Source organism: Molothrus aeneus, unplaced genomic scaffold, assembly GCF_037042795.1.
Source record: "Molothrus aeneus isolate 106 unplaced genomic scaffold, BPBGC_Maene_1.0 scaffold_30, whole genome shotgun sequence".
In the NCBI taxonomy this organism is placed as follows: domain Eukaryota; kingdom Metazoa; phylum Chordata; class Aves; order Passeriformes; family Icteridae; genus Molothrus; species Molothrus aeneus.
This window is the reverse complement of record NW_027098964.1, coordinates 625,536-686,483: the sequence shown is the minus strand read 5'-3', so window position 1 is coordinate 686,483 and position 60,948 is coordinate 625,536. Positions and strand designations below refer to the sequence as shown.

General features: G+C 54.9%; 3 protein-coding genes across 3 annotated transcripts; 2 read left to right on the top strand and 1 right to left on the bottom strand.

Annotated features, from left to right (window-relative positions):
- Window positions 1-8,549: 8,549 nt before the first annotated feature.
- COX6B1 (cytochrome c oxidase subunit 6B1) lies at window positions 8,550-15,482 on the bottom strand. The gene is made up of 4 exons (XM_066570768.1): window positions 15,410-15,482; window positions 13,215-13,322; window positions 10,644-10,744; window positions 8,550-8,668 (listed from the first exon to the last, which is right to left on the bottom strand). The coding sequence occupies exons 1-4, from the start codon at window positions 15,477-15,479 to the stop codon at window positions 8,615-8,617; spliced, it is 333 nt and encodes a 110-aa protein (XP_066426865.1). The 5' UTR covers window positions 15,480-15,482; the 3' UTR covers window positions 8,550-8,614.
- A 48-nt stretch (window positions 15,483-15,530) lies between these two features.
- On the top strand, window positions 15,531-27,747 carry FBL (fibrillarin). Its single transcript, XM_066570725.1, has 9 exons — window positions 15,531-15,576; window positions 16,289-16,330; window positions 16,903-17,085; window positions 18,454-18,548; window positions 20,652-20,822; window positions 22,973-23,105; window positions 24,952-25,064; window positions 26,276-26,421; window positions 27,463-27,747. Exons 1-9 carry the CDS (start codon window positions 15,567-15,569, stop codon window positions 27,482-27,484), a joined length of 915 nt encoding a protein of 304 aa, XP_066426822.1. The 5' UTR covers window positions 15,531-15,566; the 3' UTR covers window positions 27,485-27,747.
- Window positions 27,748-39,434: 11,687 nt separating this feature from the next.
- On the top strand, window positions 39,435-57,059 carry LOC136570317 (kallikrein-14-like). Its single transcript, XM_066570820.1, has 8 exons — window positions 39,435-39,450; window positions 43,472-43,576; window positions 50,564-50,620; window positions 50,925-50,957; window positions 51,106-51,268; window positions 53,271-53,518; window positions 55,308-55,444; window positions 56,904-57,059. Exons 1-8 carry the CDS (start codon window positions 39,435-39,437, stop codon window positions 57,057-57,059), a joined length of 915 nt encoding a protein of 304 aa, XP_066426917.1.
- The last annotated feature ends 3,889 nt before the right edge of the window (window positions 57,060-60,948 follow it).

Genomic DNA, 60,948 nt, shown 5'->3' with positions numbered 1-60,948 from the left:
GGGACACCTGGGAGGGCAACTGTGCCACAGGTAAGGGCACCTGGGGGACACCTGCAGGACAGGTGAGGGGCTGGGGGGGGACGTGGGGGGGCTCAGGTGTGCCCCAGGTGTGGGTGGAATGTCCCAGGTGTGCCCAGGTGTGTCCCCAGATGTCCCCAGGTGTATCCCAGGTGTATCCCAGGTGTATCCCAGGTGTGTCCCAGGTGTGTCCCCCTCACCTGTCGGGGGAGGGGCCCGGACATGGATGGGGGGGAGGGGAATGTCCGGGCCCCTCCCCCAACCCCTCCCCCTCTCTTTTTCTTTCTCTCTCTCCCCTCCCCCACCCCCCAGCCCCTCCCCCACCCCCCAGCCCCTCCCCCCCCAGCCCCTCCCCCCACACCTGCCAGGTGAACTCGAGGCTCTTCCGGAAGGGGCGTGGCCGCCGCCCCTCCCCCCTCCCGCAGGTGCTGCTGCGCACCTGCGCCCCTCCCCCACCCCGGGGGGGCCCCTTCGCCCCTCCCCCCTTTGCCCCTCCCCCCGCGCTGGAGGTGGCGCTGGAGGGGGGGGGAGGGGCGGGGCCGGTGACGGTGACGGTGACGGAGACGGAGCGGAGGTGGCACCTGAGGGGGGGCGGGGCTAAGGTGAGAGACACCTGGGGGGGAGGGGCAAAGGGGGAGGGGCAAAGGGGGGAGGGGCAATGGGGGAGGGGCGGGGCCAGTGAAGGAGCAGAGGTGGCTCCTGAGGGGGGGCGGGGCTAAGGTGAGAGACACCTGGGGGGGAGGGGCAAAGGGGGGAGGGGCAAAGGGGGGAGGGGCAAAGGGAGGGGAGGGGGAGGAAGGTGATGGTGATGATGGATGGATGGAGAAGGATGAAGGATGATGACGATGACGATGGTGACAATGATGACGATGACGGTGACGATGATGATGGAGTGGATGATGATGATGATGGTGATGAAGATTGGATGAAGGATGATGGAGTTGATGATGATGGAGTTGATGATGACGATGATGATGATGAAGATGATGATGATGGAGTTGATGATGATGATGGTGATGATGACAATGACAATGATGACGATGATGACGATGGCGATGATGTTGGAATTGATGATGATGATGACGATGATGATGATGGTGAAGGTTGAATGGAGAAGGTTGAATGAAGGATGACGATGATGATGGAGTTGATGAACGATGGATGACCACGATGATGACGACGATGATGGATGAAGGTTGAATGGAGGTTGAATGAAGGATGATGACGATGACGATGGAGTAGATAAACGATGGATGACCATGACGATGACGATGACGATGACCATGACGATGATGATGACCATGATGATGATGACGATGATGATGATGTCGATGATGGATGAAGGTTGAATGGAGAAGGTTGAATGAAGGATGACGATGATGATGATGGAGTTGATGAACCATGGATGACCACGATGATGATAACAATGACCATGATGATGACAATGACCATGACCATGACAATGATGACCATGATGACCATGACGATGATGACCATGATGACGATGGCCATGACAATGATGATGATGACCATGACGATGACGACGGTGACCATGACGATGATGATGATGATGATGGACTTGATGAACCATGGATGACCATGATGATGACAACAATGACCATGATGAGGATGATGACAATGACGATGACCATGACAATGATGACCATGATGACCATGACGATGATGATGACCATGATGATGATGGCCATGACGATGATGACGATGACCATGATGATGGCCATGACAATGGTGACCATGACGATGATGATGACAATGACCATGACCATGATGATGATGACCATGACCATGACCATGACCATGACAATGATGACCATGACGATGATGATGATGATGACCATGATGATGATGATGATGACAATGACCATGACGATGACCATGACAATGATGACCATGACGATGATGACCATGACAATGGTGACCATGACGATGATGATGATGACAATGACCATGACCATGATGATGATGACCATGACCATGACGATGACCATGACGATGATGACCATGACGATGACGATGATGATGATGACCATGATGATGATGATGCCGATGATGACGATGACCATGATGATGACAATGATGATGATGATGACGAAGCTGCCGCCCCTCCCCCAGCTGGACGGGTCCCCTCTCCCGCTGCCCTTCTGCCTCCCGGACGGCTCCGCCTGCGTGGGCCCCGCCCCCGGCCACGCCCCCGGCCACGCCCTGCTGCTGGTGACCCCTGACCTGCGCGTGACCGCCGGCCCCGGGGACGCGGTGGGGGTCACCGTGTCCCCCCGGCTGCGCAACGCCACCTGCGGCCCCTGCGGCCACAACGGCGACCCCGGCGCTGACCGCTGGAGTGACCACCGGAGTGACCACAGGAGTGACCACAGTGACCCCCGCAAGGACCTCGGCACTGACCGCTGGAGTGACCACAGGAGTGACCACAGGAGTGACCACAGTGACCGCAGTGACCCCGGCACTGACCGCTGGAGTGACCACGGGAGTGACCGCAGTGACCGCAGTGACCACGAGAGTGACCACAGTGACCGCAGTGACCCCCGCAAGGACCTTGGCGCTGACCGCAAGAGTGACCACAGGAGTGACCATGGGAGTGACCACAGTGACCGCAGGGACACCGGGAGTGACCAGGGGGACAATGGGGGTGACCGCGGGAGTGACCACAGGGACACCAGCAATGACCTCGGCACTGACCACAAGAGTGATCACAGGAGTGACCGCAGGGACAGCAGGGACACCGGGAGTGACCGCAGGGACAGTGGGAGTGACCACAGTGACCCCAGCAATGACCTCAGCGCTGACCACTCAGACACTGGGAGTGACCACAGGGACAGTAGGGACACCAGGAGTGACCACGGGGAGACCAGGAATGACCAGGGGGACAATGGGAGTGACCACGGGAGTGACCACGGGGACATTGGGAGTGACCACAGGAGTGACCACAGGGACAGCAGGAGTGACCGCAGGGACACCAGGAGTGACCACAGGGAGACCAGGAGTGACCACAGGGACATTGGGAGTGACCACAGGAGTGACCACAGGGACAGCAGGGACACCAGGAGTGACCGCAGGGACACCAGGAGTGACCATGGGGAGACCAGGAATGACCACACGGACAGCAGGAATGACCAGGGGGACAATGGGAGTGACCGTGGGAGTGACCACAGGGACATTGGGAGTGACCGCGGGGACACTGGGAGTGACCATGGGAGTGACCGCGGGGACACTGGGAGTGACCACGAGGACACTGGGAGTGACCATGGGGACACCAGGAGTGACCACAGTGACCACAGGGACAGCAGGGACACCAGGAGTGACCACAGGGACACCAGGAGTGACCATGGGGAGACCAGGAATGACCGCAGGGACACCAGGAGTGACCATGGGAGTGACCGTGGGGACACTGGGAGTGACCACGAGGACACCAGGAGTGACCAAGGGGACACCGGGAGTGACCGCAGTGACCACAGGGACACCAGGAGTGACCACAGGGACACCGGGAGTGACCACAGTGACCACAGGGACACCAGGAGTGACCACGAGGACACCAGGAGGGACCAAGGGGACACCGGGAGTGACCGCAGTGACCTCGAGGACACGAAGAGTGACCACAGGGACACCAGGAGTGACCGCAGTGACCACGGGGACACCAGGAGTGACCGCGAGCCCCCCGGGCCGTGTCCCCAGGGCCGCTGCCGTGAGTGGACACGGGGCAGGGACAGGGACAGGGAGTGGGGGCGGCGGGGCCTTCACGGGCCTGGCAGGGCCTCGATGTGACCTTTGACCCCTGTGACCTTCTCGTGTCCACCCATGACCTCTGTATCCATCCCTGTGTCCATCCTTGACCTCTGTGTCCATGACCTCTGTGTCCATTTGTGACCTTCTCGTGTCCACCCATGACCTTTGTGACCTTCTCGTGTCCATCCTTGACCTCTGTGTCCATCTTTGACCTTTGTGTCCATCCCTGTGTCCATCCTTGACCTTTGTGACCTTCTCGTGTCCACCCATGACCACTGTGCCCACTTGTGACCTTCTCATGTCCATGACCTTTGTGTCCACCCCAGTGTCCATCCATGACCTCTGTGTCCATCCTTGACCTTTGTGTCCACCCGTGTCCATCCATGACCTCTGTGTCCATCCTTGACCTTCTCATGTCCACCCCAGTGTCCATCCATGACCTTTGTGTCCATCCCAGTGTCCACCCATGACCTATGTGTCCATCCTTGACCTTCTCATGTCCATCCCAGTGTCCACCCATGACCTCTGTGTCCACTTGTGACCTTCTCATGTCCACCCCAGTGTCCATCCATGACCTTTGTGTCCATCCCACTGTCCACCCATGACCTCTGTGTCCATCCTTGACCTTCTCATGTCCATCCCAGTGTCCACCCATGACCTCTGTGTCCATCCATGACCTTTGTGTCCATCCCAGTGTCCATCCATGACCTCTGTGTCCATCCATGACCTTTGTGTCCATCCCACTGTCCACCCATGACCTCTGTGTCCACTCGTGACCTTCTCATGTCCACCCATGACCTTTGTGTCCATTTGTGACCTTCCCGTGTCCATGACCTTTGTGTCCATCCCAGTGTCCATCCATGACCTGTGTCCATCCATGACCTTTGTGTCCATCCCACTGTCCACCCATGACCTCTGTGTCCATCCCAGTGTCCATCCATGACCTCTGTGTCCATCCATGACCTTTGTGTCCACCCCAGTGTCCACCCATGACCTTTGTGTCCATTTGTGACCTTCCCGTGTCCATGACCTTTGTGTCCATCCCAGTGTCCACCCATGACCTCTGTGACCCCGCGGTGACCCCGCGGTGACCCCGCGCTGTCCCCTCCCCCACAGCCCCCCGGCGTCCCCCGGCCCCCGGCGCCGCCCCCCCCCGGCCCCCCCGGGACCTGCACACAGGTGAGGAGGAGGAGGAGGAGGGGCAGGGGGGAGGAAGGGCGGGAGGAGGAGGATGGTGGGACAATGATGATGATGATGGTGATGATGGTGATGATGGGATGATGATGATGATGATGGTGGTGGGGTGATGGTGGTGGGATGATGATGATGATGATGATGATGGTGGTGGGATGATGATGATGATGGTGGTGGGATGATGATGATGATGATGATGGTGGGATGATGATGATGGTGATGATGGGATGATGATGGTGGGATGATGATGATGATGATGAGGGGATGATGATGATGATGATGATGATGGTGGTGGGATGATGATGATGATGGTGGTGGGATGATGATGATGGTGGTGGGATGATGATGATGATGGTGGGATGATGGCGGTGGGATGATGATGATGGGATGATGATGATGATGATGATGATGGGATGATGATGATGATGGTGGTGGGGTGATGATGATGATGGTGGTGGGATGATGATGATGGTGGTGGAATGATGATGATGATGATGATGGGATGATGATGATGATGATGATGACGATGATGATGATGGGATGATGATGATGGTGGTGGGGCGATGATGATGATGGTGGTGGGATGATGATGATGATGGTGGTGGAATGATGATGATGATGATGATGATGATGATGATGGGATGATGATGATGATGGTGGAATGATGATGATGGTGGTGGGATAATGGTGGTGGTGGGATGATGATGATGATGATGATGATGATGATGATGATGGTGGGATGATGATGATGATGGTGGTGGGATGATGATGATAATGATGGTGGGATGAAGATGGTGGTGGTGGGATAATGGTGGTGGTGGGATGATGATGATGATGATGATGATGATGATGATGATGATGGTGATGGTGGTGGGATGGTGATTGTGGGATGAAGATGATGATGACGGGGTGGTGGAACAAAGATTACAGTGATGACGATGATGGGGTGGTGGGATGAAGATGATGATGATGGGATGATGAAGATGATGATGATGGGATGATGAAGATGATGATGATGATGGGGCGGTGGGATGAAGATGATGATGGTGATGGGATGATGATGGTGATGGGATGATGATGATGATGGGATGATGAAGATGATGATGATGGGGTGGTGGGATGAAGATGATGATGGCGATGGGATGATGATGATGATGGGATGATGAAGATGATGATGATGGGGTGGTGGGATGAAAATGATGATGGTGGTGGGATGATGATGATGATGGGATGATGAAGATGATGATGGTGATGGGATGATGATGATGATGGGATGATGAAGATGATGATGATGGGGTGGTGGGATGAAGATGATGATGGCGATGGGATGATGATGATGATGGGATGATGAAGATGATGATGATGGGGCGGTGGGATGAAGATGATGATGGCGATGGGATGATGATGATGATGGGATGATGAAGATGATGATGATGGGGTGGTGGGATGAAGATGATGATGGCGATGGGATGATGATGATGATGATGATGATGATGATGGGATGATGATGATGGTGATTATGGGGTGGTGGGATGAAGATGAAGATGATGGTGCTGGGGTGATGAAAATGATGATGGGATGATGAAGATGATGATGATGATGGGGCGGTGGGATGAAGACGACGATGGTGGCGGGATGATGATGACAATGACGAAGATGATGATGGGATGACGATGACGATGACGTGACGAAGGCCACCACGATGACCATAACCAGTGACCCCCACCCCATATTGTCCCCCCCCTCCCCCCAGGTCGCCTGCTGGAACCACTGGGAGCACTGGGAGCTCCACTGGGAGCACTGGGAGCTCCACTGGGAGCACTGGGAGCTCCACTGGGAGCACTGGGAGGACTGGGAGGAGCTGCAGGAGCTCCACTGGGAGCACTGGGAGGACTGGGAGGACTGGGAGGACTGGGAGGGGCACTGGGAGCTCCACTGGGAGCACTGGGAGGAGTCGCGGGGGGGCCACTGGGAGCACTGGGAGCTCCACTGGGGGCACTGGGAGGACTGGGAGGGGCACTGGGAGCACTGGGGCCGCTCCCGGGGGTCCCCCTCGGGCCCTAAACTGGGGGAACTGGGGACAATAAAGGCACTGGTGTCACCTGGGGGTCACTGGTGTCAACTGGGAGGGACTGGGAGGGACTGGGAGGGCACTGGGATGGACTGGGAGGGCACTGGGAGGGACTGGGAGGGACTGGGAGGAGACTGGGATCAAACTGGGAGGGACTGGGAGGGACTGGGAGGGCACTGGGAGGGAACTGGGAGGGACTGGGAGGGACTGGGAGGAGACTGGGAGGAGACTGGGAGGAGACTGGGATCAAACTGGGAGGGACTGGGAGGGACTGGGAGGGGACTGGGAGGGGACTGGGATGAACTGGGAGGGCACTGGGAGGGACTGGCATGGACTGGGATGAACTGGGATCAAACTGGGAGGGACTGGGATGGACTGGGAGGGAACTGGGATCAAACTGGGAGTGACTGGGAGGGAACTGGGATGGACTGGGAGGGACTGGGATGGACTGGGAGGGAACTGGGATCAAACTGGGAGGGAACTGGGAGGGTCCCAGGTGACACTGGGAGGGTCCTGAATAACCCCAGAGGGTCCCGAAAGTGCTGAATTCCGCTGGCCCCAAATGTCCCCAGATGTCCCCAAACCGCCCCAAATGTCCTCAAAACCCCCAACCATCCCCAAACGCCCCCAAATTGTCCCTAAATGCCCCCAAATTGTCCCTAAATGTCCCCAAATTGTCCCTAAACACCCCAACCGTCCCCAGATTGTCCCCAGATTGTTCCCAAACTGTCCCCAAACACTCCCAAATTGTCCCCCAAAAGTCCCCAAATTGTCCCCAAACACTCTCAAAATGTCCCCAAATTGTCCTTAAATGTCCCCAAATTGTCCCTAAACACCGCCAAATGTCCCCAAATTGTCCCCAAATTGTCCCCAAGCGCCCCCAAATTGTCCCCAAATTGCCCCTTAACACCCCCCCGATGTCCCCAAATTGTCCCTAAACACCCCCAAATGTCCCCAGGTTGTCCCCAAACACTCCCAAATTGTCCCGAAATTGTCCCTAAACACCCCCAAATGTCCCCAAACTGTCCCCAAACACCCCCAAATTTTCCCAAACTGTCCCCAAACGCCCCCAAGTTGTCCCCAAATGCCCCCAAGTTGTCCCCAAACTGTCCCCAAACGCCCCCAAGTTGTCCCCAAATGCCCCCAAGTTGTCCCCAAATTGTCCCCAAACGCCCCCAAGTTGTCCCCAAACTGTCCCCAAACGCCCCCAAGTTGTCCCCAAATGCCCCCAAGTTGTCCCCAAATTGTCCCCAAACGCCCCCAAGTTGTCCCCAGAGGTCCCCAAACTGTCCCCAGACGCCCCCAAGTTGTCCCCAAACACTCCCAAATTGTCCCGAAATTGTCCCTAAACACCCCCAAATGTCCCCAAACACCCCCAAATTTTCCCAAACTGTCCCCAGACGCCCCCAAGTTGTCCCCAAGTTGTCCCCAAGTTGTCCCCAGAGCCGAGGCCGGGCCCAGTTTTTAACCCTTTATTGGCGGCGCCACCGCGCGTCCCCTCCCCCCCCCCCGCGGTGTCACCTCCCCCGCCCCCCGGGCGCGTCCCCGGTGTCACCGGGGCCTGGGGACAGCTCAGATCTTGCCGGGGAAGGTGCCCTCCTCACGGGCCTCGTCCCACGCCGTCACCTGGGGACAACGACGGGGACATTGGGGGACGTTTGGGGACACTGGGGGATTTGGGGACACTGGGGACATTGGGGGGGTTGGGGGCATTGGGGGACATTGGGGACATTGAGGACATTGGGGACATTTGGGGACATTGGGGGGATTGGAGACATTGGGGACATTTGGGGACATTGGGGACATTTGGGGGTTTGGGGACATTGGGGACATTGGGGACATTGAGGGGTTGGGGACGTTTGGGGACACTGGGGGATTTGGGGACATTGGGGACGTTTGGGGACATTGGGGAGGTTTGGGGGCGTTGGGGACTTTGACGGGATTGGAGACATTTGGGGACACTGGGGACATTAATGGGGACATGGGGGCATTGGGGACATTTGGGGACAGCGAGGGGTTTGGGATATTGGGGACGTTGGGGACATTGGGGACATTGGGGAGGGTTGGGGACATTTGGTGGCTTTGGGACATTGGGGGACATTGGGGAGGGTTGGGGACATTGTGGGGGTTGGGGGCATTGGGGGAGATTGGGGACATTGAGGGGTTGGGGACATTTGGGGACATTGGGGGGATTGGAGACATTGGGGACATTTGGGGACATTGGGGACATTGGGGGGATTGGAGACATTGGGGACATTTGGGGACATTGGGGACACTGGGGAGGGTTGGGGACATTGAGGGGTTGGGGACATTTGGGGACACTGGGGGGTTTGGGGACATAGGGGACACTGGGGACATTGGGGAGGTTTGGGGGCGTTGGGGACTTTGAGGGGATTGGAGACATTTGGGGACACTGGGGACATTAATGGGGACATTGGGGCATTGGGGACATTTGGGGACAGTGAGGGGTTTGGGATATTGGGGACATTGGGGATATTGGGGAGGGTTGGGGACATTTGGTGGCTTTGGGACATTGGGGGACATTGGGGGGGTTGGGGGCATTGGGGACATTTGGGGGGGTTTGGGACACTGGGGGAGATTGGGGACATTGAGGGGTTGGGGACATTTGGTGGCTTTGGGACATTGGGGGGTTGGGGGCATTGGGGGACATGGGGGACATTGGGGGACATTGGGGGACATGGGGACATTGGGGGGGACTGGGGACATTTGGGGAATTGGGGGGGGTTGGGGACATTGGGGACATTGGGGGGGTTGGGGGCATTGGGGACATTTGGGGACAGTGAGGGGTTTGGGATATTGGGGGGTTGGAGACATTTGGGGAATTAGGGGGGGTTGGGGACATTGGGGAGGGTTGGGGACATTTGGTGGCTTTGGGACATTGGGGGACATTGGGGGGGTTGGGGACATTGTGGGGACTGGGGACATTGGGGACATTTGGGGAATTGGGGGGGGTTGGGGACATTGTGGGGACATTGAGGGGTTGGGGACATTTTGGGGACATTTGGTGGCTTTGGGACATTGGGGGACATTGGGGGGTTGGGGACATTTGGGGACATTGGGGACATTAATGGGGACATTGGGGGCATTGGGGGATTGGGGACATTTGAGGACATGGGGGACATTGGGGACATTTTTGGGGGGTTTGGGACATTGGGGACCTTGGGGACATTTGTGGGTTTGGGACACTTGGAGGGCTTGGGGACACTTGGAGACATCAGAGGCATTGGGGACATTGGAGGGACTGGGGACATTTGGGGACATTTGGGGACTTTTTTGGGGACATTGGGGACATTTGGGGACGTTTTTTTGGGGACATTTGGGGCCAGCACTCCCCCGGTAGCTGAGACACCTTGGGGACACTTTGGGGACATTTGGGGACTATTGGGGCCCCCTTGGGGACCCTTTGGTGACACTTGGTGACACTGGGGGGACATTGGGACCCTTGGGGACATTGGTGGGATCGGGGACTATGGGGGCCCCTTGGGGCCATTTGGGGACACTGGGGGTTGGGGACGTGGGGGACATTGGAGGGGTTGGTGACGTTCGGGGACGTTTGGGGACGTTTGGGGACATCACTCACCCACGAGGTGGGGCACAGGGACTTGTAGACACGGAAGTACCACTGGCACGGGGTGGCATCGGCGCCGCGGGCGTCCATGGCGCGCTGGCACCGCTGGAAATCTGGGGACACCGATGGGGACATCAGTGGGGACATTGGGGACATTGGGGACACTGAGGTGACAATGGTGGCATTGACACTGTGGGTGTCCATGGCGCGCTGGCACCGCTGGAAATCTGGGGACACCAATGGGGACATCAGTGGGGACATTGGGGACATTGGGGACATTGGGGACATCGGGGACATCGGGGACACTGAGGGGACAATGGTGGCATTGACACTGTGGGTTTCCATGGCGCGCTGGCACCGCTGGAAATCTGGGGACACCGATGGGGACATCAGGGACATTGGGGACATCGGGGACATTGGGGGGATTGGGGACATTGGGGACACTGAGGTGACAATGGTGGCATCGGCGCTGCAGGCGTCCATGGCGCGCTGGCACCGCTGGAAATCTGGGGACACCAATGGGGACATCAGTGGGGACATTGGGGACATCGGGGACACTGAGGTGACAATGGTGGCATTGACACTGTGGGTTTCCATGGCGCGCTGGCACCGCTGGAAATCTGGGGACACCGATGGGGACATTGGGGACATTGGGGACATCGGGGACATCGGGGACACTGAGGACACTGAGGGGACAATGGGGACATTTGGGACAGCAGGGGATTGGGGACATTGGGGACATTGGGAGTTGGGGACATTGGGGACACTGAGGGGACAATGGGGACATTGGGGACATTGAGAGAACAATGGGGACATTGGGGACACTGAGGGGACATTTGGGACATTGGAGACATTGGGGACACTGAGGGATCAGGGACATTGGGGACACTGAGGGGACACTGGGGACATTGAGAGAACAATGGGGACATTGGGGACACTGAGGGATCAGGGACATTGGGGACAATGAGGACATTGGGGGATAGGGGACATTGGGGACATTTTGGGGACATTGGGGGGACATTGGAGACATCATTGGGGATACTGAGGGGACATTGGGGACATTGAGGACATTTGGGGACATTTTAGGGACATCAGAGACATTGAGGGGACATTGGGGACATTGAGGGGACATGGGGGACAGTGAGCGGCCGGAGCGGGGAGTAAAAACCCCAAATTTGGGCATTTTTGGGGCATTTTGGGGCCATTTTTGGGACATTTTGGGGCCATTTTGGGGCCATTTTTGGGGCCATTTTTGGGGGTTTTGGGGGCCATTTTTGGGGTATTTTTGGGGCCATTTTGGGGGGGTTTTGGGGCCATTTTGGGGCCATTTTTGGGGGTTTTTGGGGCATTTTTGGGGCCATTTTGGGGGGTTTTGGGGGCCATTTTTGGGGGCATTTTTGGGGCCATTTTTGGGGGTTTTGGGGCCATTTTTGGGGGCATTTTTGGGGCCATTTTTGGGGCCATTTTGGGGGGGTTTTGGAGCCATTTTCCGGCCATTTTTGGGGCCATTTTTGGGGTTTTGGAGCATTTTGTGGGCATTTTTGGGGCCATTTTGGGGCCATTTTGTGGGCATTTTTGGGACTTTTTTTTGGCCATTTTGGGGCCATTTTTGGGGGTTTTGGGGGCCATTTTGGGGCCATTTTGGGGACATTTTGTGGGCATTTTTGGGACTTTTTTTTGGCCATTTTGGGGCCATTTTTGGGGTTTTGAGGCATTTTGTGGGCATTTTTGGGGCCATTTTTGAGGCATTTTGGGGGCATTTTTGGGGCTATTTTTGTTGGTTTTGGGGCCATTTTGGGGGCTTTTTTGGGCCATTTTGGGGTGGTTTTTAGGGCATTTTGGGGCCATTTTTGGGGGCATTTTTGGGGCCATTTTTGGGGGTTTTGGGGCATTTTTGGGGCCATTTTTGGGGGCAGTTTGGGGCATTTTTGAGGCCATTTTGGGGGGTTTTGAGGCATTTTTGGGGCCATTTTGGGGGGTTTTTGGGGCCATTTTGGGGCCATTTTTGGGGGTTTTGGGGGCCATTTTTGGGGCATTTTGTGGGCATTTTGTGGGCATTTTTGGGACTTTTTTTTGGCCATTTTGGGGCCATTTTTGGGGTTTTGAGGCATTTTGTGGGCATTTTTGGGGCCATTTTTGGGGCATTTGGGGGGCATTTTTGGGGCCATTTTTGTTGGTTTTGGGGCCATTTTGGGAGCTTTTTTGGGCCATTTTGGGGTTTTTTTTAGGGGTTTTGGGGCCATTTTGGGGGGTTTTGGGGGCCATTTTTGGGGCATTTTTGGGGACATTTTTGGGGGTTTTGGGGATTTTTGGGGCCATTTTGGGTGGTTTTTGGGGCCATTTTTGGGGGTTTTGGGGGCCATTTTTGCGGGTTTTGGGGGCCATTTTTGGGGCCATTTTGGGGCCTTTTTGGGGCCATTTTGGGAGCCATTTTGGGGCCATTTTTGGGCCATTTTTATGGCATTTTTTGGGGGATTTTCACGGGGATTTTTGGTTTTTTTTGTTATTTCGGGGTTCCCCGGTTGATTTTCGGGGTTCCCCGGGTGATTTTTGGGGTGAATCTGGGGGGTTTTGGGGCCGTACCCAGGTAGTTCTGCCAGCAGTTGCGGGTCTGGTTCTGGTTGGGGAAGCGGCTGTCGAACGGAGCCGTTTTGTAGCGGCACAGCTTGACCTTGATGTCCTCTGCCATGGCTAATTAGCATAATTAAGAGAGCTTAATTAACACCTGCGCTCGTTAATCGCCTTCCAGGGGCCCTTCATTAGCGGCCTGAGGGGGTTAATTGGGGGCAAGGAGCATTAATTGCTGAAAAAAAAGGGAAAAAAATGGAAATTTTCAACCTTTGCATCAGAGTTTAGAAGGGGGAAATGCTGTTAATTAAGGTAATTAGCAGCTAATTAATTAGCTAAATAAATAATTGGAACCTACTTAGCTAATGGTCAAACTAGCTGTTAATTAGCTCATTAATTATTAATCAATTCCAACCCAGCAGGAGAAATGTGGGAAGTGGAATCAGGAAGAAAAGAGATTTAAAAACATCCCAATTATGCTAATTAGCAACTAATTAATTAATTAATTACTGCCCCTTTAGTATCGAATTAATTTTCAGTCCTCATTAACTAACAGTACTTATTAGCTAATTATTATCAGCAGTTGTTAGTTAGTTAACTCAGTCTAACCTGTTAATTAGCTCATTAATTAATAATTAATACCACCTAATAATAAAACATTAATTAAGTAGAAATAGAAGCACATTAAGAAGCCATTAATGATTATAACTAACAGCTAATTAATTAGCTAAACAACTGGTCAGAACCTAATTAATTAATGATCAACCTAGTCTGTTAATTGGCTTATTAATTACTAATTAATGTCAGCTAATAATGAAAAATAAAGAAATTAAGTAGAAACAGGAACAGATTGGGAAATGATTAATGATTAATGATTGTAATTAACAGCTGGTTAATTAATCAAGTAACTGGTTTGAACCTAGTTAATTAATGATTAACACAGCCTGCTAATTAGCACATTAAGTATTAATTAATCACAGCCTGCAATGCTAAATAATGGAATAAAACAGAAGCGAAGGCAGCAGATTAAAAACTCATTAATTATGCTAATTAACAGCTGACTACTAGTCAATAAGCTGACTAGGACCTAGTTAATTAACTGCCAATCTAGCTTGCTAATTAGCTCATTAATTATTAATTATTAATTAATCCCGCCCCACAATGCCAAATAAGGGAATTAAAGAGAAATGAAATCATTCGAGAGACTGGAAGCTCATTAAGGATGCTAATTAGCAGTAATTAATTAGTTAGCATATCGATTAACACCCAGTTAATTAACTACAAGTCCAGCTAATTAATTAGCTCGTTAGTTATTAATTAATATTAATTAACCCCACCCAGCAATGCCAAATAAGGGAACGAACTGCGAGCGGAACTAACGAAGCTCATTCATTATGCAAATGAGCAGCTCCTTAATTCCTGCCCTCCCAGTGCTCCCAGTACAAACCAGTTCAAACCAGTTCCTTCCCAGTAACCCCCAGACCCCTCCTAGTCCATCCCAGTTCCCTCCCAGTTCAAACCAGTAACCCCCAAACCTCTCCCAGTTCATCCCAGTCCCTCCCAGTAACCCCCCCCAGACTCCTCCCAGTGCTCCCAGTTCATCCCAGTCCCTCCCAGTTCAAACCAGTAACCCCTCAGACCCCTCCCAGTTCATCCCAGTGCTCCCAGTTCCCCCCAGTCCCTCCCAGTTCGGCCCTCACCGCCCTCAGCGATCCCCTCACGACCCTCCCAGCCCCCCCAGTCTCTCCCAGTCTCTCCCAGTCCATCCCAGTCGCTCCCAGTCCATCCCAGTCGCTCCCAGTAGCCTCCCCAGCGCTCCCAGTCGCTCCCAGTCGCTCCCAGTCCATCCCAGTTCTCCCAGTACGTCCCAGCTCTCAAAGTCACTTTCACCCTCGCTCGCCACCGGCCGGAACCAACGAGTCACTCCGGAAGCGACGGAGAGTCGCCGGAAATGACGTCACGAAAGACCACCGAGAGCCGGTTTCGGGCCGGAGCGTCTCCTCCCGGAGGAAAAATGGCGGCGAGCCCCACCCGCGAGTCCTCCGGAACTGCCCCGAAACGGCGCCAAAACGCCGCGATTGGCCGAAAAAAAACCCGTTAGAGCCCTAAAATCCCCATTTTTCATCCCAAAATCACCGGTTTAGACCCCAAACCCCCATTTTTGTCCCAAAATCCCCATTTTTTACCTCAAAAATCCCCTCACGACCCACCTTGAGGAGCTCTGAGGGAACTTCCGCCCGGAAGTGGGCGGGATTTGAGCGTCGGGAGCGGAGTGCGCATGCCCGGACCTGGGAGGTCGCTGTGCTTGTGGCGTCATTTCCGGTTCCGGCGGAGGCGCGCGGGCCACGCGTGGAGAAAAGCGGCGCGATGAGGCCGGGTGGGAACTGGGGGAGACTGGGATAAACTGGGACAAACTGGGAGGGACTGGGAGAGACTCGGGGAGGTTGGGGGGACTGGGATTGACTGGGAAGGGATTTGGAGGGAGCTGGGATAAACTGGGAGAGTCTGGGAGAGGATTTGGAGGGGACTGGGATATACTGGGGGGAGACTGGGATATACTGGGAGGGGACTGGGATGGACTGGGGGGAACTGGGAGGGACTGGGGGGGACTGGGGGAGGTTGGGGGGGACTGGGAGGGACTGGGAAGGGATTTGGAGGGAGCTGGGATATACTGGGAGGAGACTGGGATATACTGGGAAGGGACTGGGATGGACTGGGGCGAACTGGGATGGACTGGGGCGAACTGGGATGGGAACTGGGACAAACTGGGAAGGACTGGGATGAATTGGGATGGACTGTGAGGGGATTGGGGGGAACTGGGATGTACTGGGATGAACTGGGAGGGAATTGGGATGAACTGGGAGGCAACTGCGAGCGTTTTGGCGGTAACTGGGATATACTGGGTTATACTGGTCTATACTGGGAGGGACTGGGGGAGGTGTTGCAGCCACATTGGGAGCACTGGGAGCCTGCAGGGCCTCTCCCAGTCCCTCCCAGTATAACCCAGTATAACCCAGTACATCCCAGTTCTCCTCCCGGTACATCCCAGTACATCCCAGTATATCCCAGTCTGACCAGTTTCCCCACAGGTTTCAGCCCCCGGGGTGGACGCGGCGGCTTCCGAGGCAGAGGTGAGTCCCAGTATAAACCAGTATAAACCAGTATGGACCAGTATAAGCCAGTAATCCCAGCGTCCCTCCCAGTATATCCCAGTATCCCCAGTTCCCTTCCCAGTATATCCCAGTATAAACCAGTATAACCAAGTTCCCTCCCAGTGCCTTCCAGTTTCTCCACTTCCTCTCCCAGTACATCCCAGTATAACCCAGTTCCCCTTCCAATCTCTCCCAGTATCCCCAGTTCCCCTCCCAGTCCCTCCCAGTACATCCCAGTATAACCCAGTTCCCCTCCCAGTATATCCCAGTATCCCTAGTGTCCCTCCCAGTCTATCCCAGTATAACCCAGTTCCCCTCCCAGTACATCCCAGTCTCTCCCAGTCCCCTCCCAGTCCCCTCCCAGTACAAACCAGTATCCCCAGTTCCCCTCCCAGTATATCCCAGTATAACCCAGTCCCTCCCAGTCTATCCCAGTATAACCCAGTTCCCCTCCCAGTTCATCCCAGTCTCTCCCAGTCCCTCCCAGTACAAACCAGTATCCCCAGTTCCCCTCCCAGTATATCCCAGTATAACCCAGTTTCCCCCCACAGGTTCCGGTTTCACGCCCCGCGGAGGGGGCGTGGCCCGCGGAGGGGGCGGAGCCAGAGGAGGAGGCGGAGCCAGAGGAGGCCCCCGGGGGCGTGGCCGAGGCCGAGGGGGCGGAGCCAGGGGCGGGGCCCGCGGGGGCTTCAAAGGCGGGAAAAAAGTGACGGTGGAGCCGCACCGACATGAGGGTAACTGGGATAAACTGGTTTATACTGGGAGGGACTGGGAGAGACTGGGAGGGGAGCTGGGGATACTGAGATGGACTGGGGGGGACTGGGGATACTGGGAGAGACTGGGATGGACTGGGATGGGAACCGGGAGGGACTGGGATAAACTGGGAGGGACTGGGAGGGACTGGTTTATACTGGGAGGGGACTGGGAGGGGCTGGGAGGGGAGCTGGGGATACTGGGAGGAACTGGGATGCACTGGGATGTACTGGGAAGGTAACTGGGATGGACTGGGAGGGTAACTGGGGATACTGGTCTATACTGGGAGGGACTGGGGATACTGGTTTATACTGGGAGGGAGCTGGGATATGTTGGTTCATACTGGGAGGGACACTGGGGATGCTGGGTTATACTGGGTTATACTGGGTTATACTGGGTTATACTGGGAGGGACTGGGGATGGGACTGGAGCAGCTGAGGGTCCCAGGTGTATCCCAGGTGTATCCCAGGTGTATCCCAGGTGTAACTCAGGTGTATCCCAGGTGTATCCCCGGTGTAACTCAGGTGTATCCCAGGTGTATCCCAGGTGTAACCTGGGTGTATCCCAGGTGTATCCCAGGTGTATCTCACGTGTAACCCAGGTGTAACCCAGGTGTATCCCAGGTGTAACTCAAGTGTAACCCAGGTGTATCTCAGGTGTATCCCAGGTGTAACTCAAGTGTAACCCAGGTGTGTCTCAGGTGTATCCCAGGTGTATCTCAGGTGTATCCCAGGTGTAACCCGGGTGTATCCCAGGTGTATCCCAGGTGTAACTCAGGTGTATCTCACGTGTAATTCAGGTGTATCCCAGGTGTATCTCAGGTGTATCCCAGGTGTAACTCAGGTGTATCTCACGTGTAATTCAGGTGTATCTCAGGCGTATCCCAGGTGTATCTCAGGCATATCCCAGGTGTATCGCAGGTGTAACTCAGGTGTAACCCAGGTGTAACTCAGTTGTAATTCAGGTGTATCTCAGGTGTAACTCAGGTGTAACCCGGGTGTATCTCACGTGTAATTCAGGTGTATCCCAGGTGTAACCCGGGTGTAATTCAGGTGTATCTCAGGCGTAACCCAGGTGTATCCCAGGTGTAATTCAGGTGTATCTCAGGTGTATCCCAGGTGTAACTCAGGTGTAACTCAGGTGTATCTCAGGTGTATCCCAGGTGTATCCCAGGCGTATCCCAGGTGTAACCCCCGAGTATCCCCTGAGTAACCCCCGAGTATCCCCTGAGTAACCCCCGAGTATCCCCTGAGTATCCCCTGAGTAACCCCCGAGTATCCCCTGAGTAACCCCCGAGTATCCCCTGAGTAACCCCCGAGTATCCCAGGTGTAACCCCCGAGTATCCCAGGTGTGTTCATTTGCCGGGGCCGTGAGGACGCGTTGGTGACGCGGAACCTGGTGCCGGGAGAGTCGGTGTACGGAGAGAAACGGATCAGCGTGGAGGTACGGACGGACTGGGGCATACTGGGATAAACTGGGATAAACTGGGACTGAGATAAACCCAACTGGGACAAACTGGGAGGGACTGGGACTGAGATAAACCCAACTGGGACAGACTGGGAGGGACTGGGAGGGACTGGGAGGGACTGGGACTGAGATAAACCCAACTGGGACAAACTGGGATATACTGGGATATACTGGGAGGGACTGGGACTGAGATAAACCCAACTGGGACAAACTGGGAGGGACTGGGACTGAGATAAACCCAACTGGGACAAACTGGGAGGGACTGGGAGGGACTGGGAGAGACTGGGAGGGACTGGGATAAACTGGAATGGACTGGGATAAACTGGGACAAACTGGGAGGGACTGGGATATACGGGGAGGGACTGGGAGGGACTGGGATGGACTGGGACAAACTGGGAGGGACTGGGATGGACTGGGATGGAACTGGGATATACTGGGAGGGACTGGGAGAGACTGGGAGGGACTGGGACTGAGATAAACCCAACTGGGACAAACTGGGAGGGACTGGGAGAGACTGGGATAAATGGGACGGACTGGGATAAATGGGACGGATTGGGATAAACTGGGATGGACTGGGACAAACTGGGTTATACTGGGAGTACTGGGAGTGGGATTGGGGGTACTGGGAATGGGACTGGGATCAAACTGGGATGGACTGGGAGGGACTGGGACAGACTGGGATAAACTGGGACAAACTGGGAGGGACTGGGACAAACTGGGAGGGACTGGGATGGAACTGGAATAGACTGGGACAGACTGGGATAGACTGGGTTATACTGGGAGCACTGAGAGTGGGACTGGGATGTACTGGGATGTACTGGTCCATACTGGTCTATAGTGCTTCATACTGGTCCATACTGCTCCATACTGGTTGTACTGGTCCATACTGGTTGTACTGGTCCGTACTGGTTCATACCAGTCCACACTGGTTTATACTGGTCCATACTGGTTTATACCAGTTCATACTGGTTTATAGTGGCTTGTAGGCATATCTAGGGATTTGTACTGGTTCTAACTGGTTTATACTGGTTTATACTGGTTCAGGATGGTGACGGCTCCATCGAGTACCGTGCCTGGAACCCGTTCCGCTCCAAACTGGGTTTTACTGGTTACACCAGTCCATACTGGTTTATACTGGTTTATAGGGATATATAGGGATATATACTGGTTTATATGGATCTGTACTGGTTCTAACTGGTTTGTACTGGTTTTTACTGGTTCAGGATGGCGATGTCTCAGTCGAGTACCGTGCCTGGAACCCGTTCCGCTCCAAGCTGGGTTATACTGGTTACACCAGTCTATACTGGTTTATAGGGATATATAGGGATATACACTGGTTTATATGGATCTATACTGGTTCTAACTGGTTTGTACTGGTTTTTACTGGTTCAGGATGGTGACGGCTCCATCGAGTACCGTGCCTGGAACCCGTTCCGCTCCAAGCTGGGTTATACTGGTTACACCAGTCTATACTGGTTTATAGGGATATATAGGGATATATACTGGTTTATATGGATCTGTACTGGTTCTAACTGGTTTGTACTGGTCTATACTGGTTCAGGATGGCGACGTCTCAGTCGAGTACCGTGCCTGGAACCCGTTCCGCTCCAAGCTGGGTTATACTGGTTATACCAGTCTATACTGGTTTATACTGGTTTATAGGGATATATAGGGATATATACTGGTTTATATGGATCTGTACTGGTTCTAACTGGTTTGTACTGGTTTTTACTGGTTCAGGATGGCGATGTCTCAGTCGAGTACCGTGCCTGGAACCCGTTCCGCTCCAAGCTGGGTTATACTGGTCCATAGTGGTTTATAGGGATATATAGGGATATACACTGGTTTATATGGATCTGTACTGGTTCTAACTGGTCTGTACTGGTTTATACTGGTTCAGGATGGTGACAGCTCCATCGAGTACCGTGCCTGGAACCCGTTCCACTCCAAACTGGGTTATACTGGTTACACCAGTCCATAGCGGTTTATACTGGTTTATAGGGATATATAGGGATATGTATGGATCTATACTGGTCTGTACTGGTTCTAACTGGTTTGTACTGGTTTTTACTGGTTCAGGATGGCGACGTCTCAGTCGAGTACCGTGCCTGGAACCCGTTCCGCTCCAAGCTGGCCGCCGCCATCCTGGGGGGCATCGACCGCATCCACATCCGGCCGGGGGCGCGGGTTCTGTACCTGGGGGCGGCCTCGGGCACCACCGTGAGCCACGTGTCCGACATCGTGGGGCAGGTACGGCTACTACGGGGATACTACGGGGTTACTATGGGGGTACTACGGGGGTACACACCTGGGATACAATGGGGTTACAATGGGGTTACAGTGGGGATAGACACCGGGGATACAAGGGGGTTACACAGGGGGTACAACGGGGATACAACGGGGATATAAAGGGGTTACACACGTGGGATACAATGGGGTTACAACAGGGTTACAATGGGGATACACTGGGGTTACAACAGAGTTACACACCTGGGATACACTGGGGTTACAATGGGGTTACACAGGGGTTACAATGGGGTTTTAATGGGGTTACACCGGGGTTACACCAGGGTTAGAACAGGGTTACACACCTGGGATACACCGGGGATACAGCGGGGTTACAATGGGGTTACACCAGGGTTACACCGGGGATACACCAGGGTTACAATGGGGTTACACCTGGGTTACAATGGGGTTACACCAGGGATACACCAGGGATACACCGGGGTTACAATGGGGTTACACCAGGGATACACCGGGGATACACCGGGGTTACAATGGGGTTGCACCAGGGTTACAATGGGGTTACACCAGGGATACACCTGGGTTACAATGGGGTTACAATGGGGTTACACCAGGGATACACCTGGGTTACAATGGGGTTACACCAGGGATACACCGGGGTTACAATGGGGTTACAATGGGGTTACAATGGGGTTACACCTGGGTTACTCCTGGGGTGCCCCAAGGCCTCACCTGGCCCAGGTGGCCCCAGTTTGGTGTCCCCAAGCTCCCGGGAGCTCCTGGTGCTGGCACCTGCAGGTGACCTCGGTGACCCCGGGGGACCTTTGGTGACCTCAGTGACCTTTGGGTGACCTTTGGTGACCTCGGTGACCTTTGGGTGGCCATTGATGACCTTAGGTGGACGTTGGTGACCTGTGGTGGCCATTGATGACCTTGGGTGGCCATTGCTGACCTTTGGTGGCCATTGATGACCTTGGGTGACCTCGGTGACCTTTGGGTGGCCATTGTTGACCTTGGGTGGCTACTGATGACCTTTGGTGGCCATTGATGACCTTGGGTGGCCACTGATGACCATTGGTGGCCATTGATGACCTTCGGTGGCCACTGATGACCTTTGGTGGCCATTGATGACCTTGGGTGGCCACTGATGACCTTGGGTGGCCATTGAGGACCTTTGGTGGCCATTGATGACCTTTGGTGGACATTGATGACCTTGGGTGGACATTGGTGACCTTTGGTGGCCATTGCTGACCTTGGGTGGCCATTGATGACCTTTGGTGGACACTGATGACCTTTGGTGGCCATTGATGACCTTGGGTGGCCATTGCTGACCTTGGGTGACCTCGGTGACCTTTGGGTGGCCATTGCTGACCTTGGGTGGCCATTGAGGACCTTGGGTGGCCACTGATGAGCTTTGGTGACCCCTGGGGACCTTTGGTGGACATTGATGACCTTTGGTGGCCATTGCTGACCTTGGGTGGCCATTGATGACCTTGGGTGGACATTGCTGTCCTTGGGTGGCCATTGATGACCTTTGGTGGCCATTGATGACCTTTGGTGGCCATTGATGACCTTGGGTGGCCATTGCTGTCCTTGGGTGGCCATTGCTGTCCTTTGGTGGCCATTGATGACCTTGGGTGGCCATTGATGACCTTTGGTGGACATTGATGACCTTTGGTGGCCATTGATGACCTTGGGTGGCCATTGATGACCTTTGGTGGACATTGCTGTCCTTTGGTGGCCATTGATGACCTTGGGTGGCCATTGATGACCTTTGGTGGACACTGATGACCTTTGGTGGCACCTGGGGACCTTTGGTGGACATTGATGACCTTTGGTGGTCATTGCTGACCTTGGGTGGCCATTGCTGACCTTGGGTGGCCATTGATGACCTTTGGTGGACATTGATGACCTTTGGTGGCCATTGATGACCTTGGGTGGCCATTGATGACCTTTGGTGGACACTGATGACCTTTGGTGGCCCCTGGGGACCTTTGGTGACCCTTGGTCACCATTGATGACCTTTGGTGACACTTGGTCGCCATTGATGACCTTTGGTGACTTTTGATGCCACCTGGCAACCTTTGACGGGCCATCGATGACCTTTGGTGACCCCGGGTGACCCTTGGTGACCCCGCGGTTGTCCCCGCCCCCAGGAGGGCGTGGTCTACGCCGTGGAGTTCTCGCACCGCTCGGGCCGGGACCTGCTCAACGTGGCCAAGAAGCGAACGAACGTGGTGCCCGTCATCGAGGACGCGCGGCACCCCCACAAATACCGCATGCTGATTGGTCAGTGGGCCGCGGGGGGGCGGGGCTTAGTCCTGGGGGGCGGGGTCAGTCAGGGAAAGGGGGCGGGGCTTATGCCTGGGACACACCTGGGTCTCACCTGTGGGGATGAAGGTGGTGCCGGGGATTGAGGATGTGCTTGGTCAGTCAGGCAAAGGGGGCGGGGCTTCCTCCTGGGGGCGGGGCTTCCTCCTGGGGGCGGGGCTTCCTCCTGGGGGCGGGGCTTCCTCCTGGGGGCGGGGCTTACACGTGCATCTCACCTGTGGGAATGAAGGTGGTGCTGGTGATTGAGGATGCGCTTGGTCAGTGAGGCAAAGGGGGCGGGGTCAGTGAGCCAGAGGGGCGGGGCTTTGTCCTAGGGGCGGGGCTTCATCCTGAGGGGCGGGGCTTACACCTGGGTCTCACCTGTGGGAATGAAGGTGGTGCCGGGCGTGGAGGACGCGCGGCACCCACGGAAATGCCGCGTGCTGATTGGTCAGTGGGGCACGGGGGGCGGGGCCAGTGCCAGAGGGGGCGGGGCCACACCTGGGCACAGCTGGGAGGGAGGGGAGGAGCTTCTGGAGAAGGTTCTGGAGATCTTGGGGTGTCCTGGGTGGGGCTTGAGGTGGTTTTGGGGTCCTGGCCGGAATTTTGGGGGAACTTCATGGAAATTTTGGGATTTTTCCCGGAATTTCTGGATTTTGTTCAGAATTTCGGGATAATTTTGGGATATTTTGGGGTTTTTTTGCCCCCGTCCCAGCCATGGTGGACGTGATCTTGGTGGGCACCAAATTTTGGGATTTTTTTGGGTTCCTGGCCGGAATTTCGTGGGAATTTTGGGATTTTTTGGGAATTTCTGAATTTCTGGAATTCCGGGATCATTTTGGGGTAAATTTGGGATATTTTGGGATATTTTGGGGTTTTTTGCCCCGTCCCAGCCATGGTGGACGTGATCTTGGTGGGCACCAAATTTTGGGGTTTTTTGGGTTCCTGGCCGGAATTTCATGGAAATTTTGGGGTTTTCCCCCGGAATTTCTGATTTTCTGGAATTCCGGGTATTTTGGGGTAATTTTGGGGTAATTTTTTGCTATTTTGGGATAATTTTGGGGTTTTTTGCCCCGTCCCAACCATGGTGGACGTGATCTTGGTGGGCACCAAATTTTGGGATTTTTTTGGGTTCCTGGCCGGAATTTCGTGGGAATTTTGGGATTTTTTGGGAATTTCTGAATTTCTGGAATTCCGGGATCATTTTGGGGTAAATTTGGGATATTTTGGGATATTTTGGGGTTTTTTGCCCCGTCCCAGCCATGGTGGACGTGATCTTGGTGGGCACCAAATTTTGGGGTTTTTTGGGTTCCTGGCCGGAATTTCAGGGAAATTTTGAGGAATTTCATGGAAATTTTGGGGTTTTCCCCCGGAATTTCTGATTTTCTGGAATTCCGGGTATTTTGGGGTAATTTTGGGGTAATTTTGGGCTATTTTGGGATAATTTTGGGGTTTTTTGCCCCCGTCCCAACCATGGTGGACGTGATCGTGGTGGGCACCAAATTTTGGGAGTTTTTGGGTTCCTGGCCGGAATTTCGTGGGAATTTTGGGATTTTTTTTGGAATTTCTGAATTTCTGGAATTCCAGGATAATTTTGGGATTATTTTGGGATAATTTTGGGGTTTTTTTGCCCCCGTCCCAGCCATGGTGGATGTGATCGTGGTGGGCACCAAATTTTGGGATTTTTTTGGGTTCCTGGCCGGAATTTCGTGGGAATTTTGGGATTCTTTGGGAATTTCTGATTTTCTGGAATTCTGGGATAATTTTGGGGTAAATTTGGGATATTTTGGGATAATTTTGGGGGGGGTTTTTGCCCCCGTCCCAGGCATGGTGGACGTGATCTTCGCGGACGTGGCGCAGCCGGACCAGACGCGCATCGTGGCCCTGAACGCGCATCACTTCCTGCGGGCGGGGGGGCACTTCCTCATCTCCATCAAGGTACGGACCAGTATAGACCAGTATGGACCAGTATGGACCAGTTAGAGACCAGTTAGAGACCAGTATGGACCAGTACAGACCAGTACAGACCAGTACAAACCATCACTTCCTGCGGGCGGGGGGGCACTTCCTCATCTCCATCAAGGTACCGACCAGTACGGACCAGTACGGACCAGTATGGACCAGTATAGACCAGTATGGACCAGTATAAACCAGTATAGACCCATACAAACCAGTATCGACTAGTACGGACCAGTATGGACCAGTTAGGGACCAGTATGGACCAGTATGGACCAGTATGGACCAGTATAAACCAATATGGACTAGTACGGACCAGTATGGACCAGTTAGGGACCAGTATGGACCGGTACAAACCAGTATGGACCAGTACGGACCAGTATAGACCAGTATGGACCGGTATAAACCAGTATAGGCCAGTACAAACCAGTACAAACCAGTTCTGACTGGATCTAACTGGGATCTAACCAGACCAAACCAGTCCAAACCGGTTCTAACTGTTCTCAAACCAGTCCAAACCAGTCCAAACCAGTCCAAACCAGTACAAACCAGTCCAAACCAGTTCTGACTGGATCTAACTGGGATCTAACCAGTCCAAACCCGTCCAACCCATTCCAAACCAGTTCTAACTGTTCTCAAACCAGTCCCACCCAGTCCCAACCAGTCCAACCCACTCAATCCCAGTCCAACCCAGTCCAAACCAGTCCAAACCAGTTCTAACTGGATCTAACCGGTCTCAAACCAGCCCAAACCAGTTGTAACCGGTTCTAACCGGGGCCTAACCAGTTCTAATCAGCTCAAACCGGTTCTAACCGGTCTCTAACTGGTTCCAACCGGTCTCAAACCAGTCCAAACCGGTTCTAACCGGTCTCAAACCAGTCCAAACCGGTTCTAACCGGTCTCTAACTGCTTCTAACCGGTCTCAAACCAGTCCAAACCGGTCTCAAACCAGTCTAAACCGGTTCTAACCGGTCTCAAACCAGTCCAAACCGGTCCTAACTGGTCTCAAACCAGTCCGAACCGGTTCTAACCGGTCTCTAACTGGTTCCAACCGGTCTCAAACGAGTCCAAACCGGTCCTAACCGGTCTCAAGCCAGTCCGAACCGGTTCTAGCTGGTCTCTAACTGGTTCCAACCGGTCTCAAGCCAGTCCAAACCGGTCCTAACCGGTCCCACACCCCCCGTCCCGCGCAGGCCAACTGCATCGACTCCACGGCGCCGGCCGAGGCCGTGTTCGCGGGCGAGGTGAGGAAGATGACGGCCGAGAGGATGAAGCCGCAGGAGCAGCTGACCCTGGAGCCCTACGAGAGGGACCACGCCGTGGTGGTCGGCGTCTACCGGTGACTGGGATATACTGGTTTATACTGGGAGGGACTGGGAGGGGAAAATTCGGGAGTTTTAGGTGCAAAAATGGGGATTTTGGGGTGAAAAATGGGGATTTTGGGGTGAAAAATGGGGATTTTGGAGGTGGAAAGGGGACTGGTTTATACTGGGAGGGAAATGGTTTATACTGGTTTATACTGGGAGGGACTGGGTTATACTGGGAGGGGAAAAATTCGGGAGTTTTAGGTGCAAAAATGGGGATTTTAGGGTGAAACATGAGGATTTTGGGGGGAAAAATGGGGAATTTGGGGGTGGAAAGGGAACTGGGTTATACTGGTTTATACTGGGAGGGACTGGGTTAGACTGGGTTATACTGGGAGGGACTGGGTTATACTGGGAGGGACTGGGGGGAAAAAAACGGGGGATTTAGGCTCAAAAATGGAGATTTTGGGTTGAAAATGGGGATTTTCAGGGTAGAAAGGGGACTGGGAGGGAACTGGTTTATACTGGGAGGAACTGGGTTATACTGGGAGGGACTGGGACAGACTGGGAGGGACTGGTTTATACTGGGTGGGACTGGGAGGGAGTGGGAGGAAAAAATCCGGGGGATTTAGGCACAAAAATGGAGATTTTGGGGGGAAAAATGGGGATTTTATGGGTGAAAAAAGGGACTGGGTTATACTGGTCCATACTGGTCCGTACTGGTCCATACCGGTCCATACTGGTCCATACTGGTCCGTACTGGTCCATACTGGTCCATACCGGTCCGTACTGGTCCATACTGGTCCGTACTGGTCCATACCGGTCCATACTGGTCCATACTGGTCCGTACTGGTCCATACTGGTCCATACCGGTCCGTACTGGTCCATACTGGTCCGTACTGGTCCATACCGGTCCATACTGGTCCATACCGGTCCGTACTGGTCCATACTGGTCCGTACTGGTCCATACTGGTCCATACTGGTCCATACCGGTCCATACTGGTCCATACTGGTCCGTACCGGTCCATACTGGTCCGTACTGGATCTCACTGGTTCTCCCCTCTCTCCCCTCCCAGGCCCCCTCCCAAGGAGAAATGACGTCATTGCTCCGCCACCGGAGGCGTGGCCTAACCCGGAAGTGGGTGTGGCCGAATCCGGAAGGGCTCGGCGCTATTGAGTGGGTGTGGCCAAATCCGGAAGTACTCGGCGCTATTGAGTGGGCGTGGCCTAGCCCGGAAGTGCTCGGCGCTCTTGAGGAGTGGGTGTGGCCTAACCCGGAAGTGGCTCCGGGATTTGGGGTGTGGGAGGGGCCTGGGGGGGTTTTGTTAAATAAAGGAAAATTGATTAATTCGCGTCGTTAATTGATTAATTAGGGCGTAATTAATGCCTTGGGGGGGTGGTTAATGGGGTAATGAACGGGGCTCGGGGTGATTAATGGAGTTGTTAATTAATTATTAATTAAGTAAAGATTATTAAGGCCTAGCAAGTAATTAGATTTAATTAATTAATTACTGCAAGAGGCTAATGAATTCCTGGCCAGAATGGATAATTAGCAGGGGTTATTAAGCAATTAATTGGGTTTGTGCAATTAGTGGAGGTGGCTAATTAAGGGTGTTAATTGGAGCTAATTGATTTAATTAATTAACTGGGGTATAATTAATTATGGACGTGATTGGGTGTTTAATTACTGGGGTTTGGGCATTGAGTGGGAGCTGTTAATTGGGGTAATTAATTAATGGACGTGGATTAATTGTCACTTCAATTAATGGGGTTTATTAATGATGGGGTAATTAATGACGGAGTTAATGCTGAGGTTAATTACTGAAGATTAATTACTGCATTAATGGGGTTAATTAATAGAAGTTCATTAATGGGTTTAATGAGGTCAAACAAAGGGGGTTAATGTCGTTAATGGGCACTAATTAATGAGGGTTAATTAATCGGGGTTAATTAATGTCATGGTTAATTAATGGGATTAATTAATGAGGTTCATTAATGGGGTTAATAATAGGGCTAATTAATGGGGTTAATTGGTTAATTACTGGGGTAATTAATGGGGGTTATTAATGCTGGGGTCAATTAATGGAGTTCATTAATGTGGGTTAATTAATGGAGGGCAATTAATGAGACTTAAATAATGGGGTTAATTAATGGGGCTTAATGGAGTTAATTAGCAAGGGGTAATTAATGGAGGGTAATTAATGAGGTTTAATGAATGAGGTTTAATTAACTGGGGTTAATTAATGAGGTTTAACTAATGGGGTTAATCAATGGGTTAATTAATGGGTTAATTAATGGGGGTTAATTAATGATGAGGTTAATTAATGAGTTAATGATGGTGATGTTAATGAATGGGGTTAATGAATGCTGGGCCTCATTAGCAGCCGTTAATTAGGGCTGGGTTAACGAATGAACTCTCATTAATTAACGGCAGCTTCATTAATGGGAGCTGCAATTAATGATGGGGGAGGGGAGGGACTGGGATGGACTGGGAGCACTGGGAGGGGTTACTGGGATGGACTGGGAGGGACTGGGAGGGGTTACTGGGATGGACTGGTTTGAACTGGGAGGGAACTGGGATGGACTGGGAGGGGTCTGGGGAGACACTGGGATGAACTGGGATGAACTGGGAGGGAACTGGGATGAACTGGGAAGGAACTGGGATGAACTGGGAGCACTGGGAGGGACTGGGAGGGGTTACTGGGATAAACTGGTTTGAACTGGGAGGGAACTGGGATGGACTGGGAGAGAACTGGGAGGAACTGGGAAGGAACTGGGATGAACTGGGAGGGAACTGGAGTGAACTGGGAGCACTGGGAAGGGGTGGGGAGTTACTGGTTTGAACTGGGAGGGCACTGGGAGGGACTGGGATGAACTGGGAGGGGTCTGGGGGTTACTGGTTTGAACTGGGATGAACTGGGGGTTAGTGGTTTGAACTGGGATGAACTGGGATGAACTGGGAGCACTGGGAAGGGACTGGCGGGGGTTACTGGTTTGAACTGGTTTGAACTGGGAGAGAACTGGGAGATACTGGGAGGGCCCTGAGAGGGAACTGGGAGGAACTGGGATGAATTGGGAGGGCACTGGGGAGTTACTGGTTTGAACTGGTTTGAACTGGGAGGGGTCTGGGGGTTGACTGAGATGAACTGGGAGGAGTTGCTCGTCTGAACTGGTCTGAACTGGTCTGAACTGGTCTGAACTGGTTTGAACTGGTTTGAACTGGGAGGTTCCCAGCCCCGGCCCTGGAGCTGCTGACTCAGCACCGCCCCTCCCAGTAACTCCCAGTAACTCCCAGTTTGGGACCGGGGCCAAACTGGGACTGGGAGTAACTGGGAGGGACTGGGAGGGACTGGGATTGAACTGGTTTGAACTGGGAATGGACTGGGAATGGACTGGGATTGAACTGGGAGGGACTGGGCCTTACTGGGATGGACTGGGATGGACTGGGAATGGACTGGGATGAACTGGGATGGACTGGGATGAACTGGGAATGGACTGGGCCTTACTGGGATGAACTGGGATGAACTGGGAGGGACTGGGATTGAACTGGGAGGGACTGGGAATGGACTGGAACTTACTGGGATGAACTGGGATGAACTGGGATGGACTGGGATGGACTGGGCCTTACTGGTCCATACTGGTTTATACTGGTCCGTACTGGTCCATACTGGTCCTTACTGGTCCATACTGGTCCATACTGGTCCATACTGGTTTATACTGGTCCATACTGGTCCTTACTGGTCCATACTGGTTTATACTGGTCCGTACTGGTCCTTACTGGTCCATACTGGTTTATACTGGTCCTTACTGGTCCGTACTGGTTTATACTGGTCCATACTGCTCCATACTGGTTTATACTGGTCCTTACTGGTCCATACTGGTCCATACTGGGCCTTACTGGTCCATACTGGGCCTTACTGGTCCATACTGGTTTATACTGGTCCGTACTGGTCCTTACTGGTCCATACTGGTTTATACTGGTCCTTACTGGTCCGTACTGGTTTATACTGGTCCATACTGCTCCATACTGGTTTATACTGGTCCTTACTGGTCCATACTGGTCCATACTGGGCCTTACTGGTCCATACTGGGCCTTACTGGTCCGTACTGGTTTATACTGGTCCATACTGGTCCTTACTGGTCTATACTGGTTTATACTGGTCCATACTGGTCCTTACTGGTCTATACTGGTTTATACTGGTCCATACTGGTCCATACTGCCCCATATGGGTCCATTCTGGCCCCGCCCACTCCCCCATCAGCCAATCAGAGGCCGAGCCCTGGCCCCGCCCCCAGGGCCCAATTTCCGCCATTTTGGGCCAATTCCAGCCCAAATTTTGGGGAATTTCCCCCAAATTTTTTCGGATTTTTCCCAAATTTCTGGAATTTCTGACAAATTCGAGGAACTGATCCCCATTTTGGGGTGATTTATTCCAAATTTTGGGGAATTTATCCCAAATTTTAGGGAATTTGCCCCAAATTTTTGGGAATTTCTCCCAAATTTGAAGGAAATTCGTCCAAATTTTGAGGAAATTGTCCCAAATTTTGGGGATTTCTCCCAATGTTTTAGGAATTTCTCCCAATTTTGGGGGATTTTCCCCAATTTTTCAGGATTTTTCCCAATTCTTGGGGTTTTTTCCCAATTTTTTAGGATTTTTCCCATTTTTGGAGGATTTTCCCCCCATTTTGGGGATTTTTCTGGGGATTTTTTGGGGGATTTTTAACCCAAATTTTTGGATTTTTCTCCCCATTTTTTGGGATTTCCTCCCCCAATTTTGGGGATTTTTTGGGGGGATTTCTCCCCAATTTTTTGGGATTTTTATCCCCCAATTTTGGGATTTTTCTGGGGATTTTTTGGGGGGATTTCTCCTCAATTTTTGGGATTTTTCTCCCCAATTTTTTGGCATTTTCCCCCCAATTTTGGGGATTTTTTGGGGATTTTTTTGGGATTTTTTGGGGATTTTTCTCCCAATTTTTTGGGATTTTTCTCCTCAATTTTTGGGATTTTCCCCCACAATTTTGGGATTTTTCTGAGGATTTTTTGGGGGATTTTTCTCCCCCATTTTGGGGATTTTTCGGGGTTATTTTTTAAGGATTTTCCCCCCAATTTTTGGATTTTTTCTCCCCATTTTTTGGGGATTTTTCTGGGATTTTTTGGGATTTTTCTGGGGATTTTTTGGGGGATTTTCCCCCCAATTTTTGGGATTTTTTACCCCAATTTTGGGGATTTTTCTGGGGATTTTTTGGGGCATTTATCCCAAATTTTTGGCATTTTTCTCCCCATTTTTCGGGATTTTTCCCCCCAATTTTGTGGATTTTTCTGGGATTTTTTGGGGGGCTTTCTCCCCAATTTTTGGGATTTTTTCCCCCCATTTTGGGGATTTTTACCCCAATTTTTGGGATTTTTCTCCCCATTTTTTGGGGATTTTTTCCCCCAATTTTGGGATTTTTTTTTGGATTTTCTGGGATTTTTTGGGGGATTTCTCCCCAATTTTTGGGGATTTTCCCCCCCAATTTTGGGGTTTTTTGGGGGGATTTTTCGGGGATTTTTGGGGGATTTTTCTGGGGATTTTTTTGGGGTTTTCCCCCCAAATTTTCGGGGATTTTTCTGGGTTTTTTTGGGATTTTTCTGGGAATTTTTGGGGGCATTTCCCCCATTTTGGGGGGATTTTTTTGGGGGATTTCTCCCCCATTTTGGGGATTTTTCGGGGTTATTTTTTTAGGATTTTCCCCCCAATTTTTGGGATTTTTCTCCCCAATTTTGGGTTTTTTGGGGGGATTTTTGGGGGATTTTTGGGGGATTTTCCCCCCAATTTTTGGGATTTTTTTACCCCAATTTTGGGGATTTTTCTGGGGATTTTTTGGGGTATTTCTCCCCAATTTTTGGCATTTTTCTCCCCATTTTTTTGGGATTTTCCCCCCCAATTTTTGGGATTTTTCTCCCCATTTTTTGGAATTTTTCTCCCCAGTTTTGGGGATTTTTCGGGGATTTTTCGGGGATTTTTCTGGGGATTTTTTGGGGTTTTTCCCCCAAATTTTCGGGGATTTTTTTGGATTTTTCGGGGATTTTTCTGGGATTTTTCTGGGATTTTTCTGGGAATTTTTGGGGGCATTTCCCCCATATTGGGGGGATTTTTTTGGGGGCTTTCTCCCCAATTTTTGGGGATTTTCCCCCCCAATTTCGGGGATTTTTCTGGGGATTTTTTTGGGGGTTTTCCCCCCAAATTTTCGGGGATTTTTCGGGAATTTTTTGGGATTTTTCGGGGATTTTTCGGGGATTTTTTGGGGGATTTTTTTGGGGTTTTCCCCCCAAATTTTCGGGGATTTTTTGGGGATTTTTTTGGGGTTTTCCCCCCAAATTTTCGGGGATTTTTCGGGGATTTTTTGGGGATTTTTCGGGGATTTTTCGGGGATTTTTCGGGGATTTTTCGGGGATTTTTCTGGGATTTTTCTGGGGATTTTTTTTTCCACCCCAAAAACCCCAAATTCCACCCCAAAATTCTGAAAAATTCCACCCCAAAATTCCACCGCAAAAACCCCAAATTCCACCCCAAAATTCCCAAAAATTCCACCCCAAAAACCCCAAAAAATCCACCCCAAAAATCCCAAAAATTCCACCCCAAAAACCCCAAATTCCACCCCAAAAATCCCAAAAATTCCACTCCAAAAACCCCAAATTCCACCCCAAAATTCCCAAAAAATCCAACCCAAAAATCCACCCCAAAAACCCCAAATTCCAACCCAAAATTCCCAAAAAATCCACCCCAAAAACCCCAAATTCCACCCCAAAAACCCCAAATTCCACCCCAAAAATCCACCCCAAAAACCCCAAATTCCACCCCAAAACCCCCAAAAAATCCACACCCAAAAACCCCAAATTCCACCCCAAAATTCCCAAAAAATCCACCCCAAAAATCCACCCCAAAAACCCCAAATTCCACCCCAAAACCCCCAAAAAATCCACACCCAAAAAACCCAAATTCCACCCCAAAAATCCCAAAAATTCCACCCCAAAATTCCCAAATTCCACCCCTAAAATTCCCAAAAATTCCACCCCAAAAATCCACCCCAAAACCCCCAAATTCCACCCCAAAAATTCCCAAAAAATCCACCCCAAAAACTCCAAATTCCACCCCAAAAATCCCAAAAATTCCACACCCAAAAACCCCAAATTCCACCCCAAAATTCCCAAAAATTCCACCCCAAAAATTCCCAAAAATTCCACCCCAAAAACCCCAAATTCCACCCCAAAAATTCCCAAAAATTCCACCCCAAAAACCCCAAATTCCACCCCAAAATTCCCAAAAATTCCACACCCAAAAACCCCAAATTCCACCCCAAAAATCCCAAAAATTCCACACCCAAAAACCCCAAATTCCACCCCAAAATTCCCAAAAATTCCACCCCAAAAACCCCAAATTCCACCCCAAAAATTCCCAAAAATTCCACCCCAAAAATTCCCAAAAATTCCACCCCAAAAACCCCAAATTCCACCCCAAAAACCCCAAATTCCACCCCAAAAATTCCCAAAAATTCCACCCCAAAAATTCCCAAAAATTCCACCCCAAAAACCCCAAATTCCACCCCAAAATTCCCAAAAATTCCACCCCAAAAACCCCAAATTCCACCCCAAAATTCCCAAAAATCCACACCCAAAAACCCCAAATTCCACCCCAAAATTCCCAAAAATTCCACCCCAAAAACCCCAAATTCCACCCCAAAATTCCCAAAAATCCACACCCAAAAACCCCAAATTCCACCCCAAAATTCCCAAAAATTCCACCCCAAAAACCCCAAATTCCACCCCAAAATTCCCAAAAATTCCACCCCAAAAACCCCAAATTCCACCCCAAAACCCCCAAAAAATCCACACCCAAAAACCCCAAATTCCACCCCAAAAATCCCAAAAATTCCACACCCAAAAACCCCAAATTCCACCCCAAAATTCCCAAAAATTCCACCCCAAAAATCCACCCCAAAAAACCCCAAATTCCACCCCCAAAATTCCCAAAAAATCCACACCCAAAAACCCCAAATTCCACCCAAAAATTCCCAAATTCCACCCCAAAAATCCCAAAAAATCCTCACCCAAAAACCCCAAATTCCACCCCAAAATTCCACCCCCAAAACCCCAAATTCCACCCCAAAAATCCCAAAAATTCCACCCCAAAACTCCCAAATTCCACCCCAAAAATCCCAAAAATTCCACCCCAAAAATCCCAAAAATTCCACCCCAAAACTCCCAAATTCCACCCCAAAAATCCCAAAAATTCCACCCCAAAAATCCCAAAAATTCCACCCCAAAAACCCCAAATTCCACCCCAAAAACCCCAAATTCCACCCCAAAAATTCCCAAAAATTCCACCCCAAAAATTCCCAAAAATTCCACCCCAAAAACCCCAAATTCCACCCCAAAAATCCCAAAAATTCCACCCCAAAAACCCCAAAATCCACCCCAAAATTCCCAAAAATCCACACCCAAAAACCCCAAATTCCACCCCAAAATTCCCAAAAATCCACACCCAAAAACCCCAAATTCCACCCCAAAATTCCCAAAAATTCCACCCCAAAATTCCCAAATTCCACCCCAAAATTCCCAGATTCCACCCCAAAACTCCCAAATTCCACCCCAAAAATCCCAAAAATTCCACCCCAAAAACCCCAAATTCCACCCCAAAATTCCCAAAATCCCCCCCCCCAAAATTCCACCCCAAATCTCAAAATTCTGCCCCAAAAATTCCGCCCCAAAATCCCGAAATGTCCCCCGGTGTCACCTGTGCCACCCCCAGTGTCACCTGTGCCACCCCCAATGTCACCCCCAGTGTCACCTGTGTCACCCCCGGTGTCACCTGTGCCACCTCTGCCCCCCCAGCGCCACCTGTGCCACCCCCAATGTCACCTGTGTCACCCCCGGTGTCACCTGTGCCACCTCTGCCCCCCCAGCGCCACCTGTGCCACCCTCAATGTCACCCCCGGTGTCACCTGTGCCACCCCCAATGTCACCTGTGCCACCCTCAATGTCACCTGTGCCACCCCCAGGGCCACCAGCGCCACCTGGGCCACCCCAATGTCACCCCCGGTGTCACCTGTGCCACCCCAGGGCCATCCCCAGTGTCACCTGTGCCACCCTCGGTGTCACCCCCAGTGTCCCCAGTGCCACCGCCCCCCCCCAATGTCACCCGTGTCCCCGGTGTCCCTGGGGCCACCCTCGGTGTCCCCCCCCAGGGCCACCCCCAATGTCCCCAATGCCACCCCAGGGTCCCCAATGCCACCCCAGGGTCCCCAGTGTCCCCAATGTCCCCAGTGCCACCCCCTCTGTCACCCCTGGTGTCACCGGAGTCACCCAGAGCCACCCCCAGTGTCACCAGTGCCACCCTTGGTGTCCCCAGTGCCACCCCCAGTGTCATCTGAGCCACCCCCTGTCCCCAGTGTCCCCTCTGTCCCCGGTGTCCCCAATGCCACCCTTGGTGTCCCCAGTGCCATCTGTGTGTCCCCAGTGTCCCCAGTGCCACCTGAGCCACCCCAGTGTCCCCAGTGCCACCTCTGTGTCTCCAGTGCCACCTGAGCCACCCTTGGTGTCCCCAGTGTCACCCCCAGTGTCCCCAGTGTCTCAGGTGTCCCCAGTGTCACCTGAGCCACCCCCTGTCCCCAGTGTCCCCTCTGTCCCCGGTGTCCCCAATGCCACCCCCAGTGTCCCCAGTGCCACCTGTGGGTCCCCAGTGCCACCTGAGCCACCCTTGGTGTCCCCAGTGTCACCTGTGTGTCCCCAGTGCCACCCTTGGTGTCCCCAATGTCACCTGAGCCACCCCCTGTCCCCAGGGTCCCCTCTGTCCCCAGTGTCCCCAGTGCCACCTGAGCCACCCCAGTGTCCCCAGTGTCACCCCCAGTGCCACCTGTGCCACCCCAATGCCACCTTTGGTGTTTTCAGTGTCCCCAGTGCCACCCCCAATGCCACCCCAGTGTCCCCAGTGCCACCTGTGTGTCCCCAATGCCACCCCCGGTGTCCCCAATGCCTCACTGTCCCCGGTGCCACCCCCGGTGCCACCCCCGGTGCCACCCCCGGTGTCCCCGCAGTGTCAGCAGGGGCGGGGCCGTCGCTCCGGTCCCCTCCCGGCCCGCAGGTGACACCCGGGTGACAGCGCGGGTGGCGCAGGTGACACCCAGGTGACACCCGGGTGACAGCGCAGGTGACACCGGCGGGACCGGTCAGGCCCCGCCCCCTCGGGCGGGGGCGCTGGCAGCGGCCACTTCCGGGGTCCCTTTGTCACCTGGGTCCCCTCAGGTGTCCCCTGGGTCCCCTCAGGTGTCCCCTCATTGTCCCCTCAGGTGTCCCCGGGTCCCCTCAGGTGTGCCTGGGTCCTCCCTGGTGTCCCCTCATTGTCCCCCCAGGTATCCCCTTTGTCACCTGGGTCTCCTCAGGTGTCCCCTGAGTCCCCTGGGTCCCCTCAGGTGTCCCCTCATTGTCCCCTGGGTCCCCTCAGGTGTCACCCGTGTCCTCCTTGTGTCACCTGGGTCCCCTCATTGTCCCCTCAGGTGTCCCTGGGTCCCCTCAGGTGTCCCTGGGTCCTCCTTGTGTCACCTGGGTCCCCTCAGGTGTCCCTGGGGGCTCCTCAGGTGTCCCCTCATTGTCCCCTCAGGTGTCCCCGGGTCCCCTCAGGTGTGCCTGGGTCCTCCCTGGTGTCCCCTCATTGTCCCCCCAGGTGTCCCCTGCGTCACCTGGGTCCCCTCATTGTCCCCTCATTGTCCCTCAGGTGTCCTCTCCTGTGTCCCCTCGTTGTCACCTGGGGCTCCTCAGGTGTTCCCTGTGTCCCCTCGGGTGTCCCCAGGTGTCTCTCAGGTGTCCCCTCAGGTGTCCCTGTGTCCTCTCCTGTGTCCCCTCATTGTCCCCTGTGTCCTCTCCTGTGTCCCCTCGGGTGTTTCTCAGGTGTCCCCTCAGGTGTCCCTGTGTCCCCTCGTTGTCACCTGTGTGCCTTCAGGTGTCCCCTCATTGTCCCCTCAGGTGTCCCTCAGGTGTCCCTTCGGGTGTCCTCTCCTGTGTCCCCTCATTGTCACCTGGGGCTCCTCAGGTGTCCCCTCATTGTCCCTCAGGTGTCTCTCCTGTGTCCCCTCAGGTGTCCCCAGGTGTCCCCTCAGGTGTCCTCTCCTGTGTCCCCTCATTGTCCCTCAGGTGTCCCTGTGTCCCCTCAGGTGTCCCTCAGGTGTCTCTCAGGTGTCCCCTCAGGTGTCCCTCATTGTCCCTCAGGTGTCCCTCAGGTGTCCCCAGGTGTCCCCTCGGGTGTCCTCTCCTGTGTCCCCTCATTGTCACCTGGGGCTCCTCAGGTGTCCCTGTGTCCCCTCAGGTGTCCCTCAGGTGTCCCCTCATTGTCCCCTCATTGTCCCTCAGGTGTCTCTCCTGTGTCCCCTCAGGTGTCCCCTCACTGTCCCTCAGGTGTCCCGAGGTGTCCCCTTTGTCCCCTCAGGTGTCCTCTCCTGTGTCCCCTCATTGTCACCTGGGGCTCCTCAGGTGTCCCTGTGTCCTCTCCTGTGTCCCCTCATTGTCCCTCAGGTGTCCCTCAGGTGTCCCTCAGGTGTCCCTCAGGTGTCTCTCCTGTGTCCCCTCACTGTCCCTCAGGTGTCCCCTGCTCCCATGGCACAGGTGTGCACAGGTGGGGCCAAGGGGGGCCTGGGGGAGGGGACACAGCTGGGGTCACCTGGGGTCACCTGGGGTCACAGCTGGGGTCACAGCTGGGGTCACCTGGGGTCACAGCTGGGGTCACCTGGGGTCACAGCTGGGCTGGGATCAGGATCAGGATCAGGATCAGGGTTAAGCTCAGGACCAGGATTAGTCTCAGTCCCAGGCTCAGTCCCAGGCTCAGGACCAGGCTCAGGACCAGGATTAGGGACAGGACTGACCTCAGGATCAGTCTCAGGGGCAGGATTAAGCTCAGTCCCAGGCTCAGGACCAGGATTAGGGGCAGGATTAAGCTCAGGAGCGGGTTCAGGACCAGGATTAGGGGCAGGATTAAGCTCAGTCCCGGGTTCAGGATTAGTCCCAGGCTCAGGATTTGTTTCAGTCTGGGCCCAGCTCAGTCCCAGCCCAGGCTCAGTCCCAGGCTCAGTCCCAGGTTCAGGATTAGGCCCGGCTCAGGCTCAGTCCCAGGCCCAGCCCAGTCCCAGGCCCAGTCCCAGGCTCAGTCTCAGTCCCAGTCCGGGCCCAGCCCAGGCTCAGTCCCGGGTTCAGGCCCAGTCCCAGGCTCAGTCCCAGGCTCAGTCCCAGGCCCAGCCCAGGCCCAGCCCAGGCCCAGCCCAGTCCCAGGCCCAGGTTCAGTCCCAGGTTCAGTCCCAGGCCCAGCCCAGGCCCAGGTTCAGTCCCAGGCCCAGTCCCAGGCTCAGTCTCGGTCCCAGGCCCAGGTTCAGTCCCAGGCTCAGTCCCAGTCCCAGGTTCAGTCCCAGGCCCAGTCCCAGGCCCAGTCTGGGCCCAGCCCAGGCCCGAGCTCAGCGCTGGGGGCGGGGCCGCTGCCCCTCCCCTCCCCCGGGCCCTTCCTGGGGCGGATCAAAGCCAGGGAGGGGCGGGGCCTCCGCCCACGGCGCCGCTGACGTCACCGCCCCGCCCACAACAAAACCCGTCCATAACAAACAAACCCCGCCCACAACGAACGAACCCCGCCCACAAGGAACGAACCCCGCCCACAACGAACAAACCACGCCCACAACGAACAAACCCCGCCCCCCCGGCCTATAAAAATCCCCGGCCCGGGAGATCCCGGCTCGGCCGCTCCTGACCCGATCCAGGTGAGTCCCGACAGGTGAGAGCCGGGTAAGGTCTGAGCCAGGTGAGTTCTGACAGGTGAGATCTGAGCCAGGTGAGAGCCAGGTGAGATCTGACAGGTGAGAGCCAGGTGAGATCCAGGTGAGTCCTGATCCAGGTGAGATCTGAGCCAGGTGAGAGCCAGGTGAGCCCCGATCCAGGTGAGATCTGAGCCAGGTGAGCCCCGATCCAGGTGAGCCCCGATCCAGGTGAGTCCCAGGTGAGATCTGAGCCAGGTGAGTCCCGACAGGTGAGAGCCGGATGAGATCTGAGCCAGGTGAGATCTGAGCCAGGTGAGTCCCAACAGGTGAGAGCCAGGTAAAGTCTGATCCAGGTGAGATCTGAGCCAGGTGAGATCTGAGCCAGGTGAGCCCTGACAGGTGAGAGCCAGGTGAGCCCTGAGCCAGGTGAGTCCCGACAGGTGAGAGCCAGGTGAGATCTGAGCCAGGTGAGAGCTGATCCAGGTGAGATCTGAGCCAGGTGAGCCCTGATCCAGATGAGTCCCGACAGGTGAGAGCCAGGTAAAGTCTGATCCAGGTGAGTCCAACAGGTGAGCCAGGTAAGGTCTGGGCCAGTTGAGCCAGGTGAGTCCCGATCCAGGTAAGGCCCTGACAGGTGAGACTGGTGAGCCAGGTGAGGTCTGACCCAAGTAAGGTCTGAGCCAGGTGAGCCCCTGACAGGTGAGTCAGGTGAGCCAGGTGAGGTCTGAGCCAGGTAAAGTCTGATCCAGGTGAGCCCCTGACAGGTGAGCCAGGTAAGGTCCGATCCAGGTAAGGTCCGATCCAGGTAAGGCTGATCCAGGTGAGTCCCAACAGGTGAGACTGGTGAGACAGGTAAGAGCTGATCCAGGTGAGGCTGATCCAGGTGAGTTCTGACAGGTGAGCCAGGTAAGGTCTGATCTAAGTAAGGTCTGAGCCAGGTGAGTTCTGACAGGTGAGATCCAGGTGAGCCAGGTAAGATCTGGGCCAGGTGAGGCTGGTAAAGTCCGATCCAGGTGAGGTCTGAGCCAGGTGAGTCCCTGACAGCTCTGAGCCAGGTAAAGTCTGAGCCAGGTGAGGCTGATCCAGGTGAGCCAGGTAAGATCTGGACCAGGTGAGCCCTGATCCAGGTGAGGGTGATCCAGGTAAGGTCTGAGCCAGATGATCCAGGTGAGGTCTGAGCCAGGTAAAGTCTGATCCAGGTGAGTCCCTGACATGTGAGCCAGGTAAGGTCCGATCCAGGTGAGGCTGAGCCAGGTGAGCCCCGATCCAGGTGAGTCCCAACAGGTGAGACTGGTGAGACAGGTAAGGGCTGATCCAGGTGAGGCTGATCCAGGTGAGTTCTGACAGGTGAGCCAGGTAAGGTCTGAGCCAGGTGAATCCTGAGCCAGGTGAGCCCCGATCCAGGTGAGTCCCGAAAGGTGAGAGCCGGGTGAGCCAGGTAGGGGCTGAGCCAGGTGAGTCTGGGCCAGGTGAGGCCCTGACAGGTCTGATCCAAGTAAGGTCTGAGCCAGGTGAGTCCGATCCAGGTGAGCCCCGATCCAGGTGAACCCCGAAAGGTGAGAGCTGGGTGAGCCAGGTAGGGGCTGAGCCAGGTGAGGCTGAGCCAGGTGAGATCTGAGCCAGGTGAGCCCGATCCAGGTGAGCCAGGTGAGATCTGAGCCAGGTGAGGCCCTGACAGGTCTGATCCAAGTAAGGTCTGAGCCAGGTGAGCCCCGATCCAGGTGAATCCTGAGCCAGGTGAGCCCCGAAAGGTGAGAGCCGGGTGAGCCAGGTAGGGGCTGAGCCAGGTGAGCCCCGATCCAGGTGAGGCTGATCCAGGTGAGGCCCTGACAGGTCTGAGCCAGGTAAAGTCTGATCCAGGTAAGGTCTGAGCCAGGTGAGCCCTGATCCAGGTGAGGCTGATCCAGGTGAGCCAGGTGAGATCTGAGCCAGGTAAAGTCTGAGCCAGGTGAGGTCTGAGCCAGGTAAGCTCCAATCCAGGTGAGTCTGGACCAGGTGAGCCCCGATCCAGGTGAGGCCCTGACAGGTCTGAGCCAGGTAAAGTCTGATCCAGGTAAGGTCTGAGCCAGGTGAGCCCTGAGCCAGGTGAGGCTGATCCAGGTGAGCCAGGTGAGATCTGAGCCAGGTGAGCCCCGATCCAGGTGAGTCTGGACCAGGTGAGCCCCGATCCAGGTGAGCCCCGAAAGGTGAGAGCCGGGTGAGCCAGGTAGGGGCTGAGCCAGGTGAGCCCCGAGCCAGGTGAGCCCGATCCAGGTGATCCAGGTGAGGTCTGAGCCAGGTAAAGTCTGATCCAGGTGAGGCTGAGCCAGGTGAGTCCCAATCCAGGTGAGGCCCTGACAGGTCTGATCCAGGTAAGGTCTGATCCAGGTGAGCCCTGATCCAGGTGAGGCCGATCCAGGTGAGCCAGGTAAAGTCTGATCCAGGTAAAGTCTGATCCAGGTGAGGCTGATCCAGGTGAGATCTGAGCCAGGTGAGCCCCAATCCAGGTGAGACCGATCCAGGTGAGCCAGGTAAGGTCTGAGCCAGGTAAAGTCTGATCCAGGTGAGGCTGATCCAGGTAAGGTCTGATCCAGGTGAGCCCCGATCCAGGTGAGCCAGGTGAGATCTGAGCCAGGTAAAGTCTGAGCCAGGTGAGGTCTGAGCCAGGTGAGCCCCAATCCAGGTGAGATTTTTGGGGAATTTTTGGCAATTTTGGGGGAATTTTGGGGGAATTTTGGGGGAATTTTTTGGCTTTTGGATCCAGGTGTGATCCAGGTGAGGCTGAGCCAGGTGAGGCTGATCCAGGTGGGATTTTTGGGGAATTTTCAGGAATTTTTGGGGAATTTTTTGGGCTTTTGGGATCCAGGTGTGATCCAGGTGGCCGGGAGGGGGCGTGGCCACGATCCAGGTGGGATTTTGGGGGGCGTGGCCACGATCCAGGTGGGATTTTGGGGCGGGGGATTTTTGGGTTTTGGATCCAGGTGAGATCTTACCTGGATCCCAAGATCCCAAAATCCCCCCCAAAACTCCCCAAAATTCCCCAAAATTCTCTCAAATCCCACCTGGATCTCACCTGGATTCAAGAGCTCAAAAATTCCCCCCCAAAATTCCCCAAATTCCCCCCAAATTCTTACCTGGATCTCACCTGGCTCCCAAAATCCCCAAAATTCCCCCCAAATCTCACCTGGATCTCACCTGGCTCCCGAAATCCTCAAAATTCCTCCCAAAATTCCCTTAGATTTCTCCCAAATTCCCCAAAATTCCCCCCAAATCCCACCTGGATCTCACCTGGACCCACCTGGATTTTACCTGGCTCCCAAAATCCAAAAAATTCTCCCAAAATCCCAAATACCCCCCCCCCCAAATCCCAAGAATTCTCCCCAAATTCCCTAAAATCACCAAAATTCCCCCAAATTTCGCCTGGATTTTACCTGGATCCTAAAATCCCAAAATCCCCCCCAAAATTCCCCCAAAATTTCCCCCCAAAATCCCACCTGGGTCTCACCTGAATTCAGGACTCCCAAACCCCCCAAAATTTCCCCAAAATCCCAAAAATTCCCTCAAATTCCCCCAAAATTCCCCCAGGATCTCACCTGGACCCACCTGGCTCTCACCTGGCTCCCAAAATCCCAAAAATTCCCCCAAAAATCCCCAAAAATTCTCCCAAATTTCCCCAAAATTCCCCCAGGATCTCACCTGGCTCCCAAAATCCCCAAAATTTTCCCCAAATTCCCCCTGAAATCCCCAAACCTTTCCCCAAAATCCCACCTGGATCTCACCTGAATTCATCACTCCCAAAAACCCCAAAAAATTTCCCCAAAAAATCCCCAAAATTCCCTCAAATTCCCCCAAAATTCCACCTGGTTCTCACCCGGCTCCCAAAATCCCCAAAAATTTCCCCCAAATTCCCCCCAAAATCCCCAAACCCCCACCTGGATCTCACCTGAATTCAGGACTCCCAAAAAATCCCCCGAAAAAATCCCAAAAATTCCCCCAAAAATTCCCCCAAATCCCCCCCACCCCTCGCTGTAGCCACGCCCCTCGCCGTGACCCCGCCCCCTCGTTGTGCCCCCCTCGCGTTGGCCCCGCCCCTCTCATTGGCCACGCCCCCTCGCTGTGCCCACCTCTCATTGGCCACGCCCCCTCCCTTTGCCACTCTAGCGTTGGCTCCGCCCCCTCACCGTGACCCCGCCCCCTCGCGGTGCCCCCCTCACGTTGGCTCCGCCCCTCGCCGCGTCCCTCTCGCTGTAACCCCGCCCCTTTTCTCCCGCTGGCCCCGCCCCTTTAACCCGTTGTTTCCCGGTGCGTTTTTCTCTCCCCTCCCCTCCCCCCCCCCAGGAATGGCTCCCGGAGCCTTCGGCCTCGGCCCCGCCCCCCCGCTCCTGCTCCTCCTCCTCCTCCTCCTCCTCGCGGCCCCGGCGCGGGCGGGAAACGGCGCCGAGCGTGAGTGGGGGAGGGGCAGCGCCGCGGGCTGGGGCCGATTCCGGGGATTTCGGGAAAATCGGGGGGGGGAGAATTTTGGGAAGAATTTTGGGGGGAATTTTGGGGAATTTTGGGAAGTTGGGGGAAATTTTGGTAAGAATTTCGGGAATAATTTCGAGAAGAATTTTGGGAACTTTGGGGAAGAATTTGGGGAAGAATTTTGGGGAGCTTTGGGAAGAATTTTGGGAATTTTGGGGTGAATTTCGGGAAGAATTTTGAAAAGAATTTCGGGAATTTTGGGGAATTTGGGGAAGAATTTTGGGAATAATTTAGTGAATTTTGGGGAATTTTTGGGAATAATTTGGGGAAGAATTTGGGGAATTTTTGGGAAGAATTTTGAGAAGAATTTCTGGGAATTTTGGGAAGAATTTTGGGAAGAATTTCGCAAATTTTGGGGAATTTTTGGGAAGAATTTTGAGAAGAATTTCGAGAATTTTGGGAAGAATTTTGGGAGGAATTTTGGGAATAATTTTGGGAATAATTTAGTGAATTTTGGGGAATTTTTGGGAATAATTTTGGGAAGAATTTTGAGAAGAATTTTGGGGATAATTTTGGGGTGAATTTCGGGAAGAATTTTGAAAAGAATTTCGGGAATTTTGGGGAATTTGGGGAAGAATTTTGAGAAGAATTTCGGGGAAGAATTTTGGGAAGGATTTCGTGAATTTTGGGGAACTTTTGGGAATAATTTGGGGAAGAATTTGGGGAATTTTTGGGAAGAATTTTGGGAAGAATTTCGGGAAGAATTTCGGGAAGAATTTTGGGAATAATTTTAGGAATAATTTCACGAATTTTGGGGAATTTTGGGAAGAATTTTGAGAAGAATTTCAGAAATTTGGGGGAATTTTGGGGAAGAATTTGGGGAATAATTTCGGGAATTTGGGGGAATTTTTGGGAATAATTTTGGGAAGAAATTCGGGAATTTTGGGAAGAATTTTGGGAAGAATTTTGGGAATATGGGGAATTTAGGGAATTTCGGGAATGGTTTTGGGAATTCTGGAAATTCTGGGAATGGTTTCAGGAATTTTGGGAGTTTTTGGGGAATTTCAGGAACAATTCCAAGAATTGTTTTGGGAATTTCGTGAACTATTTTGGGAATAATTTGGGGAATATTCAGGGTGGATCTCAGGAATATTTGGAATAATTTTGAGATTTTTGGGGAATTATTTCGGGAACTTCAGGAATTTCTGGAATTTCGGAATCGTTTCAGGAATTCTTTGGGGGACCTTGGGAACCCGAATTGGGAATTTCGAAAACGATTTCAGGAATTTCGGGAATTATTTGGGGGGTTTTGGGGAATTTCAGGAACAACTTAGGGACTTTCAGGGATTTGGGGAATTTCAGGAATTATTTGGGGAATTTTGGGGTTTAGGTTTGGGGCTTTGGGGGTTTTGGGGCTTTGGGGGTTTTGGGTTTTTGGGAACTCCGGGCTTGGGGATTTGGGATTTTTGCTTTTTGGGGTTTGGGTTTTTGGGATTTTGGGTTTGGGATTTTGGGGTTTTGGGGGTTTGGGGATTTTGGGGTTTGGGATTTGGGGGTTTGGGGGTTTTGGGTTTTGAGGTTTTGGGTTTTCAGTTTTAAAATTTGGGGTTGGGGATTTTGGGGGCTGGGATTTTGGGATTTTGGGGATTTGGGGTTTTTGGGGAACTCTGGGTTTGGGGTTTTAGGGTTTTGGGGTTGGAGGTTTTGGGGTTTTGGTGGTCATGGTCAAGGTGGTCACTCAAGGTGGTCAAGGTGGTCACGAAGTCCAGGTGGTCCCGGTCAAGGTGGTCACAGGGTCCAGGTGGTCCCAAGGTCCAGGTGGTCACTCTCAAGGTGGTCACTCACAATGTCCAGGTGGTCCCGGTCACGGTGGTGATGGTTAAGGTGGTCAAGGGGTCAAGGTGGTCAAGGGGTCAAGGTGGTCACGGTCAAGGTGGTCATGAAGTCCAGGTGGTCCCAAGGTCCAGGTGGTCCCAGGGTCAAGGTGGTCATGAAGCCCAGGTGGTCACTCAAGGCAGTCACAGGTCAAGGTGGTCACTCTGGTCATGGTCCAGGTGGTCCCAAGGTCCAGGTGGTCCCAAGGTCCAGGTGGTCACAGGGTCAAGGTGGTCACTCTGGTCATGGTCCAGGTGGTCCCAAGGTCCAGGTGGTCACTGTCCAGGTGGTCACAGCGTTCAGGTGGTCACAGGGTCCAGGTGGTGATGGTCAAGGTGGTCAAGGGGTCAAGGTGGTCACAGGGCCCAGGTGGTCACTCTCAAGGTGGTCACTCACAATGTCCAGGTGGTCACAGGGTCCAGGTGGTCACAGTCAAGGTGGTCATGAAGTCCAGGTGGTCCCAAGGTCCAGGTGGTCACAGGGTCAAGGTGGTCCCAGGGTCCAGGTGGTCCCAAGGTCCAGGTGGTCACAGGGTCCAGGTGGTCACAGGGTCAAGGTGGTCATGAAGCCCAGGTGGTCACTCAAGGCAGTCACAGGTCAAGGTGGTCACTCTGGTCATGGTCCAGGTGGTCCCAAGGTCCAGGTGGTCACAAAGTCCAGGTGGTGATGGTCAAGGTGGTCACGAAGTCCAGGTGGTCCCAAGGTCCAGGTGGTCCCGGTCAAGGTGGGCATGAAGTCCAGGTGGTCACAGGGTCAAGGTGGTCAAGGGGTCAAGGTGGTCCCAAGGTCCAGGTGGTCATGAAGTCCAGGTGGTCACAGGGTCAAGGTGGTGATGGTCAAGGTGGTCACGGTCAAGGTGGTCACAGGGCCCAGGTGGTCACGGTCAAGGTGGTCATGAAGTCCAGGTGGTCCCAAGGTCCAGGTGGTCCCAGGGTCCAGGTGGTCATGAAGTCCAGGTGGTCACAGGGTCAAGGTGGTCCCAGGGTCCAGGTGGTCACAGGGCCCAGGTGGTCACAGGGTCCAGGTGGTCCCAAGGTCCAGGTGGTCCCAAGGTCCAGGTGGTCATGAAGTCCAGGTGGTCACAGGGTCAAGGTGGTCATGGTCAAGGTGGTCCCCAGGTGCAGGTGATGGTCACTCTCAAGGCGGTCACAGGGTCCAGGTGGACAAGGTGTCATGGTGGTCACAAGGTCCAGGGGGGGTCACTGTCCACGTGGTCAGAAGGTCGTGGTGACCTCCATGTCCACGTGGTCATGGTCAAGGTGGTCACAGGGCCCAGGTGGTCACAGGGCCCAGGTGGTTACAGGGTCCAGGTGCTCATGGTCAAGGTGGTCACATGGTCCAGGTGGTCACAGGGTTCAGGTGGTCACAGGGTTCAGGTGGTCACAGGGTTCAGGTGGTCACATGGTCCAGGTGGTCACAGGGTTCAGGTGGTCACAGGGTCAAGGTGGTCACAGGGTCAAGGTGGTCACAGGGTCCAGGTGGTCACGGTCAAGGTGGTCACGGTCAAGGTGGTCACTCTCAATGTGCTCAAGGTGGTCATGAAGTCCAGGTGCTCCCAATGTCCAGGCGGTCACTGGTGGGGTCAGGTGTGACCAGGGGAGCTCAGATGGGACCAGGAGAGCTCAGGTGAGCTCAGGTGTGACCAGGTGAGCTCAGATGGGACCAGGTGAGCTCAGATGGGACCAGGGGAGCTCAGATGGGACCAGGGGAGCTCAGGTGAGCTCAGGTGTAACCAGGTGAGCTCAGATGGGACCAGGGGAGCTCAGATGGGACCAGGGGAGCTCAGGTGAGCTCAGATGGGACCAGGTGAGCTCAGGTGTGACCAGGTGAGCTCAGATGGGACCAGGGGAGCTCAGATGAGCTCAGGTGTGACCAGGTGAGCTCAGGTGTGACCAGGTGAGCTCAGGTGAGCCGGGGTGGGAGCAGATCTCCTCCAGGATGTCCCCACAGTCCGTGGGAGGAGTTCCGGGATTCCAGGGCCGGGCAGGGTCCCCGTCCCACCCCACCCCACCCCACCAGTCCCACCAGTCCCACCAGTCCCGCGGGGCCCATGTCCCAACCCTGGGACGCAGGAACCACCCACGCTGGGGGCGGGGCCACCGGGACAGGGGGCGGGGCCTCCGGGTGGGCACAGGGTCAGGTGGGCACGGGGTCCAGGTGGGCACAAGGTCCAGGTGGTCACAAGGTCCAGGTGGTCACAGGGTCCAGGTGGGCACAAGGTTCAGGTGGGCACAAGGTTCAGGTGGGCACAGGGTCAGGTGGGCACAAGGTTCAGGTGGGCACAAGGTTCAGGTGGGCACAGGGTTCAGGTGGGCACGGGGTCCAGGTGGGCACGGGGTCAGGTGGGCACAAGGTTCAGGTGGTCATGGGGCTCAGATGGTCACCCTCAGGTGGTCAAGGTGCTCATGGTCAAGGTGGTCACAGGGTTCAGGTGGCCCAAAGGACCAGGTGACCATGGCCAAGGTGGTCACAGGTCCAGGTGGTCACAGGTCCAGGTGGTCACAGGTCCAGGTGGTCACTTCTCAGGGTCACCACAGGTCCGGGTGGTCACTCTCAGGGTGGACACAGGCTCAAGGTGATCCCAAGGTCCAGATGGTCAGAGGGTGAAGGTGGTGACAGGTCCAGGTGACCACGGCCAAGGTGGTCACAGGTCCAGGTGGTCACAGGTCCAGGTGGTCACTCTCAAGGTGGTCACGATGTCCAGGTGTTTATGGTCAAGGTGGTCACAAAGTTCAAGTTGTGGTCAAGGTGGCCACAGGGTCCAGGTGGCCACAAGGTCCAGTTGGTCACAGGGTCAAGGTGACCATGGCCAAGGTGGCGGTCAGGGGTTCGAGATGGCCACAAAGTCCAGGTGGCCACAGGGTCCAGGTGGTCATGGTCAAGATGGTCCCAAGGTCCAGGTGGCCCAAAGGTCCAGGTGACCATGGCCAAGGTGGCCACAAGATCCAGGTGACCACAGGGTCCAGTTGGTCACAGGGTCCAGGTGACCATGGCCAAGGTGATCGCAGGGTCCAGGTGACCACAGGTTCAAGGTGATCCCAAGGTCCAGGTGGTCATGGTCAAGATGGTCCCAAAGTCCAGGTGGTCACTCTCAAGGTGGTCACGATGTCCAGGTGTTTATGGTCAAGGCGGTCACAAAGTTCAAGTTGTGGCCAAGATGGCCACAGGGTCCAGGTGGCCACAAAGTCCAGGTGGTCCCAAGGTCCAGGTGACCATGGCCAAGATGGCCACAGGGTCCAGGTGGTCATGGAGTCCAGGTGGTCACAGGTTCAAGATGGTCCCAAGGTCCAGGTGGCCCAAAGGACCAGGTGACCATGGCCAAGGTGGCCACAAGGTTCAGGTGACCACAGGGTCCAGGTGGCCAGAGGATCCAGGTGATCGTGGTCCAGGTGATCCCAAGGTCCAGGTGGCCACAGGTCCAGGTGGTCCCAAGGTCCAGGTGGCCCCAGGTCCAGGTGGCCAAGGAGCTCCTTCCCCAGGTAAGCCCAGGTGGCCCCAGGTGACGCCAACCTCGTTCTTGGCCCATCTGGGTGTGCTTGGAATGTCCTGGGCAGGTGAGACCTGACCCCACCCAGCTCAGGACCCCACCCAGGTGAGACCCTGACCCCACCCAGGTGAGACCCTGACCCCACCCAGGTGAGACCTGACCCCACCCAGGTGAGACCCTGACCCCACCCACGTGACCTCCATGACCCCACCCACGTGACCTCCATGACCCCTCAATGACGTCACACCTTTCCGTGCCCCCTGATTGGCCGCTCAGCCATCACATCACCACACCTGGCCCCACCCAAACCCCCCAGGAATGGAAATTTTGGGATTTTCTAAAATTCAAATTTTCCTTTTTTTTTTGGTTGTTTTTCCCCCATTTCTCCCTTTTCTTTTTGCCCCAAATTCCCTAAAATTCTCCATTTTTTGGTCAATTCCTCATTTTCTCCCTTTCCTCCCATTTTTTTTTCCTTTTTCCCTCATTTTTCCTGCCAATTTCCACTTTTTTCCCATGTTTTCCCCATTTTTTCCCTTTTTTTTCCCCTTTTCCCACCATTTTTTCTCCTTTTTTGGGACAAAATTCCCAGGTGTTCTCCCGATTTTTTTCCAATTTTTTTCTCCCATTTCTCCCGTTTTTTCCCATTTTTTCCAATTTTTCTCATTTTCTCCCAGTTTTTCCCCATTTTTTCCCATTTTCTTCCAATTTTCCCCATTTTCCACCATTTCCCCAATTTTTTCCCATTTTCCCCCCCATTTTTTCCCATTCTCCCCCCATTTTCCCCATTTTTTGCCCCAGTTCTGAAGGAGGACAAGTCATCGATCATTTCCCCATTTTCCCCCCATTTTTTCCCATTTTCCCCCATTTTTCCCATTTTTTTCCCCATTTTTTCACCATTTTTCCCATTTTCCCTGTTTTTTGCCCCAGTTCCCGAGGAGCACAAGTCACTGATCATTTCCCCATTTTTTCCCGATTTTTCCCCTTTTTTTCACAATTTTCTCATCATTTCCCCCCATTTTTTACTGATTTTCCCAGTTTTTTCATTTTTTTCACCATTTTTCCCATTTTCCCAATTTTTTTGCCCAAGTTCCCAAGGAGGACACGTCGTGGATCTTTTCCCTATTTCCCCCCATTTTTATCCCATTTTCCCTCCATTTTTCCCCCATTTTTTCACCGTTTTCCCCCATTTTTTCTCAGTTTTTTCATTTTTTTTCACATTTTTCCCATTTTCCCCGTTTTTCACCCCAGTTCCCAAGGAGGACACATCATGGATCTTTTCCCCATTTCCCCCCCATTTTTATCCCATTTTTACCCATTTTTTCCCATTTTTCCCATTTTTCCCCCCATTTTTTTCACCATTTTTCCCATTTTCCCAACTTTTTTGCCCAGTTCCCAAGGAGGACACATCATGGATCTTTTCCCCATTTCCCCCCCATTTTTATCCCATTTTTCCCCATTTTCCCCCATTTTTCCCATTTTTCCCCCATTTTTCCCATTTTTTCACCATTTTTTCCCATTTTTTCACCGTTTTTCGCCGTTTTTTCCCCATTTTTTCCCCGTTTTTTCACATTTTTCCCGTTTTCCTCATTTTTCACCCCATTTTGCAGTTCCCGAGGAGGACGAGTCGCGGATCATCGGGGGCCGGCCCTGCTCCGTGGCCCGGTGCCCGTTCCAGGAAATTTCCCCCATTTTTCCCCTATTTTTGCCCCATTTTTCCCCGTTTTCCCCATTTTTTCACCATTTTTCCCATTTCCCCCGTTTTTCACCCCAGTTCCCAAGGAGGACACATCGTGGATCTTTTCCCCATTTCCCCCCCATTTTTCCCCATTTTCCGCCATTTTTCCCATTTTTCCACCGTTTTTTGCCGTTTTTTCCCCATTTTTTCACCGTTTTTCGCCGTTTTTTCCCCGTTTTTTGCCGTTTTTTCACATTTTTCCCGTTTTCCCCGTTTTCCGCCCCATTTTGCAGTTCCCGAGGAGGACGAGTCGTGGATCATCGGGGGCCGGCCCTGCTCCGTGGCCCGGTGCCCATTTTTCCCATTTCCCCCCATTTCTCCCCATTTTTTCACCGTTTTTCGCCGTTTTTTCCCCGTTTTTTGCCGTTTTTTCACATTTTTCCCGTTTTCCCGTGTTTCCGCCCCATTTTGCAGTTCCCGAGGAGGACGAGTCGCGGATCATCGGGGGCCGGCCCTGCTCCGTGGCCCAGCGCCCGTTCCAGGTGGCGCTGATCAAGCGGGGGCAGATCCTGTGCGGGGGGAGCCTCGTGGCCGCCCAGTGGGTGCTGACGGCGGCGCACTGCAAGCAGCCAATCAGGTGAGGGCACACCTGGGCACACCTGGGTACAGGTACAGACACACCTGGGCACACCTGGGATAGGTATGGGCACACCTGGGCACACCTGGGTACAGGTACAGACACACCTGGGCACACCTGGGATAGGGTACACACACACCTGGGCACACCTGGGTACAGGTACAGACACACCTGGGCACACCTGGGCACACCTGGGTACAGGTACAGACACACCTGGGTACAGGTACAGACACACCTGGGCGCACCTGGGCACACCTGGGATAGGTACGGGCACACCTGGGCACACCTGGGCACACCTGGGTACAGGTACAGACACACCTGGGCACACCTGGGATAGGTACGGGCACACCTGGGCACACCTGGGCACACCTGGGTACAGGTACAGACACACCTGGGCACACCTGGGTACAGGTACAGACACACCTGGGCACACCTGGGCACACCTGGGCACAGCTGGGTACAGGTACACACACACCTGGGCACACCTGGGCACAGGTACAGACACACCTGGGGGCACCTGGGGGCACCTGGGCACACCTGCGATAGGGTACACACACACCTGGGCACACCTGGGATAGGTACAGACACACCTGGGATAGGTATGGGCACACCTGGGCACACCTGGGCACACCTGGGATAGGGTACACACACACCTGGGCACAGCTGGGGGCACCTGGTGGGTGCTGACGGTGGCGCACTGCAAGCAGCCAATCAGGTGAGGGCACACCTGGGCGCACCTGGGCACACCTGGAATAGGGTACACACACACCTGGGCACAGCTGGGCACACCTGGGATAGGTACGGGCACACCTGGGCACACCTGGGGGCACCTGGGCACACCTGGGATAGGGTACACACACACCTGGGCACAGCTGGGCACAGCTGGGATGGGTTACACACACACCTGGGCACACCTGGGCACACCTGGGAGCCCGGTGGGTGCTGATGGCCGTGCACTGCAAACAGCCAATCAGGTGAGGGGACATCTGGGCACACCTGGGACAGGTAACACACACACCTGGGGGCACCTGGGCACACCTGGGCACAGCTGGGATGGGTTACACACACCTGGGCACACCTGGGTACAGGTACAGACACAGCTGGGCACACCTGGACACATCTCAGCTACACCTGAGGGGGATAAAACCACACCTGGGATACACCTGGGATACACCTGGGATACACCTGGCTGGGTGGTGACACCTGTCCCAGCTCACCTGTCCTATCCCACCTGTCCCCTCCCTGTCTCACCTGTCCCATCTCACCTGTCCTGTGTCCCCTGTCCCCTCTCCCCTGTGTCACCTGTCCCATGGAGCTCCATCTCAGGTGTCCTGTGCTCACCTGTCCCATCCCACCTGTCCCCTCTCACCTGTGTCACCTTTGCAGGGATCTCCAGGTGCTGATTGGTGCCAACACCCTCTGGGCAGGTACGGGCCAGGTGCGCTCACCTGTGTCACCTGTCCCCTCTCACCTGTCCTGTGTCACCTGTCCCTTCTCACCTGTGTCACCTGTCCCCTCTCACCTGTCCCGTGTCACCTGTCCTGTGTCACCTGTCCCCTCTCACCTGTGTTCACCTGTGTCACCTGTCCCACCTGTCCCCTCTCACCTTTGCAGGGACCTCCAGGTGCTGATCGGCACCAACACGCTCCGGGCAGGTACGGGCCAGGTGTGCTCACCTGTGTCACCTGTCCCGTGTCACCTGTCCTGTGTCACCTGTGCTCACCTGTCCCATCCCACCTGTCCCATGGAGCTCCATCTCACGTGTCCTGTGCTCACCTGTCCCCTCTCACCTGTCCCACCTGTCCCCTCTCACCTTTGCAGGGACCTGCAGGTGCTGATCGGCACCAACACACTCCGGGCAGGTACGGGCCAGGTGCGCTCACCTGTGTCACCTGTCCCCTCTCACCTGTGTCACCTGTCCCATCTCACCTGTCCTGTGTCACCTGTCCTGTGTCACCTGTCCCCTCTCACCTGTCCCATCTCACCTGTGTCACCTTTGCAGGGACCTGCAGGTGCTGATCGGCACCAACACGCTCCGGGCAGGTACGGGCCAGGTGCGCCGCGTCTCGCGCCTCCAGGTGCACCCCGGCTACAACCCCCGGCGCAACGACAACGACTTCATGCTGCTGCGCCTGGACGCACCTGTGCGCTTCGGGCCCCGCGTCAAGAAAATCCGCCCCGCGCCCAGGTGTCCCCGGGCGGGGCAGAACTGCAGCGTCAGCGGGTGGGGCACCACCAAATCACCTGGAGGTACCTGGGCACAGGTGGGGGAGGGTCAGGGAGGGATCAGGTGTGTCCCAGGTGGGGTCCCAGGTGAGGTCCCAGGTGAGGTCTCTGGAGCTCCTTATGGAGTCCAGGTGCGGTCCCAGGTGTGTCCCAGGTGTGTCCTCAGGTGAGGTTCATGGAGCTCTTTATGAGACCAGGTGAGGTCCCAGGTGGGTTCTCAGGTGAGGTCTCTGGAGCTCCTGATGGAGTCCAGGTGGGGTCCCAGGTGTGTCCCAGGTGTATCTCAGGTGTATCCCGGGTGTGTCTCGGGTGTGTCTCAGGTGTATCTCAGGTGTGTCCCAGGTGTGTCTCAGGTGTGTCCCAGGTGTGTCCCAGGTGTCCCCGGGCAGGGCAGAACTGCAGCGTCAGCGGGTGGGGCACCACCAAATCACCTGGAGGTACCTGGGCACAGGTGGGGGAGGGTCAGGGAGGGATCAGGTGTGTCCCAGGTGAGGTCTCTGGAGCTCCTTATGGAGTCCAGGTGCGGTCCCAGGTGTGTCCCAGGTGTGTCTCAGGTGTGTCCCAGGTGTATCCTGGGTGTATCTCAGGTGTGTCTCAGGTGTGTCCCAGGTGTGCCCTCAGGTGAGGTTCATGGAGCTCTTTATGAGACCAGGTGGGTTCTCAGGTGTGGTCTCTGGAGCTTCTGATGGAGACCAGGTGGGGTCTCAGGTGTGTCTCAGGTGTGCCCCAGATGTGTCCCAGGTGTGTCCCAGGTGTATCTCAGGTGTATCTCAGGTGTGTCCCAGGTGTCTCTCAGGTGTATCTCAGGTGTGTCCCAGGTGTGTCCCAGGTGTGTCCCAGGTGTGTCTCAGGTGTATCCCAGGTGTGTCCCAGGTGTATCTCAGGTGTGTCCCAGGTGTGTCCTCAGGTGTATCTCAGGTGTGTCCCAGGTGTGTCCAGGTGTATCTCAGGTGTGTCCCAGGTGTGTCCTCAGGTGTATCTCAGGTGTGTCCCAGGTGTGTCCCAGGTGTATCTCAGGTGTGTCCCAGGTGTGTCTCAGGTGTGTCCCAGGTGTGTCCCAGGTGTATCTCAGGTGTGTCCCAGGTGTGTCTCAGGTGTGTCCCAGGTGTGTCCCAGGTGTGTCCCAGGTGTGTCCCAGGTGTGTCCCAGGTGTATCTCAGGTGTGTCCCAGGTGTGTCCCAGGTGTGTCCCAGGTGTGTCTCGGGTGTGTCTCAGGTGTCCCCGGGCGGGGCAGAACTGCAGCGTGTCCGGGTGGGGCACCACCAAATCACCTGGAGGTACCTGGGCACACCTGGGCACACCTGTGCTCACCTGGGCGGGTCCAGGGAGGTTTTGGGCTCCACCAAGGCTGGGAACGGCCCCGGAATGGGGCAAATCCGGGGGATTTTGGGTTCTGCTGAACAAAAATGGAGATTTTTGGGGTTTTTTGGGTTTTCTCGCCTCACCTGTCGCTCACCTGTGCAGGTGTTCTGGGGTCCCACCATCACCTTTGGGGCTGGGAACGGTCCCAGAATGAGGCAAATCCAGGGGATTTTGGGTTCCATTTACCAAAAACGGAGATTTTGGGGGGGATTTTGGGTTCTGCTGACCCAAAATGGGGATTTCTGGGTTTCGCCTCACCTGTCCCTCACCTGTGCTCACCTGGGCGGGTCCAGGGAGGTTTTGGGTTCCACCAAGGCTGGGAACGGCCCCGGAATGGGGCAAATCCGGGGGATTTTGGGTTCTGCTGACCCAAACCCGGGGATTTTTGGGGTTTTTTGGTTTTTCTCTCCTCACCTGTGCTCACCTGTGCTCACCTGTCTCACCTGTGCAGCCAAGCTGCCGCGGGACCTGCAGTGCGCGCAGGTGCAGACCTTCGGGCCCGAGCAGTGCGCCCGCGCCTACGGCAGCGCCGTCACCCGCAACATGTTCTGCGCAGGTGTGCCCCAGGGCGGCGTCGACTCCTGCCAGGTGAGGGAACAGGTGTGCCCCAGGTGTGCCTGTACCTGTGCCAGGTGTGTGTGTACCTGTGCCAGGTGTGTGTGCCAGGTGTGTGCCCAGGTGTGCAACATGTTCTGCGCAGGTGTGCCCCAGGGCGGCGTCGACTCCTGCCAGGTGAGGGAACAGGTGTGCCCCAGGTGTGCCTGTACCTGTGCCAGGTGTGTGTGCCAGGTGTGCCTGTACCTGTGCCAGGTGAGTGCCCAGGTGTGTGTGCCAGGTGTGCCTGTACCTGTGCCAGGTGTGTGTGCCAGGTGTGTGTGCCAGGTGTGTGTGCCAGGTGTGTGTGCCCAGGTGTGTCTGTACCTGTGCCAGGTGTGTGTGCCAGGTGTGTGTGCCCCAGGTGTGCCTGTACCTGTGCCAGGTGTGTGTGCCAGGTGTGTGTGCCAGGTGTGTCTGTACCTGTGCCAGGTGTGTCTGTACCTGTGCCAGGTGTGTGTGCCAGGTGTGTGCCCAGGTGTGTGTGCCCAGGTGTGTGTGCCAGGTGTGTCTGTACCTGTACCAGGTGGGCCCCAGGTGTGTCCCAGGTGTGTCTGTGCCTGTGCCAGGTGTATCTCACCTGTCTCTCAGGTGTATCCCAGGTGTATCTCAGGTGTGTGTGTCTCACCTGTTCCAGGGTGACTCAGGTGTGTCTCAGGTGTATCCCAGGTGTGTGTGTGTCTCACCTGTCTCTCACCTGTGTCTCACCCATTTCCTGTTGCAGGGTGACTCAGGTGTGACTCAGGTGTGTCTCAGGTGTTTCTCACCTGTCTCTCACCTGTTGCAGGGTGACTCAGGTGTGACTCAGGTGTGACTCAGGTGTGTCTCACCTCTTGCAGGGTGACTCAGGTGTGACTCAGGTGTGTCTCAGGTGTGTCTCAGGTGTCTCTCACCTGTGTCTCACCTGTTGCAGGGTGACTCAGGTGTGACTCAGGTGTGTCTCAGGTGTGTCTCACCTGTCTCTCACCTGTGTCTCTCTCACCTGTTGCAGGGTGACTCAGGTGTGTCTCAGGTGTGTCTCAGGTGTCTCTCACCTGTCTCTCACCTGTTGCAGGGTGTCTCAGGTGTGTCTCAGGTGTGTCTCAGGTGTCTCTCACCTGTCTCTCACCTGTTGCAGGGTGTCTCAGGTGTGTCTCACCTGTTGCAGGGTGTCTCAGGTGTGTCTCAGGTGTGTCTCAGGTGTGTCTCACCTGTCTCTCACCTGTCTCTCTCACCTGTTGCAGGGTGTCTCAGGTGTGTCTCAGGTGTCTCTCAGGTGTGTCTCACCTGTCTCTCACCTGTGTCTCTCTCACCTGTTGCAGGGTGACTCAGGTGTGTCTCAGGTGTGTCTCAGGTGTGTCTCAGGTGTCTCTCACCTGTCTCTCTCACCTGTTGCAGGGTGACTCAGGTGTGTCTCAGGTGTGTCTCAGGTGTGTCTCAGGTGTCTCTCACCTGTCTCTCTCACCTGTTGCAGGGTGACTCAGGTGGGCCGCTGGTGTGCGGGGGGTACCTGCAGGGCGTGGTCTCCTGGGGCCTGGCCGTGTGCGGGCAGCGCGGGAACCCCGGCGTCTACAGCAACGTCTGCCGGGCCACGCCCTGGATCCGCCGCGTCATCGGCGCCGGCCAATGAGGGACCAGCACTGACCAGGAGTGACCAATGAGGGACCAGCACTGACCAACACCGACCAATGAGGGACCGGCAGTGACCAGGAGTGACCAATGAGGGACCAGCACTGACCAGGGGTGACCAATGAGGGACCAGCACTGACCAACACCGACCAATGAGGGACCGGCACTGACCAGGGGTGACCAATGAGGGACCAGCAGTGACCAACGGGGACCAACAGTGACCAATGAGGGACCAGCGCCGACCAGCAGTGACCAATGGGGACCAGCAGCGACCAATGAGTGACCAACAGTGACCAACACTGACCAATGAGGGACCAGCACCGACCAGCACCGACCAATGAGGGACCGGCACTGACCAGCAGCGACCAATGAGGGACCAGCAGCGACCAATGAGGGACCGGCACTGACCAACAGCGACCAATGAGTGACCAATGAGGGACCGGCACTGACCAGGAGTGACCAATGAGGGACCAGCAGCGACCGATGAGTGACCAACAGTGACCGATGAGTGACCAGCAACCAGTGACCAATGAGTGACCAACAGTGACCAACACTGACCAATGAGGGACCAGCACTGACCAGAAGCGACCAATGAGGGACCAGCACTGACCAGCAGCGACCAATGAGGGACCAGCAGTGACCAATGAGGGACCACCAGTGACCAGCAGTGACTGCAAGTGACCATGAGTCACCAATGGGGACCAACAGTGACCAACAGTGCCCACAAGTGACCATGAGTGACCAACGGGGACCAAGAGTGACCAGCAGTGACCATGAGTGACCGTGAGTGACCAACGGGGACCACGAGTGACCAACAGTGACCACAAGTGACCATGAGTGACCAACGGGGACCAACAGTGACCAACAGTGACCACAAGTGACCATGAGTGACCAACGGGGACCAACAGTGACCAACAGTGACCACAAGTGACCAATGGGGACCAACAGTGACCAGCAGTGACCAACAACAACCATGAGTGACCAATGAGTGACCAGCAGTGACCAATGAGTGACCAGCAGTGACCAACGGGGATTTGGGGGGGAAATAAAGAAAAAATGGAAAAAACCCCGAGAGATGGAACTGGGACAAACTGGGAGGGACTGGGAGGGACTGGGAGCACTGGGGCGCCCCCTGCTGGTGTCTCTCGCCATTGGCCACCCTGGGGACACCTTGGGGACACCTTGGGGACACCTTGGGGACACCTCGGGGACATTTTGGGGACATTTTGGGGACACCCTGGGGACATCTGGGGGTGACCCTGGGGACATCTTGGGGACACTTCAGGAACCTCCTGGGGACATTTTGGGGACACCCTGGGGACACCCTGGGGACACTTGAAGGACACCTCAGGGACACCTTGGGGACACCCCGAGGACATTTTGGAGCCACCTTGGCGACACTTTGGGGACATTTCAGGACCGCCCTGGGGACACCTTGGAGGGATCGTGGGGACACCTTGGGGACACCTTGGGGACACCTCAGGGACATCCTGGGAACCTCCGAGGCCATCATGGGGACACCTTGGGGACACCTTGGGGACACCCTTGGGGACACCTTGGGGACACTCTGGGGACACTGTGGGGACATCACGGGAACCTCCGAGGCCATCATGGGGACACCTTGGGGACACTTTGGGGCCATTGTGGGGACACCTTGGGGATGTTTTGCAGCCACCTTGGGGACATCACGGGGACACTTTGGGGACATCGTTGGGGACCCCTTGGAGACATCCTGGGGACACCTCAGGGACACTTTGGGGACACTGTGGGGACACCCTGAGAGCACTTTGGGGACACCTCAGGGACACTTTGGGGACACCTCAGGGACACTTTGGGGACATTGTTGGGGACCCCTTGGGGACATCCCAAGACCACCTTGGGGACATTGCTGGGGACACCTTGGGGACACCTTGGGGACACCTCAGGACGCCCCTGGGGACACCTTGGGGACACCTTGGGGACACCCTGGGGACACCTTGGGGACGTTTTGGAGCCACCCTGGGGACACCTCAGGGACCCCTTGGGGACGTTTTGGAGCCACCCTGGGGACACCTCAGGGACCCCTTGGGGACATCCTGGGGACATTTCAGAGACACCCTGGGGACATTTTGGGGACACCTCAGGACGCCCCTGGGGACACTTTGGGGACACCCTGGGGACATTTCAGAGACACTTCGGGGACACCTTGGGGACATTCTGGGGACGCTGGGGCCATTGTGGAGCCACTGTGGGGACATCCTGAGAGCACCCTGGGGACATCGTTGGGGACACCTCAGGACACCCCTGGGGACACTTTGGGGACGTTTTGGAGCCACCCTGGGGACACCTCGTGGTCACTTTGGGGCCACCCTGGGGCCATCATGGCCGCCCTGGGGACATTTTGGGGCCATTTGGGGCCATTTTGGGGCCGTTTGGGGCGAATTTGGGGACACTTTGGGGCCCCCCTCAATGAGCACAGACTCAGGCCACGCCCCTTTCCCCGCCCCCTTTTTATTCCCAACCAATCAGAGCCTCCACAGTGCCTCAGATGGGAGGAGCCTCCTCCTCCCCCGGCTCCTCCCTCAGCCCCGCGGTGGGCGGGGCCTCCTCGGGGGTGGGCGTGGCCTGCAGGGCGTGGGCGGCGGCTCTCCAGCGCTGCAGCCAATGGGAGAAGGGGGCGTGGCCGGAGGGCGTGGCCAGGGCCCACTGAGCGGGCTGGGCCCACCTGGGGGGAGATTTTGGGGAAAATTTTTGGGATTTTGGGGGAAAGTTTTGGGATTTTGGGGGAATTTTTGGGATTTTGGGAGCCAGGTGAGATTTGGGGGGAAATTTGGGGGAAATTTTGGGAATTTTGGGGGCAATTTTGGGAGCCAGGTGAGACCCAGGTGAAATCCAAGTGGGATTTGGGGGGAAATTTGGGGATTTTGGGGAAATTTGGGGATTTTTGGGGGCAATTTTGGGGATTTTGGGGGCAATTTGGGGGGAATTTTGGGGATTTTGGGAGCCAGGTGAGATTTGGGGGGATTTTGGGAGAATTCTGGGGAATTTTGGGGGGAATTTTTGGGATCTGGGGAGGATTTGGGGGACGTTTGGGGATATTTTGAATTTTGGGGGGAATTTTTGGGATTTTGGGGGAATTTCTGGGTTTTGGGTTCAGGTATGTCCAGGTGAGGTGCAGGTGGGGTTTGGGGGCAATTTTTGGGATTTTGGGGGGAATTTTGGGGGATTTTGGGGGAATTTGGGAGAACTGTTGGGATTTTGGGGGGAATTTTGGGGATTTTTCGGGAATTTTGGGGGGAATTTTTTTGGGGCCTTTTGTGAGCCAGGTAAAACCCACCCCAGGCCCCTCCCACACCCCGATTGGCTCTTTAAGCCCCGCCCCCTCCTCTTAGGCCCCTCCTCCAGTCCCTCCCCTTCCAGGCCCCGCCCCTCTCTCACCATTGGCTGACGAGCTCCCGGAGGCGGGGCCAGTCCCTGATTCGCTGCTGGCAGCCCTCGCTGACCAATCGCAGCTGGGGCAGCAGCTCGGCCACGCCCTCGGAGACAGCGGGCGGGGCCGGCACCTCTGGCCACGCCCCCTCTTGTGCAGGCCCCGCCCCCCGGCGCACGAGCAACGCCCCCTGGCGGAGCTGCTGCCTCAAGATGGCCGCCCGGGACAGCAGCAACCCCTGGGGGGTGAAAGGGGGTGGAGTCAGCCTTGGCCACGCCCCCACACCCTGCGGGACACGCCCACAATGGGCGGGGGCGGGACCCTCCGGGGCGGGACCCTCCCCACACCTTTTCCGACCCATTCAAGCCCAACTCCAAGCTCCTCCCCCTCCCTCTAAGCTCCTCCCCTTCCTCTAAGCCCCTCCCCTTTTCCTCCAGCCCCACCCCCAACTTTTAAGCCCCTCCCACATTCCCACGCCCCC

What these genes read in the sequence shown, in the direction of transcription:
- COX6B1 (XM_066570768.1), bottom strand. Translation starts at nt 15,479, where the DNA reads ATGCGCACTCCGCTCCCGACGCTCAAATCCCGCCCACTTCCGGGCGGA. An exon ending in TTCCCTCAGAGCTCCTCAAG is followed by an intron (nt 13,323 to 15,409) that starts GTGGGTCGTGAG and finishes TATGCTAATTAG; the next exon opens with CCATGGCAGAGGACATCAAG. An exon ending in CTGCTGGCAGAACTACCTGG is followed by an intron (nt 10,745 to 13,214) that starts GTACGGCCCCAA and finishes CGGTGTCCCCAG; the next exon opens with ATTTCCAGCGGTGCCAGCGC.
- FBL (XM_066570725.1), top strand. An exon ending in TGTCCGACATCGTGGGGCAG is followed by an intron (nt 20,823 to 22,972) that starts GTACGGCTACTA and finishes CCCCGCCCCCAG; the next exon opens with GAGGGCGTGGTCTACGCCGT. An exon ending in GTGGTGGTCGGCGTCTACCG is followed by an intron (nt 26,422 to 27,462) that starts GTGACTGGGATA and finishes CTCCCCTCCCAG; the next exon opens with GCCCCCTCCCAAGGAGAAAT.
- LOC136570317 (XM_066570820.1), top strand. An exon ending in CGAGTCGTGGATCATCGGGG is followed by an intron (nt 50,958 to 51,105) that starts GCCGGCCCTGCT and finishes CCCATTTTGCAG; the next exon opens with TTCCCGAGGAGGACGAGTCG. An exon ending in GCGGCGTCGACTCCTGCCAG is followed by an intron (nt 55,445 to 56,903) that starts GTGAGGGAACAG and finishes CACCTGTTGCAG; the next exon opens with GGTGACTCAGGTGGGCCGCT.